Source organism: Cydia strobilella, chromosome 24 (genome assembly GCF_947568885.1).
Source record: "Cydia strobilella chromosome 24, ilCydStro3.1, whole genome shotgun sequence".
NCBI lineage: Eukaryota > Metazoa > Arthropoda > Insecta > Lepidoptera > Tortricidae > Cydia > Cydia strobilella.
Window position 1 is genome coordinate 1,943,247 of NC_086064.1, and position 57,975 is coordinate 2,001,221.

At 39.1% G+C, this 57,975-nt stretch overlaps 1 protein-coding gene across 1 annotated transcript; it reads left to right on the forward strand.

The window, feature by feature from the left end:
- The first annotated feature begins 11,497 nt into the window (after positions 1-11,497).
- On the forward strand, positions 11,498-44,902 carry LOC134752194 (glutamate receptor ionotropic, kainate 2). The gene is made up of 20 exons (XM_063687807.1): positions 11,498-11,727; positions 12,183-12,347; positions 14,187-14,330; positions 17,377-17,493; positions 23,149-23,309; positions 25,116-25,169; positions 26,885-27,046; positions 27,677-27,820; positions 28,361-28,573; positions 29,637-29,840; positions 30,705-30,809; positions 33,424-33,560; positions 34,218-34,341; positions 35,788-35,985; positions 37,716-37,916; positions 38,604-38,787; positions 39,645-39,772; positions 41,234-41,344; positions 42,965-43,079; positions 44,820-44,902. Exons 1-19 carry the CDS (start codon positions 11,658-11,660, stop codon positions 43,016-43,018), a joined length of 2,676 nt encoding a protein of 891 aa, XP_063543877.1. The 5' UTR covers positions 11,498-11,657; the 3' UTR covers positions 43,019-43,079; positions 44,820-44,902.
- The last annotated feature ends 13,073 nt before the right edge of the window (positions 44,903-57,975 follow it).

A 57,975-nucleotide genomic window follows, 5' to 3' on the forward strand; every position in this document is an offset into this window, starting at 1 on the left:
TCCCTAACATAAGTATCCACTTTTCTATACAATTAGTATGGCAACTTGGTTGCTTAATTTAGGGCACCGACCGTTCTTAAAAATTAAAAATTAAATTAAATTTTACACTTAAAATTATTTTATTAATTACAGGACAACACACATAATCAGCAATCTTCTTTAGGATGTTATGTAGGTAGAGAATGTAACCTCTACCTATATTACTAGTAAAAAGTATTTTGTATTTTGAAAATAACTCCCATCAAAAACCATCCTACATAGTATAAAACAAAGTCGCTTCCTGCTGTCTGGATGGATGTCTGTCCCTATGTATGCTTAGATCTTTAAAACTACGCAACGGATTTTGATGCGGTTTTTTTTATAGATAGAGTGATTCAAGAGGAAGATTTATATGTATTTATATGTATATGTTCTTTTCTTCTTGTCTGTTACCTTCCGTGATTCTTTTCACCTGATGGTCTCATCGGAAGATCAGCGCTGGAAGTCACCAGCAACATGCTGAGATGAGGCCATTTCGTGGCACTTTAATCTTATTTTATGTTTTCTTTTGTATTATGTAATGTCTTGTTTGTTTGTGCTTACGAATAAAATCTCATTCTATTCTATAATAATACATCAGCATTGCACGCGTGCGAAGCCGGGGCGGTTCGCTAGTTACAAATAAAATACAAAAGGGTTTTCTTGATAATACATTTACATACAAAATCTGGGTTTAAAAACACCCGTATAAATAGTATTTTTCAAAGTACTCAAGACCCTTTGGCCTTAAGTTATTCAACCCAATTTTATCAGTTAATAGAATCAGCCCGATACCGAACGGAACCCATTTGAGGTAGGTATTAGAACAGAACCCCTAGAAAGTTTGTACTGCTCAAAAAATAAACCTACTGGGCATACGCCACTTTAAGCGGCAGTCACGATAGATTCATTATCATTAAGCTGTACATTTACTAAGTCACTGCCAAATGTCCCAATGTAATTGTGCTGTTAGTTGGCTACTTAGCCGTTAATCTTCAACTAATTAGGCAATTTACCCTCTTATCAGCTTAGCAGCAGCTTAAACATGTTGAGCGAATTTAAACCTAAATTACGTGTTATTAAGTCGAAAAACGGCTGATTCATGCCATCTATCGCATTGAGACTAATGATTTAGTCAATTGATTCGCTGATCAGGTTATCTTTGACAAATAGAGCAAAGAGTGCATAATTATTTTCCATCGTATTTTCACGGAAACGTACGAACGCGTCTTGCTATTTAAATCAGTCTCGGTAAATTTTATTTATTTTTATTATATTTATTAAACAGAGCAACTATTTTTATATCAAGTACTAAGGTTTAGGTTGACTGAAGTAGCATGATAAATACGAACGTTTCCGAGAAAATACGATGGAAAACAATTATGCACTACATCTGTACCTAGTCATAACATAAACAAAGATAATAGAGTGTACTAAAGGTTATTATCATAGTAAATTTGCTGCCATCTTTAGACACAGCATTTTAATGCTCATCATTTTCATTTTTAGTTTTAACTAAAAATGAAAATGAATAAAAATAACAAAAAATATAGATATATATGGATAATTTTTTATCTATTATTTTTGAACGCCATAAGACTTTGAACCATGTGATTTCACTGATTTGTGTTAAAATTGTTAAAAATCAAACGGTGTCGCCATCTACCCGAGGGCCAAAGGTATGGCGATATCTTTCTGAGCATACATTTTTCTTGATTTTCCGAGGCACGTTTTTTCCTTAGACAACTTATCTAAATACGGAGTTACATAATATCTTTGTCATAATAAGTAACACCTGAGCAGTGCCTCCAAGATCGTGTAGGTATTCTTTTCTAATGCTAAAAAAACGAAGTATAGTGACAAGTGACAACACATTCAAATCTACATTTGAAAACCCTGCGATACTCAAAACCCACCTGTTTATACCATTTCCAATATATCTTGACCTCCAGCGTCGTAGCACCTACGTATAATAAAACACCCATATATACTGGTTTAATCGAACATTGTAAATATCGCTCACCATTCCCTTTGTCATCGCTCGTCGTCACACATAAATGAATAAATTCCTGATACAAAACCGAACTAGCGAATATTGGTGATGTACTATTGGCAATATGGTAATATTGCTGAAAATGCTGTTCCTGTTACCAAATACGGGGTAGGGGATCCCTTTTGACATAATTATTGAAAGTTATAATGTAATGATTGTCAGATTACCATTAGTCATAATTCTAAAACCGTTAACTTTTTAGAATTTTCGTAAGGTTATCCTATAGATAGATTAGGTTAGGTTTGTTTTATGGCAATCCTGAAAAGTTACGCGTTTCTGAGAAAAACCAAATTATGACTAACGAAAATGCGGACAAACAATACATTATGACTTAAAACTTTATGGGAAACAATAGACCCACGGATTAGCCATCAAAACTAACATTGTGACATCTATTTTATTCATTCATTCTTTTAAAATTATGGCTTCAACGAAAATGCGGACAAACAATACATTATGACTTAAAACTTTATGGGAAACAATAGATCCACGGAACATCGAAACTTACATTGTGACATCTATTTTATTCATTCATTCTTTTAAAATTATGGCTTCAACGAAAATGCGGACAAACAATACATTATGACTTAAAACTTTATGGGAAACAATAGACCCACGGGCTAGACATGAAATCTTACATTGTGACATCTATTTTATTCATTCATTCTTTTAAAATTATGGCTTCAGTCCAGTGGGACTATTTCGCCAGTATCAAGGTCTTAGGAGCTTTAAAAACTACTGAAATTGTACGGTTAGTAAAATACAGTGTACGGTGATTTTATTAGCTCTAGTAAGGCGATAGCTGGACTTTACAAGGGTCACGTTTTGCCGTGAAATGTCACATATCTTTTACTATTTCATATCTAGTGAATGTTTGTCGAAAGACAAGCTGTTGTTACAAAACCCAATCGTCGGAAAAGTAATACCTAATAATATATTGTTAACAATGTAGAGCAGCAATAAAGCCAAAATTTTTTTTTTTTTTTTTTTTTTTTTTTTTTTTTTATCTAGTGAATTTCTAATTCATTTCTCGAATCGCGCCGTTAATCGCGTATTTAAGTTTTAAGATTTACCTCCGACGTTGTCCCTTAGTCTCGGAGAAGTTTTCAGTTTTACGTTTTGATTCGGCATTTTAAAGGAACAAACCATAACAATTTTGGAAACAATCAACGTATATTTGTGTGTATCATCATCATCTTCCTCGCGTTGTCCCGGCATTTTGCCACGGCTCCATGGGAGCCTGGGGTCCGCTTGGCAACTAATCCCAAGAATTGGCGTAGGCACTAGTTTTTACGAAAGCGACTGCCATCTGACCATCCAACCCAGAGGGGAAACTAGGCCTTGTCGGGATTAGTCCGGTTTCCTCACGAAGTTTTCCTTCACCGAAAAGCGACTGGTAAATATCAAATGATATTTCTTTCATAAATTCCGAAAAACTCATCGGTACGAGCCGGGGTTTGAACCCGCGACCTCCGGATTGCAAGTCGCACGCTCTTACCGCTAGGCCACCAGCACCAGCGCTCTTCCTTTACCGGGCTTTGAACCCAAGATTTACCTTTCCGTAGATCAAAGAAAAGCCGTATTTATAATACAAAAGAAGAAAACGCAATCAAATTATTTGCAAACTTCATAAAATGGATTTCTATTTTCCAAGCGCCATTTCACCTTTCCACAGGGCTCCATCGCTTTAAGAAGAAGTGATTATGATTTGAGTCTGTGCGGAATGTATTGGGCCCTATACATTACACGAATATTCTCTTTCCTAACAGACTAGTATTTGAGAATTCTTGAGATATCTCCAGGATGCTATAATTTTATCCCATATTTTCTTCTCAGAGGTTCATAGGGAATATTACGCGAAACTCTGCGCAGGGGGCGCCACTACCACAATCTATTACAAAACAAGGAAATCGAAATTTCTTTATCTCTGAAAACTTGTCAAAAACCTGTTAAAGGTACAGTATGTATAAGTTACTCTATGGTTTACTAAAAAGGCTAGTGCTGCACTCTGGGGGCAGAACATTGCAGTAATGTCCCCTATTAGAATGAAATGATTTATTTATATTTATATTTTGTTTAGTCGCGATTTTGAAATGGAGGAATAAAATGATAGAAAATAACCGAACAATCAAAACCTCCCCTCCCATTATACAGGGTGGCTAAAAAATAGGTGCATTCCCGATGCCAGGGAGGTTGGGATTATACTGAGCAACTTTTCCTATGGGACCAATCACGAAATCGCAAAAAAAAATTACCCTCGCATAGAAAATGGACCAACCAAAATGTCTGAAACAGCCAATTATTTTTTCGCGATTTCGGGCTTGGTCCCATAGTGAAAGTTACTCAGTATAATCCCAAAACCTCCCTGGCAACGGGAATGCACTTATTTTTTAGCCACCGTGTATATGCAGCAATTAAATTTATTTATGCCTTTCATCATAATATGATTAAAGAGATTTAGCGGCAATTTCACGATAATGGCGTATTTTCTGGCTGTAATAACGCTCGAAATAACTTCAAGGGACACACAGCCTTATAACATAGTGAGCAATAATAGTATTTTATACAATCGTGATATAATGGAAACACAGATATTGACATTTTCGACTCACGGCAGGCAGTATTTAGGAAGCAGGTTGTTAGGGTTCTCGGCCATCATCACACTTCCCTAATTAAGCAATTTGACATGCAATAATTAAGTATTTGTGAAATGTTGTAATTTGTAATTTAGTGTAATTTTGAGTAGTTTTAGGACATTTTTTATAATTTTAGGATAGCTTTTGCTCGTTATTATTTCTTGCTGTGCATGCTTACTTTGGATGGCATTCTTATGTAATACCTGCCGCTTAAATACTCTTTGTAACAATGTTGAATGTTGTCTGTTTAGTGTGCCTTTTAAATAAAAAAAAAATAAAAAAAATGGAGAGCTTTTCAGTCGAGTACCCTGTTAAGGCCACGAAGCTTGCTGAGTGGTCTTATTGGGAACGAGATTGAAAAGCTTGATTGATTGGGATCCCATAGTGAAAAGTATGCGATTTCAGTTTGGTATACGAAGTCTTAATTGAACCACAACACGACAGTCGACGAGTACAAAATAATATATTTGATTTATAAAATGACTTAATTAGTGTAAAATTTTGATTTATTTTTATACTCATAACTTAAAAAATATAACAAATTATTAAACGAAAATACGAATGCAACCGAATCAGTGTAATTGGTTTCTTCCTAATTCACAAAATGAAAAAAAGTTTGAAGATTTGTGTTTAGGTACTTCTTGGAATGCAACTTCCCAACAATTAAAAATAAATTACTTAGATCAAAATTGACATGATTTTGTAAGTTTGATCCGGCCTTCGATTCTAATTTAACAATTTGTTATGATATTGAACTGGTTTTGATATAACCTTGACGATTGTCTTGGTAATTAGCGCACGTCTCACGCACGGCTTTCACTTCATTTTGCATGTACCAATAAGCGTGAGCGATTTTCAAGGTCGTTTCAAATTAAGATAGAATTTGAAACTGTGACAAGTTATTAATTAAACAATAAACAAATTACAAACTAGAGAGACCTCAAGAAAACCCAATTGCCAAAACCGACAATCCTGGACCGACGGGCCTGGCGCAGAAATGTGAGGAGACCCGACCCCAGATAACGGGAGCAGGGACGGACAAAGAAGAAGAGAAACAAATTACAAACTAAATTAAATGATAATACTAAGGTAAAATAAACTTAAAAATACTTACATAAAAGGAACTTCTAAATTTTGCCCCCTAGGCAAGGTACCCATCACGCAGGCGGCATTCCCGCGCTGGATTGCTATGACTAATCTTTGCGCGAGAAAGCCGCCCGCGCGAGGGTCACCTGTGGCCTCCCTCAGGCGTTTGCTAAGCGAACGCGTAATTAATTAAATAAACTATTTGTCTTATAACACACACCTTCAGACTGTCTATACAATGTTTTTGTATATATCAGCTACACATCCTTTCAGAAATGACTTGTAGCAATGATTTTGAGAGGCCGTTCCATCGGTTTGCCATTATCACTGTCACATTTCGCAAGAAAGAACTGGAAAGACCATGCGCGCCAAGTGTCAATTTTGATCGAATGGGGTTGGCCGGTCGAAATAATTAGTAGATGGCGCCAGCATAGCTTGCCCTGTCAATCCCTAGAATTGTGTCAAATTTTTGTTTTTTTAATGCCCTGGATGCTAGCCTTTAAGCCAAATCTCATAGAAAAAGGGGCAAGCTATGATGGCGCCATCTCTGCAAACCTTTGACAGTTGCCAACCCCATTTTGGCGATTTTTATTTATTTTAAAAACATTGCCTTACAATATCGAAATTCGAAAGCGGTCAAAATACTATTTAAGTTAAGATTGTTATTTTTTTCTTTTTTTTGTTTATAGTGTCACATAATGAATAACCGAGTAAAGTTGGATTAAAAGTCCGAGTTAGAGGTTACTTTGGGAATTAATTGTATCGAGCGAAGTGTCATAATTCGTGTATCGGAAGCTTATAAATTAAAGATAATATAATCAAGAACTACATATATTTTTTCCACGTCTACGAATATCAACTTCTTAGAAAAGTATGATCATATAAGGAGATTTTTCGCCTTCTGGCTCAAGGAACCGCCTTATGTTTGGCTAGCTATCCTTACCATCCGTATGTGATGTCACATATTTCCGTATATTACCGGGTGCCGCGGCCTCATATTTAGAACGTGTTAATGGAGTTACGCGTGTATATGAATGTATAAGTATGTTTGAACACTCGCGTTAGCTACACATACGCCATAGGAATGTGAGTTCTAAGACGGTTAATACCGTCACAGACGGAGCGATAATATATATTAATAATAATATATTGAAATATACCTATATAAAGTTAAAACTTAAAAATTCCGACTTAGCTTCGCTGCCCTTATCATTAAGCCGCCTTATAGTAGGTATAGCCAAAGAGAATATATAGGATAGAGGGGTACTGTCATAGTAAATTTTGTAGATACAGTAATTTTACTGCCATCTATCGAAACACGATTAAAACTAAAAATAAAAAAAAAAAAATATATATATATATATATAATTATTTTGACGACCGGTCTGGCCTAGTGGGTAGTGACCCTGCCTGTGAAGCCGATGGTCCTGGGTTCGAATCCCGGTAAGGGCATTTATTTGTGTGATGAGCACAGATATTTGCTCCTGAGTCATGGGTGTTTTCTATATATTTAAGTATTTATATATTATATATATCGTCGTCTGAGTACCCATAACACAAGCCTCCTTGGGCTTACCGTGGGACTTAGTCAATCTGTGTAAGAATGTCCTATAATATTTATTATTTATTATAATTATATCCCCGTTTCCCGTTTGGTTATATCCTCTAAGCAAACTGTAGAGATATACCAGTATCTCTATTTGTGACGTTTTCAATCAAAAGGTACCACATTGTCGCTTACCATAAGGACGAAAATTGCTTGTATCTTTATACGAATAACCTGGCGGAGCGTCCTTATGGCAAGCGACAATGTGGTACCTTGTGCTTGAAAACGACACATTTGGAAAAATATTACAGGATGGGAAAATATTTTTGGCGCGTTGTTTTATCCCCTACTATTGCCGCTGACTGTAGTACTTTAAAAGCAAAGTCAATATTGTACCTATCAGAAATTTTAAAAATGAGTTTCCATTTTTAAAAACAAAATTCGTAAACCCGCAACTGTGTAAACCTTAAAGTTCCTTTTAAAAAAGCGAACAAATTTCATACTTATTTTTATTGCAATGAAGTAGCTTTTCGTTATTTGATGCTGAATCAATTTTATTTTTTTCACGATTCAGTGGTTTAAAAAAGCTCCGATTTACTTTTAACGTAATATTTTAGGGAGGTTCACGTTGACGAAAAAACCGGCCAAGTGCGAATCGGACTCGCGCACCGAGAGTTTCGTACTTTTTAGTATTTGTTGTTATAGCGGCAATAGAAATACATCATCTGTGAAAATTTCAACCGTCTAGCTATCACGGTTCATGAGATACAGCCTGGTGACCGACAGACAGACGGACAGACGGACAGCGGAGTCTTAGTAATAGGGTCCCGTTTTTACCCTTTGGGTACGGAACCCTAAAAATCGCGGCGTGTGGCCACTTGTCGACGTTGAGAAAATGCGCGACTGTCGCGAAGCAGTCGCGCTGTTTTAACCTCGTAAGGCCCAATGTGCATTACAATGTACACTGTTTCAATCTAATTTGAACCTTACACTAACTGAATTAAGTAGCATTTCTTTTGTTTCATTGTTTTCTAAAACAAACGAAAGTCACCCTAATCTTCTATACAACAAGGTTCAAATTAAAAATAGGGAAACTTTGTATGGTGAGCCTTACGAGGTTAGTTCAACATCGCTTCTGCATCGATGTAAACGCAACTGTATTGATTCATCATTTCTAGGTAAGCAATCTTGATGTGTATTTTTATTGAAAAACGCTTGAAATTTTTTGATTGTATTATATTTTTAATACCACCAAAAGCTAAACTGTAGAATGAACTGTCGCCTGCGGTATTTCCGGACCGATACGACCTTCAAACGTTCAAGACAAGAGCGTAATCCCATCTTAAAAGCCTGCAATGCACTGACAACCCTGGTGTTCGTCTTGTCTGCTCGATCGACCATCCGGCGTTTTTATTTGACTGCTCGTTTGCCTCCTTTATCTTTAAAAAAATCGGACACGTGCGAGTCGGACTCGCCCACCGAGGGTTCCGTACTTTTTAGTATTTGTTGTTATAGCGGCAACAGAAATACATCATCTGTGAAAATTTCAACCGTCTAGCTATCACGGTTCATGAGATACAGCCTGGTGACCGACAGACAGACGGACAGACGGACAGACGGACAGCGGAGTCTTAGTAATAGGGTCCCGTTTTTACCCTTTGGGTACGGAACCCTAAAAACACACACCTAAATAATACAGTGGGATCTCGGACTATTCGTACGTAAGACTGTACAGTCTTAAACAATCTGACCAAACTTGAAAAGTTATATTTGTTGTGAAGTAGATTTACATTTTGATGGCCGAAGTTTGAGCATCAGAGGGCATTTACTACTCTTGCTACAAATGCGAGATTTGAAAATTATGCGGATTTTGGATTTGGGGATAAAATGTGGAATTTATGACGTCAGAGCTCTTGCCCACTGACGTCCAGTTTTTTGCGGGATACGGTTTTCTGCAGGATTCCGTTTTACTATACGTGCTAATAGTAACGTTCACACGAGCATTCTGTTTGCGGGTCTGCACGCATACTACAGAAAACTGGATCCTGCAGAAAACCGTACCCGCAAAAAACTGGACGACAGTGGGAAAGCGGCCTTATCTGAATATAGCCCAGTAAGGGCTCCTGCACACCGCGACTTTTAAACGCACCATCGACGCGCGTTTGTATCGATACACACGCAAGTCAGACGCAGCTTGAGACCTTTGCACACCTACAGCGATGCAGACGCGCCGCCGTCGAACTTAATTTTGTTATCTACTCTCCTCTATTCATTTTTTTGTCATCTTTCACTCTTCCATACTCTTTCTCTCACTCCTTTCCTTCTTGGCAGTGTCGCGGCCCTTCAGGCCCTTTAGGATACACACGCAAGTCAGACGCAGCTTGAGACCTTTGCACACCTACAGCGATGCAGACGCGCCGCCGTCGAACTTCATTTTGTTATCTACTCTCCTCTATTCATTTTTCTGTCATCTTTCACTCTTCCATACTCTTTCTCTCACTCCTTTCCTTCTTGGCAGTGCCGCGGCCCTTCAGGCTCTTCAGGCCGCGACACTGATCTCACTCATACCGCAAACAGTAACTGGCCCCAGGTGAGGCCAGACAGTATAGTCATGATCAAAAAAAAAAGCGCCGCCGTCGACTCGACATAAAAATCATATTTCGGCCGAAGGTTCGGTTTCGGCCAAAAAACTGCGGGACCTTTCGGCCGCGCCGAAACTATATTTTCAGTAATGTCAGACCGAAGCATTGGTTTCGGGAGGTTTCGCCATAAAAAGGATGACTCACGTTAGACCGGGCCGGAGCTTCCGGCGCTTACTTTTCTATGACATGACAGGTGATCACGTGATGCTTTCCATAGAAAACGAAGCGCCGGAAGCTCCGGCCCGGACACGGCCCGGTCTAACGTGAGTCATCCTAAAATCATGTTTCCGAAGGATCAGTTTTTACCAAAACTAGAGCAATATTGAGCCTTCGGTTTCGGTTAAAAATTCGATTTTGGTCGGACACTAACTACTGATGATGTATTGTATAAAAACGTGAGTGTGATGATAGAACGTGCTTAGAATGTCTGTATGCAATTCCATTGCTGCCGAAGCATTTGATTTCAGGATTAATTGGATCTACGTATGGGCACGTATTGTTTGGTTTATTTACGGGTCATACACATTGTATTGTTTGCTTAAGACGAAAGGGGAGAGACCGTTTCTCCTTACAAACTTAGTCCCTGTTTTTATCTCCGGATATTGACGTAATAGAAAAATATTTTACGCAATTTGATGTGTTTTAACCACAGCTATGCCCGTTCGTTTGTTTTTTTTAAGTTATAATAACAGTTAAGAACTTTTAACAATTTCTATGAAATGGGGTTGGCCGGTGGGAGTATTTAGCAGCTTGCCCTATCAATATAACATTTGAATATACTATAGTTGATAATGTCATATTTCTATCCTCCTTGCTAAACTTTAAAAATTGTATACGTAACAGCTATCTGACCATCTGTATCTGTTTTTATCTTGTGTACACAACCAACCTTTGCTGCATTGCTAGAACTGGCGGTGGTTTATTCCCTGATCCCTATAAGACAGGTTTACCTAGTTTAGGGCTCAGGACACTATTCCTAGGCTGTCTAACAATAGAATACTCCTAAAAATGTAATTCTACTATGTAATAAGCTGCATTTTTGATACACAAATAAATCATTTTTCATTTTCTTTTAAAACTTTCGCGTTTTGAACACATACGAGTATAGTCACATTTAAAATCGGGTCTATCGCGAATTTATTTTGTTACCTTTATTTACCGACGTTTCTACACAGGTTTCACTGGTCGTGCCCTATCAATCCCTAGATTTGTGTCAAATTCTTGTTTTTTAATAGAATTTTATGCCCTGGATGCCAGCCCTTTAAGCCAAATCTCATAGAACAAAACTAGAGAAAGGGGCAAGCTATGATGGCTCTATTTATGCAAACCAGATCACATACCATCACACAAATGTGGCTTTTCAGCAGAGAAGGGTCCTTATGCTTCATGTGCATAAGGACCTTTCCATCAGATAAGAGTCCTTATGAATATGGAGCTTAAAGACCCTTCTCTGATGGAAAGCCACAAATACACACTTTTATTGCACTCATGCCTAAGCTTATGTTTTTTTTTACAGACAAGTCGTTCGGCAGTCCCTGGTGATGTGTCGCTATGTGGCCGTGGTGTGGCTGGCTAGTTGCTGTACACGCCGTCGCCGCCGTGTCGCCCGTCATTAAGATAGGTACGTGTTATGATGTACACGTCACGAGTCATTTGGCAGTCCCTGGTGTGTCGCTATGTGGCCGTGGTGTGGCTGGCTAGTTGCTGTGCACGCCGTCGCCGCCGTGTCGCCCGTCATTAAGATAGGTACGTGTTATGATGTACACGTCACAAGTCGTTCGGCAGTCCTTGGTGTGTCGGGTGTCGCTGGCTAGTGGCAGCGCCGTTGCTGCCTTATCGCTCGTCATTAAAATAGGTAACATAATAGCTGTTACGTTATACATATGTACAATATGTCACAAGTGGCATATGTCGCTATGTGGACGTGGTGTCGCTGGCTAGTGGCAGCGCCGTTGCCGCCTTATCGCCCGTCATTAAAATAGGTAACATAATACGTGTTATGTTAAATGTATAATATGTCACAAGTCGCTCGGTGTTATGTATACGTTACAAGTCGCTCGGTCCATGATCTGTCGCTATGTGCGCGACGTGGCTTTCTAGTGGCAGTATATATTCTATAATTCCGAAACTTTTATGTGTCATTATGATATTATTCGTATGTAATACAAACGAGCAAGTGCAGTAATGTATATATTTTTTAGGTGCAATTTTAACGGACGAGGCGCGAGGTGGCAGCACCGAGCTGGCGTTTAAATACGCGGTATACAGGATAAATAAGGAGAGGAGCGTGCTTCCAGATTCCACGCTGGTCTACGCTCCCATACAATATATACCGGCGGGGGATTCCTTTAGAAGCTATAAGAAAGGTAAGTAACAAATACGCGGTATACAGGATAAATAAGGAGAGGAGCGTGCTACCAGATCTCAGGTAGCATTTATACGTCATTATGACGTCCGTTACGTTATTATGACGTATAAATGACGTCACTTTGCTACCTGGGATTCTACGCTGGTCTACGCTCCCATACAATATATACCGGCGGGGGATTTCTTCAGAAGCTAATATAAGAAAAGTTATAATTTTTCAAATACGCAAAACCTATACAGGATAAAGAAGGGGAGCGTGCTCCCCGTAACAACATGATAATACTCGTAGTGAAGTTCTTCGGCATACATATACTAACATAGGCTGACATGTTCACCTAGTGTCCAAAGCCTCCATAAAAACCAGATTATAAAATTAAAAAAAATATACTAACATCCTCGTACCTACCACAATGCAGTATGGCTAAAAAATAAGTACATTCCCGTTGCCAGGGAGGTTTTGGGATTATACTGAGCAACTTTTACTATGGGACTAACCCCGAAATCGCGAAAAAAAATTTAACCCTCCCATAGAAAATGGACCAGCCAAAATGTATAAAACAGCCAAATCCCAAAACCTCCCTGGCAACGCCAATGCACTTATTTTTTAGCCACCGTGTATAATAGGTAATTTTAAAGTTTAAATTAAATTTCGAATTCTGGAGCAAAGTAGACACATTTAACGGGCCGAAATTCTTTTAATTTAGCTTATATAATTGTTTTGTGACTTTTGTGCACCGCCACTGAAATGTAGGGCCCTGTGTTGCTTAAGGTCTACATGCACAGGGTGCGAGCGCGGTGTGTAAAAAGCATAGACATAGTTGTGGCATAGTATATACAAGATTAAAAGTAAATTACGTAGACTTTAGCGTATATGTCAGTGTTGACACTGTCAGTGACTCATGGGGTACACAAAGTTTTATATATCCTTCGCATGTTTGACAATTTATATCAGTACACTTCCACATTTCTCTAAAAAAACCCGTTTACTAGCAAAAAGTAAGCTCATATTTCACCAGCGCAAAAACTAAAAATGTAGCGTAAAAACAGGCCGGAAGCGGAGTGGCGGGAAAGCAATATGGCCGCCGGAAACTGTAAATTTGAGGGTGCTTGACATGTTGCGTTAAACTAAGGGTTTTGTTGTATTCTGTCGAGTCAGGGATTGAGAAAAGTTAAGTGACGAAAGAGAGCTATTATGTAACCGACCTCTTGAAATGTGATGTAAAGAAGTTAATTTACTTTTTAGCCGACATAACAATTCCAAAAGGAAGAGGTTCTGAATATTGTTGTATGCAGATTTGTCTTCATAGCTCAGCCAATGATATGATTCCACAGATACGAATAGTAAGTAAGTAGTAATCATTGGCGGAATTACTAAGTCATGTGGTTTGGTTTGTTTAAATTCTTTTAATGTGCTATATAAGTGAATGGAATAGACTATAATTCACGTCAGTATATTTATTTTAAACACATCTGCCAGACACTGGCATCAAAACTCAACCATACATCAATTCAAAGAACCTGACGAAGCCTACGTTGAGGACCTGACGAAGCCTACGTTGCGGACCTGACGAACCCTACGTTGCGGACCTGACGAAGCCTGACGTTGCGGACCTGACGAAGCCTACGTTGCGGACCTGACGAACCCTACGTTGCGGACCTGACGAAGCCTGACGTTGCGGATTTGAATTTGTCAACCTTGCAAATTACTTAATTCTAATGTTGTTTTGTAAACTGATTGTACCAAAATATTAGTAGAAATAAATATCAGTATTTAACTTTTTTATTCAAAGAATATTTATTATAATATAATAATTATTAATTTGCTTATTTCGTTGCAGCGTGTCATGAGATAAAGTCCGGTGCAGTGGCGCTCTTCAGCAGCGGCGGCCCGACGTTGAGTCGATCGCTGAGCGCCCTCTGTCGGTCACTCAACGTCATACATCTGTCATCTTCAGCAGACACGGCTAGTCAAGGTAATGGATGTATCTTCAGTGGCCCGACGTTGAGTCGATCGCTGAGCGCCCTCTGTCGGTCACTCAACGTCATACATCTGTCATCTTCAGCAGACACGGCTAGTCAAGGTAATAGATGTATCTTCAGTAGCCCGACGTTGAGTCGATCGCTGAGCGCCCTCTGTCGGTCACTCAACGTCATATATCTGTCATCTTCAGCAGACACGGCTAGTCAAGGTAATGGATGTATCTTCAGTGGCCCGACGTTGAGTCGATCGCTGAGCGCCCTCTGTCGGTCACTCAACGTCATACATCTGTCATCTTCAGCAGACACGGCTAGTCAAGGTAATGGATGTATCTTCAGTGGCCCGACGTTGAGTCGATCGCTGAGCGCCCTCTGTCGGTCACTCAACGTCATACATCTGTCATCTTCAGCAGACACGGCTAGTCAAGGTAATAGATGTATCTTCAGTACCCCGACGTTGAGTCGATCGCTGAGTGCCCTCTGCCCGGCACTCAACGTTACATCTGTCATCTTCAGCAGACGGCTAGTCAGCCACGTTCGTAAGCCACGCCCGCTAGCTTCTTCCCTCCCCGCTAGCACGCACACATGGAAGAGCTTCGCGGCGCACGTGAAAGTAAAGCTCCATCTAACGTTACAAGTTATAACTGCCATTACACGCGGTCGGCCAGAAACTTATAAATTCGGACAAAATAAAAAAAGATGGCGTTGTTGATGCGAGATCGAATTTTCTAAACGGAAACTTGCATGAGAATAATCCCAGGTAGCAAAGTGACGTCAGCGACGTCATATAGATGTCATTATGACGCATAGCAGTGACGTAACGGACGTCATAATGACGTATAAATGCTACCTGGGATCTCATAAAAAACATCAGAAATTTTGGAAGTTTTGAGAATTATCTGCACATATTGCTAGGCTAAATACGAATAAGGTTTAGTTTTCCCTCTCCTCTAGTGGGCTGAGTTTAAGTAGATCGGGTGGCAAGAGCTCTGTTGGACACTCAACATACACTCGTGAGCTGCGAATACAGCTTCTCATGTTCTCACGGGTGACCTAATTCGATAACAAGTCTTGACCTATACTTCGTTTAGGCATTAGAAAAAGGATAAACTTGATGTGTCTTTTTATTGAAAACGATATAAAAAAATAGCAACTATTACTTATGAAACCAAAATAATGTAATAAGTATAGTATATGCTATATAATTGTTACATATTAATATTAACTGCTACTTATTGTTCAAGTGTGTCAATAAAAAGACACGTCAAGGCGGTGTGCGGCAATTACTATGGCAAAACCTCAAAATTGAGGCGGCCGCAGGTACTTGTAGCGATGCGACGAAATCGCGGAGTGAGACACGCCTTCGTTTAAATATATCTTAAGCCCGCTCCAGACTAACGCAGCGCGAAGCCTCGAACGCGAGTGTGGAGTCTATTTCGCTGAGATTCGCGCACGAGTGTGGAGGGCCCTTTATAGTTTCCGAGTAAAATGGCTGTGATATATAGGCAGACAGAACAGACATGACGATTCTATAAGGGTTCCGTTTTTGCTTTTTTGGCTATGGAAGCCTAAAAAAAAAGGTTTTGTCATTGACAACTATTACATTCTTGGCTTTTTCCCAATAGCTCGCACGTTAAATCTTATTACAAGTCTGTAGTAGCAACTTTTCTTCTAATGAAGTGCCAGAGAATGGCATTTGGGTGCCAAAACTGTTGGTCCTTCTTTTATACGACCGGTCTGGCCTAGTGACCCTGCCTGTGAAGTCGATGGTCCTGGGTTCGAATCCCGGTAAGGGCATTTATTTGTGTGATGAACACAGATATTTGTTCCTGAGTCATGGTTGTTTTTTATGTATCTATATACATACTGTAACGTACTGCCTCTTAGGTAGATATTTGGGGAACAACAATAACACATCCTATATTGGTTTCGAATGCACAGTTATGCACTCGTCCGTTCGGTAGCAGGGTCGGAGCGAGACTGCCTTAACCCTACCCACATTATCGGCCGAGTGCTAACCGACATTCCATTTATTATATAATCTCATGACGTCACACATACGTAAGTATTTATGTATTTATCTGTATAAGTTTATTTTATTTTTTAAGGTTTACCAACAATTGTTGACATCAATACATCAAAAAGACTAACTCTATATAAGTATATTGATATCGTCGCCTAGTACCCATAGTACAAGCTATGCTTAGTTTGGGGCTAGGTCGACCTGTGTAAGATGTCCCCAATATTTATTTATTTTATTTATAGGTACTCGACTTCGGTAGTTACTGACAATGTAATAAAACACTGTACAGTAAAGTTTAAGAACCAATCTCTCAGGAAAACTACATACATATAATCACGCCTATTTCCCGGAGGAATAGGCAGAGACCAAGGATTTCCACTTGCTACGATCCTGACATACTTACCTCTTTCGCTTCCTTCACTTTCATAAAGCTTTTATGAGCCATGTTGCTTGAATTAAATGAATACAATACAATACAATAACATTTCTCATACACGCTCGCCGGCGTAGGGTGCTCTTGACCTGGCCATTTTTCAGGAAATCTAAATAAATTAATTGGCATGTCCCACATCCAAGCTACCCGTGCACAGGCCGGCGCAGCTGCCGACCAGGCCCAACTCAAGCGCCGCAAATACTCATCTTTACTGCGAGATTATGAGTTTGCGGCGCTTGCAGTGGAGACAATGGTACCTTGGTCGACGGACATGAAAGCCTTTATGAGAGCCCTGTCGACGCGGCTGGTCGACTCTTCAGGAGACCACAGGGCTGGCGCTTACCTCTCCCAGCGTATATCGCTGACAATGCAGAGAGGTAACGCAGCCAGCGTTATGGGGTCAATGCTGCAGGCGGAGGTTTTGGACGGGGTGTTCTTTTTATAACTTCGGTATAAATTGTTATTTTTCTATAGCTTGCTTTTTATATTTAGTTTTAATATAGTTTTATTTGATATTAATTTAATTTGTAAGTAGACATTATAGCTATATGTTATAAAAATTGGTGTGTTTTGCGTACAGAACACAACGACCCAGACTCCTTCACCGTAAACCTGTATCCGTCGAGACAGCTCATGGACCGAGCATTCGCTGACCTCACGGCCTACCTCAACTGGACGAGGATGGGGGTCATTTATGAAGACTATGGCTATGGTAAGACCTTAAAAATGGAACTCCAACTCATCATCATCTTGCTTGCGTTTGTCGCCATGGCTCATGACACTAGGTACTAGATTAACGAAAATAATTTTTAAATAATTTTCGTAGAACCTAGTCATTTAAGGATTTGCCACACTGGATGCGTTCTACGGTCAGCGGTCGGGTCAAACCATATATGAACGGGTATGTATGAATAACATTCACAGCAACCTTTGAAGTTGAAGTTTTACCTGACCGCTGCCCGCAGAACGCATCCAGTGTGGCAAATCCTTTAGTCTACTTTTTGATTTTTTTTAATACTACGTCGGTGGCAAACAAGCATACGGCCCGCCTGATGGTAAGCGGTCACCGTAGCCTATGGGCGCTTGCAACTCCTGAGGTGTTATATGCGCGTTGCCGACCCTAACACCCCGCACCCTCGTTGAGCTCTGGCAACCTTCACCGGTTGGAACACAACACTATGAGTAGGGTCTAGTGTTATTTGTCTGCGGTTTTCTGTAAGGTGGAGGTCCTTCCCCAGTTGGGGTCTGCTCTAGATCTGGAATGACATTCGCTGTGCTGTGCCCTATACCACACAACACGATATGACATTCACAGTGCCCTACCTCTCTTGTTTCCTTTTTCTTACCTTTAAAAAATATCATCATCATCTTCCTCGCTTTGTTCCGGCATTTTGCCACGGCTCACGGACTGCTTGGCAACTAATCCCAAGAATTGCCGTAGGCACTACTTTTTACGAAAGCGACTGCCATCTGACCTTTCAACCTAGAGGGTAGTAAAAACTAGGCCTTATTGGGATCAGTCCGGTTTCCTCACGATGTTTTCCTTCACCGAAAAGCGACTGGTAAATATCAAATGATATTTCGTACATAAGTTCCGTAAGAGCCGGGGTTTGAACCCGCGACCTCCGGATTGCAAGTCGCACGCTCTTACCGCTAGGCCACCAGCGCTTAAAAAAATATACTAGCCATTAGGTAAGTATACTTACTTACCTAATGGCGCAGCGACCCAAAATGAGTCTTGGCCTCCGACACGAGTGTACGCCAGTCGATCCTGTGCCATCTCCCGCCAGTTATCGGCATGGTGATCGCTCAAGTCTACTCCAACAGCATCGCCCCAGCGATACCTGGGACGTCCGGTCGGCCTTCGCCCCACCTGGCGTCCCAAGTATGCCCTTTGAACGCTAGAAAAAAAAAATATATATATATACACCGTGTTTTTTTTTTATTTCCGTTAAATTCGCCACGTTGCTTGGTACATTAATAGAAGCTACCTGGTATATCGCTTTTTGTAAAATTCGAAAAAAAAATATTTTTCCTTTTTCATCTATACATATAATAAAGTGGAAGAGGGTCGAAAGTCTGTACATGGAAGATATTCGAAAAAAAATTGGCTGGGGATACTTAGAATCGATAACGGAACACATTCCAACAGTTTTTAGAATTTTTGTCTGTTTATCTGTTTATCTGTTTGTCTGTTTATCTGTTTATCTGTTTGTCTGTTTATTTGACCGCGCAACTAATGAAAACGGCTGAACGGATTTTGATGCAAACTTTACTAATCTGTCGAAAAAATCCACGGCCAGGTTATAGGCTATAAAAATTTGAGAAATTTTACCCCTAAGGGGGTTAAAAAGGGGATGAAAGTTTGTATGGGGTTCAAGATTTATTTTAAGCTAGCAATTTGAAATTTCGTAAGAAGATATATTATTGCAATACAAGAAAACTAATTTCAGCGTTTTTGAAAATTCATCCCCTAAGGAGGTGAAATAGAGGTTGAAAGTTTGTATGGAGATCAATTTTTTTTTGAGTGCGTTACTTGAAACTTTGTATAATGGGCATATTATTATAATACAGGAAAAGTGATTTTAGCGTTTTCAAGAATTCGTCCCCTAGCAGGGTTAAAAGGGGGTTGAAAGTTTGAATCCATTACAAATGCTTTGAAACTTCTTAGAAAGGTATGATAGACGATTACAAAAAAACTAATATTGACGTTTTTGGAAATTTAACCCCTCAGGGGGTTGAAAAGGGGATGAAAGTTTGTCTTGGGGTGCAAATTTTATTTTAAGCTAGGAACTTAAACTTTGCAAAACGTTATTATATTAAAAAGCAAGACACTTACTTTCAGCGTTTTTAAAAATTCATGGTGGTGAAAAAGGGGTTAAAAACTTTATCTTGATAACTATATCATTTTAGCTACTAGGCCAAGTTAGGTATCGTTTTTGTATAAATCGGGTATGCCGAATTCATTTATGATATCAAAACATTCCCGAGTGAAAACACAAAAAATATGAAAAAACTTTTTTTAATTTCTCTTTACGCTTAAACCGCTAAACCGATTTAGATAAAATTTGGTATAGAGATAGTTTGAGTCCCGTGGAAGAACATAGGGTAGTTTTTAACCAAAAAAATGGAGACTGCGTTTGCATGGAGAAGCGGCCGTGCCCTTTCTTCTTAATAATGGTCACAAAGGTGGGTACTTTAAAAAAAACATTTTTCAGTAAATGTCAAACGATTTGGGACTTAAACGCGTTATCATGCCTTCCCGAAAAAAATCGAATCTTTCGCGAAAGTCTCGCAATGCATTGCGGCCACAAGGGGCACGGTCTCAGGAGTCTGAGAAAAACCACGGTGAGAGACTCAGTCATCAGGCAGGTCGCTTCGCTTTCGGCTGAAACGGCAAGCCAGCGCGAGTTCGATTGTGATCCCAAATACATCGTACGTAATACATATGTAGGCGCAGATCCTGACGGAGTGTGGCGCCAGAGAAGCCGTGTTCATCCCGCGTATCCCCCTCATTCCGAGCAACTTCCCGTTCCGCTTCAAGCGCCTACAGGTCCCCGTGAGCGTCTGCTTCGCTATGACTATCAACAAGTCGTAGGGGCAGATGCATTTCCCACTCCGAAAACAAAAAAAGGGGCAGACGCTGCCCGCCGCCGGCGTCATGCTTAGACTGATTTGACTGGAGGACCGATTTGGATGACATTATTTTGATGGGAACACCCAAATATTCCGAAATACGTTTTTCCGATTTTTATAACCACGACTTTCATAATCCCGATTATGTATAAGTCCGAAATATCAAAGTTACGATTTTAAAAACACGATGGAATAAAATCACGAATGTGCTATTTCCGAAAACTTAAATTCCGATTGTCACTTGACAGAACGCTTAAAGTTCCGATTTTACACTTTTCCGAAAATATTTTTTTTTCCGAATTCCTAAATTCCGAAAAATCATTGTCCGATCGGAAATAAAATAATTCGGTATTCAGAAATTCGGTTTTTTATAAGATCGGAAAAATGAAATCCGTGATATTCAAATGAAGACTCACGTTTTAGTAATTATTACGGGTACCTGTCTTGCCGCATCATGTTAAATTCGGCATAAAATATTTTTGGCATAAAAATTCGGCATAAATAAATTAGACAGAACTGCGAACCTGCTAACCCGAACTCTTGCTAGAAGTGGGTTAGGTTAGAACTGCGACCCCCAAGAAAACGAACTGTTGCCAGAAGTGGGTTAGGTTAGGTTAGAATTGCGACCCCCAAGAAAACGAACTGTTTCCAGAAAAGTGGGTTAGGTTAGGTTAGGTTAGAACTGCAACCCCCAAGAAAACGAACTGTTGCCAGAAAAGCGAAAATTTAAAAATTGGGATATTTAAAATAGGAATCACGTTAATTCGGAATAAGGGCAATTCCGAATTCGTGATTTTGAACATCGTAAATGTTAAATTCGGTGTTTGCCACCATCGGAATTGTTATAGTCGGAATTATGTAGTTCGGAATTTACAATATTCGGCTTTTTGGGTTTTCGGAAATATAAATCTTCGTGATTTCCATCATTAGTAATTATGACAGTCGGAATTTTGATGGGTCGAGCATTTAAAAATAGTAATGATAAAATTCGACATTCTAAAATTCGGAATAAAAAATTTCGGAATTATGTAGTGTACCCGATTTGCATAGGTACAGTCAAGGACGTAAAAATACAAAAATGGTACTGTATCGTTCGATATACACCTACTACTCTATGCCCTTTAAATCACGTCAAAAATTTGAATAAGGGCAAAAAAAATATTCATTTTGGAGTGTAATTTTATTTAGTGTTAGCAAAGAGGATTTAGAGGATTTTTTTTTTTTTTTTTTATTTATTCTATATTAAAATCTTACATTACATCAGACAGAAAAGTGCCGTGAAACCCTATCGGGTTTGTATCGACACTGCATTCGTGGATACATTTTACATTTAAACATTGTTGTGGTACATAGGGAAAATAAAAATTAAAAATTATATAAAGTTAAAAGTGAGATTACCTAATTACAATAAGAGTTATCGGCGGGTAAAACAAAATATCTCCCACTCAAGTACACAACCGGCCGTGCCGTGAATTCCTTATATAATAATATTATAGAGCGGTACTGTCATAGTAAATTTTGTAACCACAGTAAATTCACTGCCATCTATCGACACACTTTAAAACTAAAAATGAAGATTTATTAAAATAAGATAAAATGTATTTAAATATGGATAAATGATCTTTTTTTATTTGCATTAATTATTTTTATTATTTTGACTCATGTTCTTTCACTGATATGCGTTAAAATTGTTAAATAATAACAAACGAAACCGTCAACGCCCTCTATACGAGAGTAGGCAAAAGGTAGTAGCGACATCTGATCGAGAATCAAATTTTCGTGATTTTCGAGGCACGTTTTTTCCTTAGACTGTATCCATCTATTACGGAGTTATATCTATCTTTGGTGGTACCTAATTGTAAAATATTTTATCTGGACTACCAGTCCTCTAGCGTATCCATCTGTCAACTTTACTTTAAGTTCTGTCTCCAGGGGACAGGGAGTTAAATTAGGGGTGAATTAGCCGCTTACTGACACAGACCGAATTCCACGCAGGCGAAGCCGCGGGCACAGCTAGTACAAAATAAATGAATATTGCATTGTCAAAGGTCCTTTAGAGTTACGTAAAAGTTAGTGTGACACATAATGAAAGAAAATTAGGTAATGTCGAAATTGTCAAACTAACTCACCTCAGTAACCTTGTAGTGAATAGCTATCAATGGAAAACACTTTACTGACGAAACTTAAAAAAATAAATAAAATTTGGAGGCAATGAAGAATCTTTTACACAGGCTCAGCAATTAAATTTATTTATTGAATATCTCAAAAACCGTAAGAGTTAAAACACTTAGAGAAATTAACTTTATTTAACCTGAAGAATCTCCCCTTAAAATTAACGGAAATCAAAAATAACATATATATACTGATTCTTTAATTTTTTTGAAGCGCTGGTGGCCTAGCGGTAAGAGCGTGCGACTTTCAATCCAGAGGTCGCGGGTTCAAACCTCCGGCTCGTACCAATGAGTTTTTCGGAACTTATGTACGGAATATCATTTGATATTTATACCAGTCGCTTTTCGGTGAAGGAAAACATCGTGAGGAAACCGGACTAATCCTAACAAGGCGTAGTTTCCCCCTCTGGGTTGGAAGGTCAGATGGCAATCGCTTTCGTAAAAACTAGTGCCTACGCCAATTCTTAGGATTAGTTGTCAAGCGGACCCGAGGCTCCCATGAGCCGTGGCAAAATGCCGGGATAACGCGAGGAAGATGATGACTGATTCTTTAATTGCAGGTGAACTGAATATAGCGAACATAGCAAAAGACGGGCGCAATATGTATTGCGTCCGCACATCGCACGAGTACCGACGCGCACTATCACTACTCAAAGCTCAGGGCGTGACGCACATCATCGTTGACACAGATCCGAAGAGGCTACGGCAATTAGCCAGAGCTGTGAGTCAAGTTTTTTTTAACTTTATTGCACAAAATAAGTAAGTAATGGCGCAAGTATGTAACCATAAATAGTGGTTGCATATTTGAGCCGTTTGGGGTTGAAACTATGGGGCCTTGGGGGGAAAGTGCCCATAGAGTTTTTAAGGAATGTAGCCGCAGGTTAGTAGAGTTGACGCGTGACCGGAGGGCTGGTTCATATCTAGCACAGCGGATCAGCATTGCCATACAACGTGGCAATGCTGCCAGCATTCTGGGCACGCTGCCAATAGACGGTACTGATTTGGGGCAAATTTTTTATTTATAGTTTATTTTTAAGTTTAGTTTTTAATTTTAGTTTTTAATTTAGTTTGTAATTTTGATTTTTTATACTTAGTGTTTAATATAATGAAATATAATAATAAAGAAAATGTCAAAGTAAGTAACTTAATTAATTTGTATGTATTTTTCGTTCCTATTATATTAATATCTTAAGAAAAAAAATTCAATTTTTTAGGTACTTTTTACGTTGACATTTTTTTTCTTAATATTTTTTTCTTATTCTGAGATTTTTAATGATATTATTTTATACTTCCTTTGTGTCTTAAGCGCAAACTCCTTGACATGTGCATCCTGCCCATCCTAACTTACGGTGCACAAACTTGGTCATTATCTGAGGCCCTAAAATCGAAACTCAAGGTTTGCCAGCGAGCTATGGAGCGTAGTATATTAGGTGTTCGTAGAACTGATCGAATCAGAAACACGGAACTACGCTCCAGAACTAGAGTTGCAGATGTAGGCGTCAAGACCGCTAAGCTTAAGTGGGACTGGGCGGGACATGTCTGTCGCATGCACCCGGAAAGGTGGGCCAAAATGGTTACTGAGTGGGACCCACGGAGCACCATAGACGGTGCAGGCCGGGGTTCAGGCAGACCAAAAAGGAGATGGCGGGACGACTTGGACGCATTCTACCCCAAATGGTGGGAAAATGCCGATGACAGGGTCGAGTGGAGAAAACGAGGGGAGGCCTTTGCCCAGCAGTGGGACACCAAAGTAGGCTAATAAAATAAAAAAAATATTTTATACATTTTTACTTTTTACTTGTTGGCATTTTTCTTTATTATTTTCAATTGATTAATTCATGTTTATTTAATTTTGGAAATTTTTACTTTTAATTGCTATTTGATTATGTATTATTAATTATTTTTTATGGTGGCTATGGTGGCTGTGTTTTGACATATTTTTTGTATGCATGTGGCTAGTTTTAAGATTTCAAACACAATGTAATATAGTTATTGAATAAAATGATGATGATGATGATATTAATGATGAAAAAGTATATAAAAATATCTGAACACGCACTCTAGCACCTTGACAGAGGCGTGTTTAGATATTTTTGAGCACCTTGGTCGCTTCGATATATCTGATGGCGACTGTACAATACTCTTTATCGCATACCTCAAAATAGAAAACAGTGCGTGGAGTCCCTCCGCGCGGAAGAAGTGAAACTTCGTAATGTGGAAATGAAAATAGGAAGGGGTAGAAATTGATTTTTAGTGAACTCATATTGTTTACCTCGTACATCAAGACCTTTCTTTATTCATAATTTTGTTACCTAGCAACCGTTATTTATATATACTGAGAGAGAGAGAGAGAGATAAGAGACACCGTGCTGGTCGAGCGAAAGTTAACTTTAGTGAGTTAATAATAGAGTATAAAATTAACTTATCTATGGTAGCGTTAAACGTTTAATGCAAGTGTCAGTTGGAAGTGCCATAAGAAGTTTAACTTCAAAAAAACAATTTTTTAATCGCTTTTTTTGTTCCACAGATTCTTCAGCTGCAAATGAACAACGAAAACTACCATTATATTTTTACATCATTTGTAAGTACTTTTATTACTTAAATAATCAACATTTTTTTTAGTTATTATAATTAAGATAATTTTATTTTATTGACCATGTAATATACATTACGTTTAGCACGTCATACATTACAGTATATTTATAAATTAAATTAATAATATGTCAGACACTTCTTTTTCAAAATTAATTCACTAAACTATTTTATAGAGTTCACAGGGTGTTTTTTTCAATAATCTCTTGATTTCGTTCTTGAAGTCCTTCTCTGGTAAAGTAGTTATATCTCTATGTAGTAGGTTGTATAAATAAATTTTGATAAAATTTCCTTGCTTGTATATTCTCTTACTTCTCGATTTAGGCATACATAGCTGTTCTTTATTCTTCGTATTGTATCTATGAATATATTTCTTTTGTTTAAAAATTATTCTTATCCTTCTGTATTTCTAGAAAACTATTGTATATAAAAAGTGAGATAACGGTCATTATCCGGTCTTTTGCAAAATATATTTTAGCTGATTGACGCGTAAGTTATTTAATATTCTGATTGATCGCTTTTGCAATTTTAATACTGTCTCGGTATCTCCTCCATTTCCCCATATACTAATCGCATAATTTATATTTGCTTGAATATATGCGTAATACAGATAACAATGACTGTTTATTTAGTAATGGTGTAAGTTTCCACAGTGCATAATTTCCTTTAGAAATTTTCTTGCAACGTTTGTCGATGTGGTGTTTATGTCTATAGGTAATTTTACTGTCGCATCATCTTCCTCGCGTTGTCCTGGCATTTTTGCCACGGCTCATGGGAGCCTGGGGTCCGCTTGGCAACTAATCCCAAGAATTGGCGTCGGCACTAGTTTTTACGAAAGCGACTGCCATCTGACCTTCCAACCCAGAGGGGAAACTAGGCCTTGTTGGGATTAGTCCGGTTTCCTCACGATTTTTTCCTTCACCGAAAAGCGACTGGTAAATATCAAATAATATTTCGTACATAAGTTCCGAAAAACTCATTGGTACGAGCCGGGGTTTGAACCCGCGACCTCCGGATTGCAAGTCGCACGCTCTTACCGCTAGGCCACCAGCGCCAGTATCGTATATTGCATGTGAGTTCTTTAACCGTGTAAATACTGGGGAGTGGCGTCCAAAGCAAAGATACAAGTATATTAATCTTGAAAAAGAAAAAAAATGGTTGTCTATAGTCGGTTTACGGACGATAATTTTGCGTGACAGACCAAGAAAAGTCTGCAACGATTTTGATAGCACACGCAGAGCAAGTGTTATTTTAAACGTCAAACTTCTATGAAATTATGACGTATAAATAACACTTGGACTGCGTATGCTTTAAAAAATCGTTGCAGACTTTTCTTGGTCTAACTCTAACGTCATAAGAAAACATTATGAAAAATTGCATACTTTTATTTATGAATTGAATTGAATTATTATCAAGCAATTGAATTATTTAAAGTGGGAAAATTCACTGTCTTGGGTGGGACTTGAACCCATTTATTTCTAAGCTTAATAGCATCGTTCGCAGACGTTTCTGCTTGATACAGAATTAATTTGAATTATTATTAGTTATCACTGAATTATCATTATTTTGTATACGTAACGTTACCATAGAGATCCGTCCACAACGTGACACTTTTTCGTGCATGCTACCGGTGTTCATCGAATTATAAAACGTTATCACGTTAAAAAAAAACTAGTTTCACAAAAAAAAAAACAATATTTTCAGGACATAGAACTCTTCGACCTTGAAGATTTCTATTACAACCGGGTCAACATGAGCGGTTGGCGGCTAGTTGATCGAGACTCTGACAAGGTCAAGGATACTCTGCTAGTCATGGAGAAGTTCCACCCTATTGGCGCTAGTATACTTACTGGAGGGCATATAAAGGTCAGTAAAGGTCAACTTGAGATTTTTTTTGTCCATAAGAAAGGCCAAGACACTGCTAATAAGGGAGAAGTTTCATCGTATTGACGATAGTATACTCACTGGAGGTCGTATAAAGGTCAGTAAAGGTCAACTTGAGATTTTTTTTGTCCATAAGAAAGGGTAAGGCAAAGACACTCTGCTAATAAGGGAGAAGTTTCATCGTATTGGCGATAGTATACTCACTGGAGGTCATATAAAGGTCAGTAAAGGTCTACTTGAATAATTTTTTGTCCGTAAGAAAGGCAAGGGCAAAGACACTCTGCTAATAAGGGAGAAGTTTCATCGTATTGGCGCTAGTTTACTCACTGGAGGTCATATAAAGGTCAGTAAAGGTCAACTTGAGAATGTTTTTGTCCATATAAGAAAGGCAAAGGCAAGGACACTGCTATTCATACAGAAGTTCCACCCCATTGTCCCTAGTATACTTATTGGATTATTTAAAGGTCAGTAAAGGTTAAGTTGAATAATTGTGTCGTTTTCAAGTAAAAGGTACCACATTGTCGCTTACCATAAGGACGAAATTTGCTACTTATTTATACGAATAACCTAGAGCGTTTTTTTTTAAATAAGCTGTATAATTGTATGTTACAGACGGAACCAGCTCTCCTCTATGACGCTATACAAGTCCTGGCGATGGCTTTGGCTGCAAGTAAGGAGGTGGCCCCCACCAATGCCTCGTGTGATGATGAGACCACATGGAGTCATGGGAAAGATGTCATGGAAAATATTAATAAGGTATTCGTCCCATTCAATTTCCAGTTTAATACAGGATTTTCAGGTTTTAAAGCATTGGAAATTTTAGGGGTTAGTCCAGTTGCCTCACGATGTTACCTTCATCGAAAAGCGACTGGTATATTCGAGCAGGGGCTTGAACCTACGAAACCAGCGATTTTTTTAATGCTGCGTCGGTGGCAAACAAGCATACGGCCCGCCTGATGTTACGCAATCTCCGTAGCCTATGTACGCCTGCAACTCTAGAGGAGTTACATGCGCATTGCCGACCCTAACACCGCACCCTCGTTGAGTTCTCTGGCAACCTTACTCACCGGCAGGAACACAACACTATGAGTAGGGTCTAGTGTTATTTGGCTGCGGTTTTCTGTAAGGTGGAGGTACTTCCGCAGTTGGGCTCTGCTCTAGATCTGGAATGACATCCGCTGTGCTGTGCCCTACCACACAAAGCAGGTTTTGGCAGGCGGACACCTTAGACTATCAACGCTTCTTTCTCATACATAAAACATTTGAATAGTTACAATATCCCAAACTATGTTTCAGATCCACGCGCACGGCCTGACAGGCCCCATCCAGTTTCAAAATGGCATCCGCACGAACTTCAGCCTCCAGCTGATGCGGCTAGTGGGGGGCGAAAAGGGGGGAACTGTGGTGTCCGGCCATTGGAATCCGGGCGACGGTCTGACCATCACTGATCCAGCGGCGTATAAGAGAGATCCTCCACCTAATGTGACACTGACTATTGTTACTGTAGAGGTACGTAACATCAACATTCTACTTCTTAATTTCCTTATAATCATATATTTAAGAGTAAGTCTGTTGTCGGTGGAGCAATTTCCATGTTTCGCGGTCCTCTGCCTTCTCTTTGACACAAATTTGAATTTGAATTTCCTTATGACTTAGTGTAATGACCACACGAGACCATAGGAGCTATTCAAGGGTCTCCGATTCGCAGTTTTTCCAGTGTAGACACCTGTAGAACAGGTATAGATCCTTGGCCAGCATTTTTGATAATGGTGGTCCAACGGATCTGCGATTTTTCTGGTGGAATGTACTGCTAGATCCTTACAGATATACTGAATAATCCTTTACCATCGTATTTTCACGGAAACGCATGAACGTGTTATGCTATTTCAGTCAATCTTAGTACAAAAAGTATTTGACTGAAGTAGCATGACAAATACGAACGTTTCCGAGAAAACGCGATGGCAAAGAATTAGCCTCATGCATGAAGTTTATATTTGAACGAAATATATTTAACTCGGATGTTTGTTACCGTTATATCATGTTACAAATGCATTTCCGTTTTTAAATTACCATTTAATTACTTAAAATTATAAATAAAAAGTACAAAAATTTGTCCGCGAAAAGCTAGTGAGCGAAACGCTCGAAACGCCACGTGACGTCACGCGTTCGACAGATTAGTGTCATTAGTAGCAAACGTCAGTTGGGCCGCCCAACGTGTGACGTCATCACGCTCTGTCGAATTCGCGCCAAAAATTATGAGCGTTTCAACAGCTCAAAAATTTTCAACATTTTAAATATTTTTTAATAAAATAATTTTAAGGTTTACAAAAGTATTTTTATCATTTCCGGTGTTCCAACGATATAAATTATGAATCCAAAAATAAAAATAAATTCATGCATGGAGCTAATTGTTCACTACATGTGCACTGAGAGTCAGACCTATTCCGTTTTCAAAGTGCCGTGGTATTGTATTATACTATTTTTATTCTATATTATACCGCAGATTAAAGTGTACTATATCCTCATAAACATATCTATATCGTAACTAACCAGAAACATTTAAATTTTGCAGGAAAAGCCCTACGTAATGGTAAAAGAAGGCTGGAACCTCCAAGGCAACGCCCGTTTTGAGGGCTTTTGTATCGACCTGCTAGCCAGAGTGGCGGCGCAGGCGGGCTTCGCGTACCGGCTGCGTCTTGTTCCAGACAACATGTACGGAGCCAGGGATCCAGATACGGGACAGTGGAACGGGATAGTTCGGGAGCTCGTCGACCGGGTGAGCTCGTAGAATATACCGCCCGCTTACTAGCAACCCATACGCTTTATTGAATGAGTGGATGAAATACTGATAATAAAATCATAGAATGAATGATGAATGAAAGAAGATTGAATGAATAATGATTGAATGAATAATGAATAAATAATAAATGAAGAATGAGTGAAAAATGAATTATGATTGAATGAAGAATGAATGATGAATGAAGAATGTTTAATGAAGTGCGCCCTTGCCCTTGGCTTGGCTCTTCTTGGTGAGGGCACTGCCATGCCTCCAAATTATACGAGTATATATCGTTGTCTGAGTACCCACAACACAAGTCTTCTTGAACTTACTGTGGGGCTTAGTCAATTTGTGTAGGGATATTCTAAAATATTATTTATTTTATATATTTGGGGACAGTCACACAGATCGATCTAGTCCAAAACTAAGCAAAGCTTGTGCTATGGGTACGCGATATACATACTTTGATAACATCCATAACTCAGGAACAAATATTCGTGATGAACCGAACCCATAAATAAATGCCCTTACCGGGATTCGAACCCTGGACCTCCTTGCTTAGTAGGCAGGGTCACCGACTAGGCTAGGAGGCCGCTATAGCTGTAATATAAAAAACTGGACAAGTGCGAGTCGGACTCGCCCACCGACGGTTCCGTACTTTTTAGTATTTGTTGTTATAGCGGCAACATAAATATAAATATATCATCCGTGAAAATTTCAACTGTCTAGCTATCACGGATCATGAGATATAGCTTGGTGACACACAGATGGATAGACAGACAGACGGACAGTGGAGTCTTAGTAATAGAGTCCCGTTTTTACCCTTTGAGTACGGAACCCTTATAATGATTTCGGTTCCAGAAAGCGGACATCGCGGTGGCATCCATGACGATAAATTATGCGAGAGAGGCGGTGATAGACTTTACCAAACCGTTCATGAACCTTGGCATTGGCATACTCTTCAAGGTGAGCTGATCTATTACCCTTAACCCTTAAATGCATAGTGATGGATGCAGCCTACACAACAAAAACCTCTAATTGTATACATTACTAGCTTTTGCCCGCGACTTCGTCTGAGTGGACTTAGTAACCCCAGCTAGAGTAAGAATAGCGCCTGGAGAAAGTCTTATAGCCAACATACAATTTGAGCATAATATACACACAAATTATTAGGCAACTCTTTAATTATCTCAATTCCACCATGATTCCACCCCGCTTTTCACCCTCTTAAGGGATGATTTTCGGGATAAAAACTATCTTATGTCCTTCCCCGGGACTCAAACTATCTCTACGCCAAATTTAAACTAAATCGGTTCAGTGGTTTAAGCATGAAGAGGTAACACACAGACAGACAGACAGACAGACTTTCGCATTTATAATTATAGTATGGATTGGATAAAATCTATATGTTCCTATATATTATTTCCATAGTAAACCTAATCCGTATTCCGATTGTTAGTTTAAATTAACGCAATATTTTTATTTATAAAAATTACATTCGTTTTAAGACAAAATGTCGGAAAATTTGAAAAAATCCAGAATTTGATGATTTTTAGTATGTGATTTTGGAAGTTTTTTTTGGGGTTTGTAGTTATTTTATTTTTAAAAACTTTATCATAGGTGTATCACAAATAGTGTACCTTTCTGATGGCAGTAAAGGATGACTCACGTTAGACCGGGCCGTGTCCGGGCCGGAGCTTCCGGCGCTTACTTTTCGATGACATGACAGGTGATCACGTGATGCTTTTCATAGAAAACGAAGCGCCGGAAGCTCCGGCCCGGACACGGCGCGGTCTAACGTGAGTCATCCTTTACTGCCATCAGAAAGGTACACTATTTGTGATACACCTATGATAAAGTTTTTAAATATAAAATAACTACAAACCCCAAAAAAATCGTCCAAAATCACATACTAAAAATCATCAAATTCTGGATTTTTTCAAATTTTCCTACCACAACCACCACCACCACCACTTTCCTCTACTAACAACTCTTAGTCTTTAAGATGAACCTCTGTACAATACTTTTTTCAATAAATTATTTGTATTTGTATTTGTATCCTTAAGATTTTTCATATACTTATCTCTTACTGAAAATTATATATAATTATATATTTATGATTTAGCCTATGCAACTTCTAACACTGATTTTTCGCAGTGAAAATCGATGTTAAATAGCTTTCAAAGCCGTTACAGCATTGGCCAAAATATGTAAAAAAAAAAAAACGTTTATTCAAAGATCTTACTTACAACTAAATACATATTTTCTTCCGCCAAACCACACAGTGGTTTGTTGGCAGACGAGGCTCCTTTGCGTTTGTGTTAGCTGTTGATATGTAACTTAACTTTATCTTAAACCTAAACTTACCTACTTAACCCTTTACTGCGTGCGCAGCCTTATATGGTTGTTATGTTTTTAGCTATTAAAGTTTACTTTTAACCAAATACTTATTTTATTTTTGACATGAAGTAAGGGGTTAACTTTCTAATCTGAGCGTACAGTTTACAAATGTAATGTATTATAAGGGTTATGTATTGTAATGTATTTGACCCTTTATTTTATTTAATAAAAAGTAACTTAATTTCTTTTTAAATGTTTGTTTTGTCATCCTTGTGGTCTTTAAATCCGACGGCAACTCGTTACAGATCATAGGGATTAAATATTTTCTACATCTTTGGCCAAAGTAATTCGTAAACCTAGGTACCAGCAATTTATTACTATCTCTGTTTCTCGTTAACCTTTGGTTGACAATAGGTATTTTAAACTCATCATTACACATTTGTTCCAAAGCTAATAATAATGTGACTTGTTCATGGACCGTTAAAATTTTACATTCTAAGAAGAGTTGTTCATACATTTACATTTAAATTTAGTTTTTTCGTCAACCATTAATTTCATGAATCTAATCTGCAATGCCTTTATCTTATCTAGATACGTTTTAAATGTACGGCCGTAGCTTGACAGCCCATACGACAAAAGTGAGTCCACTAGAGCATAGTACACTGCATACATAGTAGCCCTATGTAAAATAATAAAAGCTTCAGATATTTATGAACAGATTTGTCGCTCCGATTTATCTGACAGCGATTGTACTTCCGCCAACAATATCTGTATGTCTGCGGCCTATGTAATGTTTTGACGGTAGTCAAATAAAACCAATAGATAGGTAGCATAGCTTCGTTGGGTTGCAGATGCCCGAAGGGCAAACTGTCCAGAAAAAGGAGCCCCCTTCAACTCAGGGAACAAGACAACGAATCACGATATGCCTAGGAATTTCATGATCTGCCGGATTTTACGATCAGCGGCCGACATGTATAAGAGCTCTTATTGGCCACTGACGCCCCCTTTTAACAGGATCCGGTTTTCTGCAGGATTCCGTTTTAGTATACGTGCTAATATAGTAACGTTCACACGAGCATTAAGTTTGCGGGATACTGCAGATAACTGGATCCTGTAGAAAACGGGATCCTGCAGAAAACTGGATCCTGCAGAAAACCGTACCCGCAAAAAAACTAGATGTCCGTGGAAAAGCGGCGTAATACCTCAGGTATTGTACATAACCAGTGATGTATATTCGCAGGTCCCGACGTCTCAACCGACACGTCTCTTTAGCTTCCTCAACCCGTTGGCCATCGAGATCTGGCTGTACGTCCTTGCTGCCTACATCTTGGTGTCCTTTACGCTTTTCGTGATGGCGCGGTTCTCGCCGTATGAGTGGTTTGTATTTGTAAGACAAGATAAGATAAGATAAGATAAGATTTGATTTCTTTATTGTAAAGCTGTTTTGGTACATAGGTCATATACATATCATAGAAGTTCATCAGCTTGCCCATGATTGCCCGTATTTTGTAGCAAGAGAGAGAAGAGAGTTTAATTTGACTAAATTATATAGATATAAAGGGGTAGGCGCACTTACACGGCAGGCGCACTTCGCTCCCTTCACCTTATAGGTATCAAGCTTAGAATAAATTTAAAAGTGGAAAAATGTACTGTCGGGTGAACAAACTCACGACAATGGTTCGCTAGCCCATTGCTCTGCCATCTGAGCTATCAAGACCTCACACCAGGACAGCAAATATTTCCAACATAATATTGCTATAAAAACCGGCATTGTTCCTGCTTACGTTGTACTGGCTTGAGCCTCATGTTGGGTGCCAAAATGACAGCTCAGGGCAAGCCGGCCTCGACCGGCAATGTTGTATGAGAACCCTTTGTTGGCGGGTCTCACTGAAGTGTCCACAATAAGATGTTTTGGAGCCTGTTATCAGCATCATGAACATAATAACAATATTTGCGCGCAAAATTGAGCAAAATTTTTACGCATGGTTGATGAAATAACTAGATACTTATTAAGTATTTGTTTCATGACTACAGGTCGTCAAGCACACACGTCTGCGGGCATGAGACGAAACTACTCACAAATCAGTTCAGCGTCTGCAATTCGCTGTGGTTCATCACGGGAACGTTCCTGAGACAAGGCTCTGGTTTGAACCCGAAGGTACTGTGACCCTCTTAAGTCTGCTATAGTTTGATTTTATTATTCCGTCCCCAAAGGGAAAAAACGGGACCTATTACTAAGACTCCTCTGTCCGTCTGTCCATCTGTCTGTCACCAGGCTGTATCTCATCAACCGTGATAGCTAGATAGTTGGAATTTTCACAGATGATGTTTTTCTGTTGTCGCTATAACAACAAATACTAAAAAGTACGGAACCCTCGGTGGGCGAGTCCGACTCGCACTTGTCCGGTTTTTGATAGTTATGGCTAAGGCTATCAGTTAAGCGCTAGGTCTTAGCTTCAAATATAATAATGACATTAATGACCAATATAGAACCGTTAAAAATCAGTTCTCACGTTACTTCGACTATATTTCGTCGAAGGGGGGTACGACTCAAGATAATACAAAAACAAGAAAATTTAACTATAGAGAAATAATTTAATTATACATACCCACTAATATGCCTGATGAGGAGTATGATCAGGCATCTAGCCGTTACGATACGTGTCACATAAATTTAAGAAATTTTGATCAAACATTGCGGTGACTGCATGCCGCTGAAGTTCGTTATACAAAGCGCAGGTTCGACCACATATGGAGTACTGTTCTCATCTCTGGTCTGGAGCACCGAAATACCAACTTCTTCCACTTGACTCCATCCAACGTCGGGCAGTTCGTATTGTTGGCGATCCCGTTCTCACAGTTGGTTTGGAACCTCTTAGCCTTCGGAGGGACGTTGGCTCTCTGTGCTTGTTCTACCGTCTGTACAATGGGGAATGTTTTGAAGAACTTTTTGATCTGGTGCCACCGTCACGTTTTTACCACCGCACCTCCCGCCAAAGAAACAAAGCTCATCCTCACTTCCTTGACACGTGGCAAACCAAAAACAAGCGGGCATCTCGCCCGTTTTTGCCCAGAACGTGCAAGTTGTGGAATGAGCTACCTTCTGAGGTGTTTCCCTTGCGCTATGACATGGGATTCTTTAAGAAGCAGGTATTTAGGGTTCTCAAAGGTGGACAACGCATAAATTGCTCCTCTGGCGGTCTAGCATAAGTTGCGTTCTCGCGCGCGAGTCCATACTTGAAGCCGCGCTAGATGTATGGAGTCGTGTGCGAGAACGCAACTTATGCTAGACCGCCTGGTGTTGCTTATGTCCATGGGCGGCGATGACTGCTTCCATTAGGCGGCTCGTCTGCTCGTTTGCTTCCTATTACATAAAATAAAAAAATTCAAATCCGGCCACGTTATTTAAGGACCTTAAGGACACCGTGGCTATCCCATCGCCATCCCGCCGCGCCATAAGCCATCCGACACCCACTACACTCTGGCCCTTCTTAGTGGGCCAATATGATGGCCCATCGTGTAGAGGAGCCATGCGATTCTGGCAGAGACATAAGCTATGTCACAAAGCAGCGGGACCAGAATAATTTGAATCATGTGTTTTCAGGCCACCTCCACCCGAATAGTCGGCGGCATCTGGTGGTTCTTCACTCTGATCATCCTGTCTTCGTATACTGCTAATCTGGCAGCCTTCCTGACGGTGGAAAGAACAGTTCTACCGATCCAGAGTGCTGCTGATCTGGCGGCTCAGAATAGTGTGCAGTATGGCACGCTAAATGGAGGATCTACTATGACGTTTTTCAGGGTAAGATTACACTCTAACAGTATTGTTATACTGTTAACTCTCGCGGTTTGTACACATAATTAATGTCTTTATTAAATCACATTTAGAAACGGGTCTATCGCGAATTTATTTTGTTACCTTTATTTACCGACGTTTCGACACGGGTTTCACTGGGCGTGGTCGCGGCTAACTGACGTCCCAGCAAAATGTCAAAACAGAGATTTGTGTGACTACCCCACGAAAAGTGCATTTAAAGTTCGAGGTAGACATCACATTTTCAAACCACCCACTACACATAAAAGTTAATTATTGTCAATAGTCCGACACACAACACTCACAACATCCGCGCACACATCCGAAGATAGATCCCTCGGCTTTAACTTCTGGATCACTGGTCCCCAAGTTGCCGATAAGTTAAAACCATCTTCCCTATTAAAATTTCTGGGGTGCTTCTTGATTTCAATCGCTTCTCGCACAACTCGAGGATAATAATGGCGTTCAGTGGAGACAACTTTTGGTTTATGAAGCTCAATCCAGTGATTTGCGCCGCATGTAAGTAGATGTTCGGCGATCGCGGACTTCACTTTCACTCTCTCTTGCACACTTCGTTTGGTTTTACCAATGTACACACTTCCGCAACTACATTCTATTTTGTGAACGCCCGGATTTTGGTACGGAATGACATATTTTGGACTGCGTAAAAGATCTGCTACTTTGAATAACGGCTTGTATACAGCCTTGATGGAGAATTTCTTAAGTACTGCTCCTACTTTGTCCGTTATCCCTTTCACATATGGTAAGAACGCTGGTTGTCTGTTGACCTCTGGATGTCTTTCCGTTCTCTTCGGCTTGCGTTTCATCCCCCCTCGGTATCCATTATTTTCCAGTACAGCTTTGACATGCGCTATTTCACCGTCCAGGTGCTCAGGGTCACATAAGTCATGTGCCCTGTTCACCAAGGACGTGATCACGGATTGTAGGTGCCTTGGGTGATGATGAGAGGATGCCTGTAAGTATCTGTCGGTATGCGTAGGTTTTCTGTATACAGAGTGTGCCAAGGTGCCGTCCGATCTCACCATCAGTTTGACATCCAGAAAAGGTAAGGATCTGTCACATTCTATTTCATGTGTGAATTTCACTCTTGAGTGGATGGAGTTTAGATGCTCGGTGTAACTTTTAAATAAAGGTAACAAAATAAATTCGCGATAGACCCGTTTCTAAATGTGATTTAATATGTGTTTAAACCGCGAAAGTTTTAAATGTTATAATTAATGTCATTACCGTGTCTAACGCGATTAAATTTCATTATTTTACCTTTTTTCCGACGTTTCAACTAGGTTGCACGAGCTGTGGTCAGTTGGTCACGGAAGACTGACGTCCCAGCAAATGTCAATTGAGATATTGGTAAACAACACAAGATGGACGGTATAGAAAGGACGACAATCTCTTATGGCAGAACTATTGCAAAAGTGACCAGCTTTCAGCTGTAAATAATAGTTCCTAATCTCTCCGGTGGCGCTAGGTAGGCTCTGGGACATGAGTATAACATGAACCATATAAGGCAACAAACAACCCGACCTAATTACGTAGGTTGTTTTTGCGCCGTGGCGCCGCCTAATTAGTGTTTTTTGATGGACACTTTTCATACATAGATATTTTGCTCCTTTATATAGTCTCCATGAACACAAGATAAACTTAAATATAAATTCCGAAGAGTCCATGTGAGATGAGATGTACCTATATTCTTTCAGGATTCCAACATAGACATCTACCAAAAGATGTGGCAACACATGTCTACTACCTCTCCTCCTGCGCTCGTCTCCTCATACGAGGAGGGTGTAAGGAGGGTCCTGCAGGGGAACTACGCGTTCCTCATGGAGTCCACGATGCTGGACCACAGAGTGCAGAGAGATTGTAATCTTACGCAGATTGGAGGGCTTCTGGATTCTAAAGTAAGTATTATTTAAGAGGGAGCTTTCACTTGGGGGGGGGGGGGGGGGTACCGGAGGCGTTAGAGGCAGTTTCAGAGTAAGGCCAATCGAAGAAAAACTAATCGAAAACGACTCCGATGGTATGGCCACGTCATGAGGCGCCCACCTGACCACATGACGAGAAAGGTGCTAGAGATAAGTGAAAAGCCTAGGGGTCGCGGGAGGACCAAGACAACATGGATAAGTCTTGTAAAAAAGAACCTTGAGAAAACAGAATACCACCAGACACGACCCAGAACAGACGCTCCTGGCGATGCCGTATACGGAGAGCCGACGCCAAGTAAATGGGATAAGGCTAGGAAGAAGAGAGATATTTAAGAGGGGGCTTCCGCAAAATTGCAGTTTTTGATATGTAATCTTTAATTTTTATCAAGGACAAATGCCATGAAAAATTTCAATCAGAAATTGTACTGTATTTGCGAGGGCAGAATTAATTCTCAGCAAGCTGGAAATCAATTTAATACTTTCATTTCGTCCTAAATGTGTGTAATCCGAATGATTTTTCCTTATCTAAATTCTTAGGGATTTTTGATCAAAATAGCTCGTTTTCAATTACTTTGTCAAATCTCGATCTCAAAAGTCTGACGGCCGAGAAGTCGAGATCTCCAAACACTCAGTGATTCCCTAATCTTATCGTCACAATTTCAGGGCTACGGCATCGCCACGTGGAAAGGCAGCCCATGGCGGGATCGCATTTCGCTCGCCATTTTAGAACTTCAGGAGAAGGGCGTCATACAGATACTGTACGACAAGTGGTGGAAGAACACTGGTGACGTGTGCAACAGAGATGGAAAAGACAGCAAGGCCAATCCACTTGGAGTGCAGAATATTGGTGAGTTATGGGTTATGGAGTCATGGAGCTTTCTTCTCAGGTATATGTTTTTATTCCAAGCGAGAAATAGCGCATATCAAGGCGTGCTGTCAGTCTCTGCAGACTTTTCTTGGTCTCACTCTACTTGCTTTAACGCAAAGCTGTTAAGGGGGTTCCCTGAGCCAGAAGGCGAAAAATCTCCTTATATGATCATGTTTTTCTAAGAGGCGTTGATATTCGTAGACGTGGAAAAAATATATGTAGTTCTTGACTATATTATCTTTAACATCATAGCTTCCGATACACGAATTATGACACTTCGCTCGATACAATTAATTCCCAAAGTAACCTCTAACTCGGACTTTTAATCCAACTTTACTCGGTTATTTATTATGTGATACTATAAACAAAAAAAGAAGAAAAAACAATCTTAACTTAAACAGTAATTTCATAGCTTTCGAATTACGATATTGTAGGGTAACGTTTTTAAAATAAATAAAAATCGACAAAATTCGATTAAAATTGTCACTTGGCGCGCATGATCTTTCCCGTTCTTTCTTGCGAAATGTGACAGAGACAGCGGCAAACCGATGGAACGGCCTTAAGTAAATTGCTTTTTAAAGAGTAATCAGATAAGGTGGTACCGGAGAGTCGAATGGAGTTTTAAGTAAAACCAAACATTCCGAAGATGTGTTATATTATCGGTAGTCAAGTATAAAGAGGGCAAGTAAATCTAAACATTAGTTATTTATAGACTATTATTGCTTACATGGTATTTATGCAATTCCGTGCGTCGCATATTTATGTTGCAGGCAATAACTTATAGTTACTGGTAATATGTTGATTTAGACATATAGTACAGTAACCTTTTTCTTTAGGTGGTGTGTTCGTGACGTTGCTGTGTGGGTTGGCTCTATCCATAGTGGTGGCCATCTTGGAATTTTGCTGGCACACCAAGAAAAACGCGTCACAAGGGAGACAGTCGCTGTGCAGCGAAATGGGACAGGTACGACACATGTCAAGTGCTGCATTCTCTTTCTTGGATCCGGCCTCCCTTAGACTGGCGACTGGTTTGCGACTCGGGGTTTCGGTGTGTACGCCACACATATGCTCTTGTGGCACGGACGTGGACCGACTGGGACACCATGGATTATCTTGTCAAAAAAGTGCCGGCCGTTTTTCAAGACATGCGTCGCTTAATGACATAATCCGTCGGTCTCTTGCCACCATCAATGTACCCGCTCTTCTTGAGCCGACTGGCATTATCAGAGATGATGGCAAGAGGCCCGATGGGATGTCCTTGGTTCCTTGGAGCTTGGGACGGATGTTGGTGTGGGATGCTACCTGCGTAGACACACTGGCACCGTCCCACCTCCAACGGACTAATGTAAAAGCGGGCGGAGCGGCGGAAAGCGCCGAAATTTTAAAACGTAATAAATATAAGAGCCTCGGTAGAGAGTATCATTTCGTTCCATTTGGAGTTGAAACTCTAGGTCCATGGGGTCCCAGCGCGCATAAGTTGTTTGCAGAAATCGCGAAGCGTCTGGTTGACGTAACTGGTGACCGAAGAGCTGGCGGCTTTCTCGCACAACGTATCAGCATTGCGATACAGCGGGGAAATGCCGCCAGCATCCTTGGTACAATGCCTCAAGGGCCTATTTTAGATTTAAGCTAGTTATTAATTTCGTTTATGTAGTACCACTGTATATATCTTGTATGTAAATAAATGTATTCTCTTTCAAATATACTTCAAAAGGTGAAAACTCTCAGTTCATAGGGACCTTTTTTTAAGGTTCCGTACCCAAAGGAGAAAAACGGGACCCTATTACTAAGACTTCGCTCTGTCTGTCTGTCCGTGTGTCACCAAGCTGTATCTCATTAACCGTGATAGCTAGGCAGTTGACATTTTCACAGATAATGTATTTCTGTTGCCGCTATAACAACTAATACTAAAAACAGAATAAAATAAATATTTAAGAGGGGCTCTTATACGACAAACGTGTCTTTTTTGCCGTTTTTATAGATAATGGTTCGGAACCCTTCGTGCGCGATTCCGTCTCGCACTTGGCCGGTTTTTTTGCTCTAATTATCTTGGCGATTTGTTAACTTAAGGCTGCGTTTCCACTGAAGATGTACGAGGATGCGGAGTGAGGGATTTGTTTCTTAAGAATCAACAGAAAATTATCCACTAGAGCTGCGCTGAGCTATATTTGTCCTGTCACGGTCGCCATGAGGTGAGGGTAGAGGGGTAGTCGAGTATAACAGGCGCACTTAGAATGGTCCGTTTACTACTGTCAATACAATAAACTGTCTCCTCTCTCCGCTACATACTACATCTATATCTATGCTCTATGCTATACCTATACTACACCACAGAGGATGCGTAAATGAAGTGATTCTATTGGCTCTTAACAAACATCCCTCGGGAAGATCTCTCAGAGAAAATAATTCTGTTTTATAATTTCAGGAGCTGAGGACAGCGATGCGTGGAGGCTCTTCAAGTAGGACAGTCCTACGGCCGGGCTGCTCGCGATGTTCCCCCGCGACCCACGTGCCCCCCGCACCCTCTAGATATGAGGTAACTGCAGACGGAGTTCTAAACACTAGGCAGTCTGTATACAAAACAGTGCGGTGTTCCCCTGCGACTCATCTGTCTCAAGCACCCTCCGCGATGTTGCCCGGAGACCTACGTGCCTCCAGCACCCTCTAGATACGAGGTAACTGCAGATGGAGACTCTAAACCCTATGCAGTCTGTATACAGAGCAGTACGATGTTGTCCCGAGACCCACCTATCTCCAGCACCCTCTCTGATGTTCTCCCGCGACCTACGTGCCTCCAGCACCATCTAGATACGAGGTAACTGCAGATGGAGACTCTAAACCCTATGCAGTCTGTATACAGAGCAGTACGATGTTGACCCGAGACCCACCTATCTCTAGCACCCTCTCTGATGTTCCCCCGCGACTCACGTGCCTCCGGCACCCTCTAGATACGAGGTGACTGCAGATGGAGACTCTAAACCCTATGCAGTCTGTATACAGAGCAGTACGATGTTGCCCCGAGACCCACCTATCTCTAGCACCCTCTCTGATGTTCTCCCGCGACCCACGTGCCTCCGGCACCCTCTCGATACGAGGTGACTGCAGATGGAGACGCTAAACCCTATGCAGTCTGTATACAGAGCAGTACGATGTTGCCCCGAGACCCACCTATCTCTAGCACCCTCTCTGATGTTTCCCCGCGACCCACGTGCCTCCGGCACCCTCTAGATCTAATTCGAAATCAGATTCCCTTTGGGAGCGTAGGATCGGAACCTACCGACTGCGCCATTTAAAATATGTTTTGTGACGGAGGAATAAATAACACACATAAGCTGGTTGTGAGACTAAATCTTTATTCATCTACCCACACATATGAAAGTATATACAGGGTGGAAACAATTTATGGGCTCTGGAGGGAGTGCCTTAAAGACTTAAGTTAGCTCATTTTACTTAAAGGAAACATTATTTTATTTTTAAAAAGAAACAATACTGCATTCAAAGATTTTTCCTTTTTTTAATTAAATTTTGCTTGTCTAAAAATATTCTTGAGTCCTAAATATTCGATTTTATGGATATTTTGTACGACAGAGGAGTGTAAGACCTAATGTTTCTTGGAGAAATGTTATCATTAACTTTAACTGTATCGACTAGTAGAATAAAATAGAGGTGTTTATTTTTTGGAATTTTTAGTCGGTTTGATTCCCGGGCGAGACAAGCGAATTTAAAAAAATGTTTGCATGCAGTTTTGATTCTTTAAAAGAATAAAAGAATGTTTCCTTTAAATAAAATGCGCTAACTTAAGCTTTTAAGTTACTTTCCCTCCAGGGCCCATATTTTTTTCCACACTGTATATATATCTGTATACAGTGTGGAAAAAAACTGCCACTGTACTGTCATATACAGATATATATGTACGAAACACACGTGCCTCCAGCACCCTCTAAATACAAGGTAACTGCGGATGGAGACTCACAACCCTAGGCAGTCCGTATACACACCAGTGCGATGTTATCCCGAGACCCACGTACCTGCAGTCCAGTATCCTCTAAATACGAGGTAACTTTAAAAACCCTACTTCGACTTAAAAGTAATGTCATTATTAGTGGTAGGTGGTAGTGTCTGATCTGTATTTCACTTGATTTCTTGTAACTTTCAGGCCCAAGACTTATCCAACAGCGTGGTGGAGCTGAAGGAGCTCCGCTGGTCGTAGCGACATGCCCGCGGGCCCGCCTCCGCGCCCGCGTCCCCCGCGCGCCGTCCGCGCACACACAGTAAGTCTCTCTCTAACACGTACCACAGAATAAATGTGGTATTTTCTATAAAAAGGGACCTTATTGTCGATGGCGCTTACGCCATTCTAAACGATGCTTCGATATAATTACAATGCCGCGCGACGGCGTGTGGCGTAAGCGCCATCGACAATAAGGTCCCTTTTCATAGAAAATGCCCCAAATGGTGCTGTAATAGTACCAGAAAAGAAACTTCCTACAAAACCGAAGTTTGACAGCGGTTCAAGGTCGAATCACGCTATCCTTATATGGTACTATCCCTTCCGGCTATTCAGGGTTGTCAAAATTCAATTATCCTATCTGTGGTCGTGCACGCAAAGGGACGTCAAGTTGTGCCAACGCTAATAATTGCTCGGAGCAATGCTGAGCCGAACGGAGCCGAGTTTGCCCGAAGCGATTCGCACTCCTGCACGTACTTAGCCATCCCTCTCTAACAGTAAAGTAAATTGTATTGTATTGTATTCATTTAATTCAAGCAACATGGCTCATAAAAGCTTTGAAACATAAAGATCTATTAAAATTAAAATACAAACTTAAAAATTAAAATATGTATTACTAAAATATTAACTAAGTTACTGGAAACATGTCAAAAATAAAAGAATAAAAATTAACTAATAAATAAAACATGATTCACGTAGAATTTCAGATAAACTAACTTTAAATCGAATGTCATACAAAAAAAAAAAATGTTCGCGTCAAAAATTCTGCACCCATTCTTGTGATGTCATAACAGCAGTACAATAGCAACATAATAAATAAAACGTCGAATGTGCAGTGCAAACTTTTCGCCGTTGTTACAAATGTATTTGTCTCTGCTTTAGTGACGTCACTTACGAGAAAAAAATGGTCATGGGCGTTCTCGGTCACGTGACATACAGCTTGGCAAAAAAGAGTAGAAATGGAACTAAATTTTTTATCATGGCAACATTTACTGTTTTCATACAAAAGAGACGTCAAAGTGACTCAATAGTTGCCATATGCAAGACGTTTTACATAGACAGTGGCGCCCCTATTATTTTCTACTCTTTTGCCAAACTGTACAGATAATGAAACTACCATTTTAATTTTGAAATTTAAAATGATTCTCATGTTTACATAACAAAATATTATTAAATTCGTATTTCTAATGGTAAAAACTATATAAATTACATACTTTATAATTTAATTTTGATATATGAAACTCCCCTATTTTCCATTGAACTAACATATGGAACTGGCACCAATACCACAAAATAAGTAACAGTATTATCATATAGAACGGCCACGCACCGCCGCGCCCCGACTCGAATTACCTCGCCCCGCGACACCAGATTGACGGCCGCTCAGTACTATTTTTAAGCAACCTACTCACATTATGACGATTGCCGCGTGTAAAGACGTGCCGTTCACACATAAAAACGCAAGTGATTTTTGATGTATAGCGTGTCCGCCGTGCCAATACCATAGAAGAGGAGCGTGAATCTCGGGACCTAAACGCGTAAGCGCCATGAATTTTACGGCTACAGGTCGCGATTGCGACAATTTTATTGTTTTTTTTTTTAATGAAATAGGAGGCAAACGAGCAGACGGATCACCTGATGGTAAGCGATTACCGCCGCCCATGGACACCCGCAACACCAGAGGGGTTGTAAGTGCGTTGCCGGCCTTTAAGATGGGAGTACGCTCTTTTCTTTGTATGGTATGACGTCTTCTCTATATTAATAATAACAATGCTATTTTCAGATGCAGTGGGATCCCTCAGAAGAACGACATCGTACGTTTTGAAGGAGCCTAGAGAGGGACAGAAGAAACACGTCCAAATTATCGCGTAGTTACTTACTATCTATAGTATATCCATAATAAAATTATGATTTTATTATTTCTGGGGCCCGTTTATCAAAAGCTTGTAACTTGTAATACAAGTGAAGGTCCCTTTCTAATAAAATCTGTCAAAAAGGGACTTCCACTTTTATTACAAGCTACAAGCTTTTGATAAACGGGCCCCTGCTTGTATTACAAGTTACAAGGTTGTGAGAAACGGGCCCCTGGGGCCCGTTTATCATAAGATTGTAGCTTGTAATACAACTGGAAGTCCCTTTCTAACAAAATCTGTCAAAAGGTGATCCGCTTGTATTACAAGTAACAAGCTTTTGAGAAACGGGCCCCTGGGGCCGGTTTATCAAAAGCTTGTAACTTGTAATACAAGTGGAAGTCCCATTATAACAAAAGCTGTCAAAAGGTGACATCTGCTTGTATTACAAGCTACAAGCTTTTGATAAACGGGCCCCTGGTCTTAAACTTGTGAGTCAAAAACTTTTTGAGATGGGCTAAGGTATGCGTCTTTCTGAAAAAGCCTTATAAGGATGTATAAAACTTTTACATCTTAAAATGTGGTATTTTCTATAAAAAAGGACTTTATTGTCGATGGCGCTTACGCCATTATTAACGATGCTTCGACATAAATACAATGCCGCGCGACGTTCTGCGGCGTAAATGCCATCGACAATAAGGTCCCTTATCATAGAAAATGCCACAAATATAGTCTAGACTAATCGAGAATAGCTTAAAACTCAATAAATGTATGGCTCCGCCATTTTGAGAAGTTCCCGAAAACCGAAAAAAAAAACTATTTAATCATCGAACCTGCTCAAAAAAATTCACGAGAATCAGTTGCGAAATGCGACTTGCCGAGTAGAACATCCGGACACACGAAAGCATTTTTGCTAAGCTGAAACGGAGACCTTTACTAACGCTCGGTCAATGATAAGTCTTAGAAAAAAAGTATCCAAATCATTAACTTGTAATATCCATAGAAAACATGCCAGTTTTCGTGAACGTATTAGTCGCTGAAAACATACTCTGTATAATTTGAAACGAAATACACTGTAAGTCATGTCAAATTGTGATTTTCCTACTTCGAATAGGCCTCTTAAGTAATTTTACATGGCAATTGATAATGTATCGTAAAACGAGACTTTAGATTCTTTGCAATACACGCGAAGCTATTAAAACTTGCCTATATTTTTAATAATTCTAATGTATAGTAAATTCGTGTGATTTAAATTAATAATAAAATCATGTATACTGTCACTTTCTATTGCAAAACAAAAAATGTGTCAAAATAATTTAATTATGTTTGTTTTTGTGATAAGACTTTCTGAAATGCAAAAAAATGATTATATTTTTAAAGTTGTATTACATTAAGTAGGTTAAGGATTGTAATTTCAGTACCATTTCGTATTTTGTCATCGTGACAATAGTATGAGGTCTCTAGCGACCATAGACATAGTATAGTAGTCAATGTAGATATAGACATGAAACCGAGCTACCAGGGGTAAGAGAAAGACATATTCATGTATTGACAGGTTAATTGTATGGCAGCATAATCCTTTTTCTCTTTCACTTATAAATTTCGGTATTTCGCCATCGCCTCCTACCTATGCTGCCATAACTCGACCATGAAAAAAAAACGCGGTCGGTGATAAGGACAAAGCATGGCACTATTTTCTCTTTCCTCTTATAGGAATCGCAATAAGACTATCTTTCTCTATCAAAGAGTGTCAGGCCCTTGCTAGCGACTTTCATATTTATTGTCACTGTGGCAAGGAACGAAATGGTACTGAAATTAAATTATTTGACTGTATATAGATTTATCGCATTTACTTTTAACATTTCTGTGTAAGTTTAACATTTTTGTTAAATACGAGAAAAGGAAATTGTATTATTTTAAAGCAAGAGAATTTTAACTTAGTTATTTACATTTGAAAATGGTTTTAAAAAGTGTGTGTGTGTGTGTGTGTGTCAGCTCCGACTCACGACTGGAGTTTACTCCTTACGAACGATTATAAAATACATTATAGAATTGTGTCGTTTTCAAGCAAAAGGTACCACATTGTCGCTTGCTATAAGTACGCTCTGACAGGTTTTTCGTATAAAAATACAAGTAATTTTCGTCCTTATTGTAAGCGACAATGTGGTACCTTTTCGTATGAAAACGTCACAATTAAAGATCAAATCTCCGCAAATTGACGGTTGTTATTTGTTGACATCGAATAAATAAAGTGTTTCGTGTTTCCCATGTGTATCTATGCAACCGTTGCTATGGGATGCGCAAAATAAATTGCGCACGAAACATAACGTAACGTAACTTTTGATTTAACCAAAAATTTTCATACCCCGTGTTTATACATGAATATCGATTCTAAAGGAAAAAATATGTGCCGTTTTCAAAAGGTACCACATTGTCGCTTGCCATGAGGACGCTCTCAGGTAGCAAAATGACGTCAAATGACGTCAGCGACGTCGTAATGACGTAATAATGCCGTCATTATGACGTCGCTGACGTCATTTTACGTCATTTTGCTACCTGCTGACAGCCCAGGTAGCAAAATGACGTCAGCGACGTCATAGTGACGGCATTATTACGTCATAATGACGTATAAATGCTACTGGGGAGGTTAAACGTATAAAGATACAATCTAATTTCGTCCTTATGGTAAGCGACAATGTGGTACCTATTGATTGAAAACGTCATATATATGGGTGATAAAAAAATTAAGAAAATACTTTAAATATAGTTGGTCAAACAAATTTGTCAGTCAGTAACAACCAGGAAAATTATACTCATCCCTGTCTTTTGGGTGCTAGTACTAGTGTAAGACAAAGATAGTATGATTCTCTGTGTCTATGTTTGAAATGAGACAGTCCTTTGTCAAACTATACCTAACATTGCTTTTTTCAGCATTTACCATCTGCAGGGTAAATGGGTAGATTTACATAAATTCTAAGTACATAAATTGGCACAAGAGAAAAAATTGGCTATCCCTTGCCAATACAAAAAATATCACACCGTGAAAATTGTTTAGTATAATCAATAGATTCACCACGCATTTTCTGGTGGTAAAATCGCCATGTATTATGTTAGTTTATTTACCTAAAGCTAGTTTTATGTATATGTTAGTTGTTTAAGTAAAGCTCTTATTGTAGTATCCTTTACTTGGCTTAGTATTTCGCAATTGATTTTGCATTTTACTTTATTTCTTTGGGAATGGGATACTAATAAATAATAATAAAAACCGGCCAAGTGCGAGTCGGACTCGCCCACCGAGGGTTCCGTACTTTTTAGTATTTGTTGTTGTAGCGGCAACAGAAATACATCATCTGTGAAAATTTCAGCTGTCTAGCTATCACGGTTCATGAGATACATCCTGGTGACAGACAGACGGACAGACGGACGGACGGACGGACAGTGGAGTCTTAGTAATAGGGTCCCGTTTGTACCCTTTGGGTACGGAACCCTAAAAATTACTCATATTTAAATATTTGTAATTGAATTTTTCTAAAAAAATTTGCTTAAAATTTTCTTCTTTTTTTAGAATAAATGGCTAAAGGTAGGTGCCTGGACGTCTTTGCAATAACCCAGTCTCATTGTCCACCCAAACTTCAATCCATACACCGGTGTGTTTACTTTTTCTACAATAGTCCCAATGCCTGCTGCGACCGGTTCATGGGTGTCTATTGTTGCGCCTGTGAACGGGTTCTCTACGTGTTGGTTCTATACCCCCACGCAAGCCTATCAAAAGACCGGGATTTATAGGCGCGTGAAATCCAAGGAGATAAATCGCTACATAGTATAAAACAAAGTCGCTTTCCGCTGTCTGTCTGTCCTTATGTATGCTTGATCTTTAAAACTACGCAACGGATTTTGATGCGGTTTTCACCTATCAATAGAGTAATTCTTGAGGATGGTTTTAGTGTATAATTTGAAGAGGTTTTGTGTAACCCGTGCGAAGCCGGGGCGGGTCGCTAGTATTTAATAAAATAGAAAAATTCAGGTACAAATGATATCTGAATGATATCTTTATTGGATAATCGATTTATTTCAAAAAAATTATCAGTACGGTTTTTACTCACTATTATTTTTAGTCGCTTTTGGCGACATGTTTCGGATTCTTTGGTAAATACCGTACTGATAATTTTTTTGAAATGTCTCACGATAGTTTAAGTGCGATTAGTCGATTTATTTGTTAAGTAAAAGAAATATACAAACAAAATGTGTTCTTATGTAAATATCTATTAATGTTTTGTATGTACGTGTTTGATGTATACTGTAAGTATATGGTATTTGTGTCGTTCTCAAGTAAAAGGTACCACATTGTCGCTTACCACAAGGACGCTCTGACAGGTTATTCGTATAAAGGTGCAAGCAAATTTCACCCTTATGTTAAGCGACAATGTGGTACCTTTTACTTGAAAACGACACATTTATATAGTATTTAAGTGGTGTAATCAGTTTGCTTATAATGAATATCTGACACAGATCTCAACTATAAGATGGAGTGAAACTACAATTACAGTGGGCTACAACTATAGGGGGCAGCACAGGAGCCGTCAGAGTTTTGACGCGAGGCGTAAATGTGAAGTTTACGCTTCCGATGTAGCCCACAAGATGGCAGAATCTAAGGCAGAAAACGTACGAGAACGGTAGATGGCAGCACTTGCTTTGGTTCATATGTTTCCGATTCAGGCCACAAGATGGCAGACACTCCAACGCGCACGGTCCCTATCAACAATGAGTATATAATAAGATAGAGCGGTACTGTCATAGTAAATTTTGTAACCACTGTAAATTCACTGCCATCTATCGACATACTTTAAAAATAAAAATGAAGATTTATAAAAATACGTTAAAATGTATTTAAATATGGATAAATGATACTTTTATTTGCATTAATTATTTTTAAATGATTTTGACCCATGTTCTTTAACGAATATGCCTTAAAATTATAAATAACAAACGAAAAGGTCAACGCCCTCTATACGAGAGTAGGCCAAAGCTAGTGGCGCCATCTGATCGAGAATCAAATTTTCGTGATTTTCGAGGTACGTTTTTTCCTTAGACTGTATCCATCTATTGCGGAGTTATATCTATCTTTGCTATCAAGAAATAATTTGGACTAGGCTAGGTCTAGGTACCTAGTATAGTTATTTAAGTAGATAAGTAATAAAGGAAACATAAACTTGATAGTATATTAGTCGTTTTCAAGAAAATTTACATCAAACCGAGTACGCTACTCATTGCCAGTCAATGAGGCAGTAACGAAAACCAAAGATAGATATAACTCCGTAATAGATGGATACAGTCTAAGGAAAAAACGTGCCTCGGAAATCAAGAAAATTTGATTCTCGTTCAGAGGGCGCTACTAGTTTTGGCCAACTGTCGTATAGATGGCGTTGACGGTTTCGTTTGTTATTTAACAATTTTAAAGCATATCAGTGACAGAACATGGGTCAAAATCATAAAAATAATTAATGCAAATAAAAAAATTATTTATCTATATTTAAATACATTTTATCGTATTTTTATAAATCTTCATTTTTAGTTTTAAAGTGTGTCGACAGATGGCAGTGAATTTACTGGGGTTACAAAATTTACTATGACAGTACCGCTCTAGTATAAGTTACTCTATGTGAAAACTGACTTTAACGACAACCGAGAAAATGGCGACGCCACCTTTCAAAATATTCATTATAAGCAGAACTGTGTGTGCTCGTGTGTTTTTTTGTGTTAAAAACGCTAGATTTAATATATGTAGGTATTTATCATGTTTTATATAACAAAATAAATGTAAACACATCGAAATTCTTCTTATATTTTATGTATTAGTTAAAAAGAGAACAATTAATTTTTGCGATGAGAACAAAAATGAAATATGAATTATGTGCCAAAAATATTACGGGACGAATATAATTTAATAATATTGTATGAATTTATTTCGTAAAAGTGTAATTGTATTATATATTTGAGGAGCGTTGAAGTTTGTTAAATATTTCGCACTTTAAATGCAATACTTATGAAAAACAAGCTTCGGTATGAAATTTGTTTCGTACGTGAAAAAATATTATACAAATTAGTGTTTTCAATTTTCATGTTTTTACTTACTCTTTAAAAGAGGATAGATAAATAATTATTAGGCACTCAATCTGCTCATTAACATTTGTGTCAAAAATATTAATATTAAATGTATTATTCTTATGATGAATACTTTCCTAACTGATATAGGTATTTGTTTTATAAGCAGTAAAGTAAAAATGTTGCCAAAACTATGCCAAACCTAACATTAAACTGCGTCAAATGGACTAATATACGTTTTTATTACTAATCTTAAAAAATGATTGTTCTGTTTAAAATTAAATGTAAATTTTATACCAATTTATTTATTATTCGTTCTTTGTTTAGTGTAAGTGTATAATTGTGAGAATTGATAATAAAACGACGTGTTAATATGCTCACGTATTTTATTTACTTAGCTTACTGTTTTTTTTTCCATTATTTACCTATAAACAGCATCAGAAGTAGCGGATCAGATTGCGCGTCAAAAATCAAAAGCAATCAGTATCTGCCACCTTGGAAAACTTTCTAAGTATTCAGATTCAGATTTTTACACGTCATAATATGTGGTATTTTCTATAAAAGGGGACCTTTGACGACCTGTCTGGCCTAGTGGGTAGTGACCCTGCCTGTGAAGCCGATGGTCTTGGGTTCGAATCCCGGTAAGGGCATTTATTTGTGTGATGAACACAGATATTTCTTTCTGAGTCTTGGGTGTTTTCTATGTATTTGTATATTATATATATATATCGTTGGCTGAGTACCCATAACACAAGCCTTCTTAAGCTTACTGTGAGACTTAGTCAATCTATGTAAGAATGTCCTTTAATATTTATTTATAGTCGATGACGCTTACGCCATTATAAACGATGGTCCGATATAATTACAATGCCGCGCGACGGTGTGCGGCGTAAGCGCCATCGACAATAGGTCCCATTTCATAGAAAATGACCCATATAGAGACAAATCTCTATACTCTAAGAACAAATTAAATTATTTTCTATGAAAATATAATTTGGTGTTTTTTCAAGTAGACACACTACTATTTAAACTATAAACTGAAAATAAATGTCATATACGAAGGAAAATATGACGAAAGCCTCCAGTGTCCAGAGCTGGTCTCTATAGTTCAAATCTCTATAGTTTGCATTCAAAAGTATCTGTCGTAGTCTAATAAAGAATATTACGCAAAACTCTGCATAGAGGGCGTCACTAGCACAATCACAGGGCCTACCGCGAAACGAAATTATGATTTTCGCGTTTCGCGTTCCACCTGTAAACAAACTGCCTTGATGCTTCAATGTCATAGTGAAAACTTGTCAATAAACTCATTTATTTATTTAAACCTTTAGGAAACAAATAGGCAAATACAACACGCATAGTAGGACTTCCGGTTCGAGCGCCATCTTGATAGTTAGCATCGTGATTAATTACTTTGTTTTTTGCTTATTAATATTGTTTAAAGTGTAATATCGATAGCTTATTATACAGTAAACTAATTTGGTAGTGTGCAGTGAATGGAGAATTCATTTTGAAGCGCGTTTAACCACCATCTTGGAGTCAACGGCCGGTAGTCCACGTGCTTCTTGTAAAGTCTAGCTATCGATTCACAAGAGCTAACAAATCACCGTACACTGTCTTGTACAACCGTACAAATTTTTGTCGTTTGTAAACCTCTAATACCTTGACACTGGCGAAATAGTCCCACTGGGCTGAAGCCATAATTTTAAAAGAAGAAGAAGAACACGCATAGTAAAATCAGAATACACATTCACAAGCCACACAGTTTTCACGAATGAATAAATACATCTCTGTTGTTCAGAATTGACATTATACATTATTATATGACCTGGGTAACTTTTATTGTATTGTTCACAGAAGATACCTTTTTCTGAAATGTAGTCAGATGGGGTAAGAAGAACATAGGTATTTTTTTAAGCATGGGGCAAAATGGACACTATGACAATTTGTCACGTTTAGGACCTAGACCACTAACTATAAGGAGTGGAATAAAAGAAACTAGGTTCGTGCAATAATAAATTTAATTAAAATATTAGAAGCTAACTTAAAGATTGAGATTTAGCGAATCTTTATTTCTAGTAGGGTCGTAGGTTATTCGTAAATTCACACAAATGGATCCTATCTACTTTGCGGTTAGGTACTCTCGCCTGTATGTGCCGTCGGTGGTGTGCGCGGGCGCTGCAACTGTGGCCGACTGTACTCAGGTGGCTGCCCGGGGCGAGAAGAGATGACCGTCTTCCGACCGGCGAGAGTAGTGTTGATGGTAGGGTGGCTGCGGTGGATCCTCCACCCAAAATAGCAGCCCGAACTTTGGACCCCAATTTGGGGTTTACTTTCACTCGCGATAGTACATATTTAACGTATTTGCGACGTTAACTAAAAACTTCGAGGAACGTAAGGGACGACAACGTGAATATCGGTTACACTTTCCAAAAATGAAGTATGTATCAGAGACCGATGTACTGTGTGACGTGCGTTCTATCTCGAATGAAGATCGGGAATGGACGCAGGACGATCCGCTAATGCAACTCGTCATACGACAAACACAAGAACTTGTTTCCGTGAGCTCTAAAATGTTGCATTTCAAATCTATCGGAGCGCTAAGACGGCGCGGACGAATACCTGTTGCATTTTTATGTTTTTTATATAGTTTTAATTGTAAATAATAGCTTGTAAAATTAGTTTTAAGGTGTATTTTTATTTCTTTTTGTAGTTTAATTTAATAATAATAGTTACGTGTAACGTATAACGTTACAAATTCCATAAAGAATATTTCTTGCTCCGGTATTCATCATCTTACCTTATGTTAAGAGTTTTTCTCTAAACTAATGAGACTTAACGTTACAGTTTCTAGATATAGATAATCCTCTTGAAAATAAACTATCGCTCGTTACATTCCTTGTTTGTCTGTTTGTTTTATTAATTCGTTTTCTTTACATTTGTTTAAAAAACTTGTTTGGTTTTTTCAATTTAAGCCTGTCGAAGCGTTTTCTTAACCGCTGGAACTCTGGTGATATCTCCTGAAAATAAAATAAATATTAAATATCCTAAAGCTTATAAACTGATTTATTTATTTAGAACTAGTGGCTGTACCTAACATCATGGGGGAGACTAAAGCTCACAGACTCCGTTGGTTGGGCCATCTTGAGAGAATGGATGGAGATCGGAACGTGAAAAGAGCATAACTGGGCCGCCCAGCAGGAAGACGTCCTATCAGACGCCCCAGGTATCGCTGGTACGACATAGTGGAGGCGGATCTGCGCGAACTTAGAGTCACCAATTAGCTCCATGCATGAATTTATTTTTATTTTTGGATACATAATTTATATCGTTGGAACACCGGAAATGATAAAAATACTTTTGTAAACCTTAACATTATTTTATTAAAAAATATTTAAAATGTTGAAAATTTTTGAGCGGTTGAAACGCTCATAATTTTTGGCGCGAATTCGACAGAGCGTGATGACGTCACACGTTGGGCGGCCCAACTTACGTTTGCTACTAATGACACTAATCTGTCGAACGCGTGACGTCACGTGGCGTTTCGAGCGTTTCGCTCACTAGCTTTTCGCGGGCAAATTTTTGTACTTTTTATTTATAGTTTTAAGTAATTAAATGGTAATTTAAAAACGGAAATGCATTTGTAACATGATATAATGGTAACAAACATCCGAATAAAACATATTTCGTTCAAATATAAACTTCATGCATGAGGCTAATTGGCGAGAAGTCGCCCAGGACCGAGAAAAGTGGCGCTGTCTTGTGTCGGAGGCCAAGTCTCATTTTGGGTCGCTGAGCCAACGGAGTAAGTAAGTTATAAACTGAAATAGATGTTATATATTAAAGAAAAAGTGAGTAATATATGACAGAAAGGGCAGTTTTTTAAAATTCATCAAAAAATTATTGTGGAAAATTATACAAAATTATGTATAAGATCAGTTTCAGCAAATCTTGTAATTTGTATGTAACTAACATTAGGTAATCGCACTTTATGCGCATGCATGCTTTATTTCTAGTTTAGTATTAATTTCGTTTAAGATAAAATGTAGATTTTTGACGATGCAAAAGCGATCCAACAGATCCTACTTGAATAAATTGATTTTTATCTTTTATCTTATCTTTATCTTGTAGATTGTTTAAGTATCAAAACTACGTTTAAATTAAGTCGTTTTTCAGAGAAATTGTCACTTGTTTTGATGTAATTTCTGGAGAAATTTGATTTCGTTTGTTTTCATTTACACTACTGCACAGTCCTAATTACAAAAATGTAGTTTATTAAAGGTGGAGTATAGGATGTGTGTAATACAAAATTACCATTTTTGGCAGTCCAAACCTTCCCTTCACCTTCCCTCTGCGCTATCTCCATGCGTTCCAGTTTCTCTATATACAATGTACTTATTTCAGCCTCATATATTTTGTCTTGTTTCCTGAACCGGTCAGGCATGGGCGCTTTCGACTGCGGACGGCGGTAGTCACCGTCTCCACCTTCCGTCTGCGCAGTCTCCAAGCGTTCCTGTTTCTCAGTGTACTTACTTCAGCCTCATATATTTTGTCCTGTTTCCTGAACCAGTCAGGCATGGGTGCTTTCGGCTGCGGACGGCGGGAGTCACCGTCTCCACCTTCCCTCTGCGCAGTCTCCAAGCGTTCCTGTTTCTCAGTGTACTTACTTCAGCCTCATATATTTTGTCCTGTTTCCTGAACCGGTCAGGCATGGGTGCTTTCGGCTGCGGACGGCGGGAGTCACCGTCTCCACCTTCCCTCTGCGCAGTCTCCAAGCGTTCCTGTTTCTCAGTGTACTTACTTCAGCCTCATATATTTTGTCCTGTTTCCTGAACCGGTCAGGCATGGGTGCTTTCGGCTGCGGACGGCGGTAGTCATCTTCTCCTTCTCCCTCTGCACTGTCTCCGTGCGTTCCTGATTGTTTCTGGATCACTATACATCTGGAGGAAATATGTAAACGTTATTAGGGTGCGTTGGGATAAGATTGAACGGGTTTTTCATGTGGGGTAAGATGAAAAGTCGCCCGTAATGCTTCGGCATACGGACGATTTTTTGTCTTACCCCTCATGAAAAACCCGTTCAATCTTACCACAACGCACCTCTTTTTGAAAACTGAATAAGATAGCGCGGCATATGTTACCTCTTTCATGACGTTATTTTGATAAATAAATTAAGACAATTAAACATGTTGTTTTTTAAAGTCACGCAAAAATGTTGGTCAGTTTGAGGATTACAGCCTACAGTGAAAAAAATTGCCGTGTTACTTAGCTAAATGGCCTAAACGGTAAATGTGGTGGTTGCCTTTTCATAGATAAAATATTTGTATCACGACTAAAAAACAAAAAAACAAACGACTATCTCAATGAATGAGTGGTCACTTCTTATTGTTCTAAAGTTGACTATTAAATAAGCGATAAGTGATAAGCGCTGGTGGCCTAGCGGTAAAAGCGTGATGCAACTTTCAATCCGGAGGTCGCGGGTTCAAACCACAGCACGTACCAATGAGTTTTTCGGAACTTATGTACGAAATATCATTTGATATTTACCAGTTGCTTTTCGGTGAAGGAAAACATCGTGAGGAAACCCGACTAATCCCAATAAGGCCTATTAGTTTCCCCTCTGGGTTGGAAGGTCAGATGGCAGTCGCTTTCGTAAAAAAAACCGGCCAAGTGCAAGTCGGACTCGCGCACCGAGGGTTCCGTACATTACACAATTTAAACAATGTATTTTTTATGTGAAACGTGAGTGAAAGGTAAAATTGCGGTTTATGATTTATGACGTATTAAAAAAAACTACTTACTAGATCTCGTTCAAACCAATTTTCGGTGGAAGTTTGCATGGTACATCATATATTTTTGTTAGTTTTATCATTCTCTTATTTTAGAAGTTACAGGGGGGGGGGCACATTTTACCACTTTGGAAGTGTCTCTCGCGCAAACTATTCAGTTTAGAAAAAAATGATATTAGAAACCTCAATATCATTTTTGAAGACCTATCCATAGATACCCCACACGTATGGGTTTGATGAAAAAAATTTTTTTGAGTCAGTTCATAATGAGCATCGTTTATAATGGCGTAAGCGCCATTGACAATAAGGTCCCTTTTTATAGAAAATACCACATATTATTGCGTCAAGAAATACTGTATTGTTATGATGATGAAGTAGCTGCTTACCTTTTTTGTCTCGAGAATTCTGCGTCAGGCACGACTGGAAACAGATAATTGATGACTTAAGATTACAGACTTTTACCAAAAGGGAATTAAGTAGACAGAGTGCTCACTCCATACATCAGTTTTGTTATCAAAAAGACTATTATTTTCGTAGTCGACATCTACGGTCAGGTAGCGGAATTATCAGTACTGCTAATTGCTAATTTTATAGTGACACGTTCAGTGATGACAAAGAGAATATATAGGATAGAGGGGTACTGTCATAGTAAATTTTGTACTCACAGTAAAACTGCCATGTAAACACGAAATCGACACACGATTAAAACTAAAAAAAAAAATTAAAAAAAATGTATATATACCTATATATATCTATTGTATATATATATATATATATATACATATATATGACTGAATGATTTTTATCTGTATTTATTATTTTTATATGATTTTGACCCATGTTCTTTCACTGATATGTGTTAAAATTGTTAAATAACAAACGAAACCGTCAACGCCATCTAGCCGAGAATAGGCCAAAGGTTGGTATTGGTGGTAGTGCCATTTGTGCGAGAATCAAATTTTCTTTATTTCCGAGGCAGTTTTTTCCTTAGACTGTTCATCTTATAATGGCGTCCCAAAACTTAAGTAGCTATTCGAGATGACAAATACCGGAAATTGAGTGTTTCAATCAAAGGAAGTAGGGGTGGCAATGAAAGGGGAGAGGGGTGACTTTTACGGGTGTTGTCTTTAGACTTGACCTTACGGCCTTTTTGGGTCGTCCGGTATAAAAGTCGAACAGTTATCGGTGATTTTCGATAT

Coding starts and splice junctions, on each gene's coding strand:
- LOC134752194 (XM_063687807.1), top strand. CDS start 11,658: ATGTGGCCGTGGTGTGGCTGGCTAGTTGCTGTGCACGCCGTCGCCGCC. Junction 27,047..27,676: donor TTACTGGAGGGCATATAAAG/GTCAGTAAAGGT, acceptor TGTATGTTACAG/ACGGAACCAGCTCTCCTCTA. Junction 30,810..33,423: donor GCATTGGCATACTCTTCAAG/GTGAGCTGATCT, acceptor GTATATTCGCAG/GTCCCGACGTCTCAACCGAC.